The sequence below is a fragment of the Erpetoichthys calabaricus genome, chromosome 12, assembly GCF_900747795.2.
Source record: "Erpetoichthys calabaricus chromosome 12, fErpCal1.3, whole genome shotgun sequence".
Classification (NCBI taxonomy): Eukaryota; Metazoa; Chordata; class Cladistia; order Polypteriformes; family Polypteridae; genus Erpetoichthys; species Erpetoichthys calabaricus.
The window spans coordinates 14,936,899-15,008,987 of record NC_041405.2 but is presented as its reverse complement, the minus strand read 5'-3'; the positions used below and the strand labels follow the sequence as shown (position 1 = coordinate 15,008,987).

Here is a 72,089-nt window from a genome sequence, read left to right as displayed (position 1 = left end):
TCTTTAAAAAATCCTGTTTCTCTAATGGTACTTTATGATTCTTTACTGGGTTGTGTGGTTCCTTGTAGCTCCATTGCTTGACCAAGCACCATGTCATTCTCAGAAAAGTTATTTGCAAATCTATCTATCTATTGTGACAAGCGGCTGGGGGGTGGTACCCAGCCGGGACGCCCAGGAGGACCGGAGGAGGGCTCACACTTCCTCCAGACCACAAGGGGGCGACTGTCCCAGTTGCTTTGAGGACCACGGGAACTGAGCTTGGAAGCTCAACCCTATAGGGGCCCGTGGTCACTGCCAGGGGGCACCCTGATACCTGAGGAGCCCTGGCCCTCGGTGCTGGGGGGTAGAAGACCAGGGACACCCGGAGTACTTCCGGGCGCGCAGCCGGTACTTCCGCCACACTGGGGAGTGCCGGCAGAAGCTAATCGGAAGGCACCTGGAACACATCCGAGTGGGGATAAAAGGGGCCACCACCCTCCGTTCGATGGCTGGAATCGGGTGGAAGAGGACGGAAGTCGGAGGAGAGGAGTGGAGGCAGTCAGAAGAGGAAAGGCATTTTGAAAAGAGGCCTGGATGTTGGGGTGTTTGGTGCTGCAGCACTGCGTTTGTGCATTGTCTATATTTGTAAATAAACGTGTGTGGTGACCTTTAAACATGTCCACCTGTCTGTGTACAGGCTGTTCCCCACATAATCTATCTATCTATCTATCTATCTATCTATCTATCTATCTATCTATCTATCTATCTATCTATCTATCTATCTATCTATCTATCTATCTATCTATCTATCTATCTATCTATCTATCTATCTATCTATCTATCTATCTATCTATTGAGAGACTAAGAGGTTTATGCCAAGTTGACTGTTTTCTTACCAGTTCCTTTTTTTATCTTGTTTCTGATATTCAGGGGGAATAATAGAAATAAAACAAATTACCTGAATTGTCTTTCTTCAATGCATTTGCATTTGCAGCAGACGTTTCCCATCTTAACCTGATGAAGAAAGGACTAAAATTAACAAAAGAAGACAGGGTATCTTAGCACCTAGGAAAATGGAACTTAAAGGAAACATTTGGTGTTTTTTTAGTTGAAGTCATGTTTTCAAACTGATATTTATATAATAGTGTGCCACATAAAATTACATACAAAAGTGAAGTCAGCCAGTCATTTTCTTAACCCACTTAGTCTTGAATTGGGTCACACGGGTCTGCTCGGGCCTCTCCCAGCTAGCACAAGGCAAGAATGAACCCTTGATGGGGCGCCAATGCATAGCAGGCAGGGACGTGTGGTCAGGGGAGGCAGAGACTCACCTGTCATCATGAAAGTTAAAAAACTAATAATGATAACATAAAATAAATTTGTCCACTGGTCTGTGCCATAATTTTATTTTCTGTGCGATTCCAATCATTTTGATCATTTTTATAGTCAAAATCGCTGAATCTTCGACATTTCCTGTTCAAATACAGGGGAGAAACGCGAGGTGCGGCAGCAAGGAGCCTCACCTCACCTCAGACTGTGCTCTCCCTCACACACGGGGTTGTTGCATGCAATTGGTGCGTGCCTGTTACCGTCTCTCAGTATGTCGCCAATATAATGTTTGCACACACGTTTCTTATACACCATGACTTTCCACAGTCTGGTTAATATCTTTAATGAATGTATGTGACATATTCAGTTTTGCTGATCAGACATAAAACCACAGTGAAAAGGCACAAGGTGAGGCAGACAGTACTGTGCTGCCCTGAAGGGGGTGCACGTGAGGCCAACAGGTGTTCGTTGCTGCTGTTCTTCTATGCAGAGGCACCAATAAGTTAGCGATATCAGGAAATCAAGGGCACTGCAACGGTCCATTTATTTTTATGTTTTGTTCCGACTGACTGCCAAAATGGAAGATTAAACATCTAAGCTTAACAATTTCTCAATGGACTATCAGACAAAACAGGAAGTGATAAATAATGGAAGACCAATGCTAAATCTAAAAGGTTTGTTTAAAACTAAGGGACAACCAAATTTTGATCTTGAATAAAGTAAACTTTTGTTTTTCTTTTAATCATTTTGTTTACCAGTCTGTATTAAAGTTGATTAAAGCATCGGAATTTAAGCTTTTTAAAACAACTAAATATTTCAATTAAGGTCAAAACTGAAATCCATTTTTTTTATACACCACTCTATACTTTCATTTGTATTGAATGAGTATGAATTGTGGAATTTCAACGGCAAATTGAGAACACATGGAGGGTGAGGAGCAAATGTGCTCTCTCCGCTCTCTCTCACCAATATAAATATAACGTTATTTCACAGCTAAATATGTACCTTACCTATGTGTGTGTGCAAAGAATGCTGATGAGATATGAAACATAACCAGTAGTCAATGTGCATGCTGACTGCCAACTGAATAGTGAATAAGCTACTCTTTTGGGTTCATATACAGTCATATGAAATAATTTGGGACCCCCTCTCAGCCTGCATAATAATTGACTCTCCTTTCAACAAAAAAGATAACAGTGCTATGTCTTTCATTTCCTAGGAACATCTGAGTACTGCAGTGTTTTCTGAATAAAGATTTTTAGTGACGCATTATTTAGTTGTATGAAATTAAATCAAATGTGAAAAACTGGCTGTGCAAAAATCTGGGTCCCCTTGTCATTTTGCTGATTTGAATGCCTGTCACTGCTCAATGCTGATTACTTGGTTGGATGAGCTCGTTAAGCCTTGAACTTCATAGACAGGTGTGTCCAATCATGAGATATAAAGTTATTTAAGGTGGTCAATCGCAAGTTGTACTTCCCTTTGACTCTCCTCTGAAGAGCGACAGCATGGGATCCTCAAAGCAACTCTCCAAAGATCTGAAAACAAAGATTGTTGAGTCTCATGGTTTAGGGGAAGGCTACAAAAAGCCATCTCAGAGGTTTAAACTGTCAGTTTCAACTGTAAGGAATGGAATCAGGAAATGGAAGGCCACAGGCACAGTTGCTGTTAAAATCAGTAGGTCAGGCAGGCCAAGAAAAATACAGGAGCGGCATATGAGCAGGATTGTGAGAATGGTTACAGACAACCCACAGATCACCTCCAAAGACCTGCAAGAACATCTTGCTGCAGATGGTGTATCTGTACATCGTTCTACAATTCATCGCAATTTGCACAAAGAACATCTGTATGGCAGGGTGATGAGAAAGAAGCCCTTTCTGCACTCACACCACAAACAGAGTCTCTTGTTATATGCAGATGCTCATCTAAACAAACCAGATTCATTTTGGAACAACGTGCTTTGGACTGATGAGACAAAAATTGAGTTATTTGGTCATAACAAAAAGCGCTTTGCATGGTGGAAGAAGAACACCGCATTCTAAGAAAAACACCTGCTACCTACTGTCAAATTTGGTGGAGGTTCCATCATGCTGTGGGGCTGTATGGCTAGTTCAGGGACTGGGGCCCTTGTTAAAGTCGAGGGTCGGGTGAATTCAACCCAAAATCAACAAATTCTTCAGGATAATGTTCAAGCATCAGTCACAAAGTTGAAGTTACACAGGGGTTGGATATTCCAACAAAACAATGACCCAAAACACAGTTGGAAATCTGCAAAGGCATTCATGCAGAGGGAGAAGTACAATGTCCTGGAATGGCCAGAACAATAAAAGTAAAGATAGAAATGTAGAAGAAATCTGAAGGAAAGTAAATTTCTGAAATACTTCAGGATTTTGGGATGGTGTTTTGGTAACTCTCCAAAAAATTTATGTGAAGAAGCATGAGGGACGAAAAAACAAGAATTGCTGGTAGTTTTGATTGATGACTTTACAGTAGACTATGTGAATAGTCAGATCTTTATCTTCATTTAAGTGAAAGCCACTCACACTGAAGTGTTTGCCTTGTACCAAATGCTACCAGGAGTGGTCCCAGCCCATCAGTAGGTTCAGAAAACAAATTTGCTGTGACCCTTTGCTGTGGTACTCCAAGTTGTGCTCAGGTGTGCCCTGTTTGCTTTAAATCTCCTTGATAGGTGTCTAGAACTTGATTGGAGTCCACCTTTGGAAAACTGAATTGAATGGACATCATTTAGAGCAGTGGTCTCAAACTCCGGTCCTGGACGGCTGCCTTGGTTGCAGGTTTTCATTCTAACCCTTTCTTAATTGGTGACCAGTTTTTGCTGCTAATTAACTCCTATTCCTTTCATTTTAATAGACTTGTTATTTAAGATTTGTTCCTCTGAATTTCTTCATGTCTTTCCTTAAATAGTAACCAAACAGAAATGAAATGTGAAGTCAGAGAGCCAACAGAAGTAAGTGCCTCAGACTCCAACCAAATTCACTCCAACCAGTTGCTTCATTAGGGGCCAATTCTTGTTGTTAAATAAACCCGTTCTTTAATTTCATGGCTTTTTGCTGCTCTCATTGTGCAATAACCGACATTTTTGAAATTGTTGATTTTTTCTTTTCTAAGAACACTGGGGACCTGAGCAGATCAACATTCCTGAGACCTTCATCTTTCTTTATTTTCAGATATTGTAAGAAGGACACAGTTTGCTGGTCCTGTTTTGGTTCATTTTATATCTCATTATTGCCTGGCTGCTAATTAAGGAAAAAAAAAACAATTAAGGGGTCGGAGTCTTCAAGAACAAGTCAATTAAAATTAATTTAAACGAAGTTAAATACCAGCAGGGCGGCACGGTGGCGCAGTGGGTAGCGCTGCTGCCTTGCAGTTGGGAGATCTGGGGACCTGGGTTCGCTTCCCGGGTCCTCCCTGCGTGGAGTTTGCATGTTCTCCCCGTGTCTGTGTGGGTTTCCTCTGGGCGCTCCGGTTTCCTCCCACAGTCCAAAGACATGCAGGTTAGGTGGATTGGCGATTCTAAATTGGCCCTAGTGTGTGCTTGGTGTGTGGGTGTGTTTGTGTGTGTCCTGCGGTGGGTTGGCACCCTGCCCAGGATTGGTTCCCTGCCTTGTGCCCTGTGTTGGCTGGGATTGGCTCCAGCAGACCCCCGTGACCCTGTGTTCGGATTCAGCGGGTTGGAAACTGGATGGATGGATAATTACCAGCAAAAATAGGCCACTAATTATGAAAATGGTTAGAATGAAAACCTGCAGCCACTGCGGCCCTCCAGGACGGGAGTTTGAGACCACTGATTCAGAACATCACACACCTGTGAATATAAGGTCCACGATTCACATTTCATGTCAGGGCAAATACCAAAGTGTGAAGTCCAAGGAACTCTCTATAGACCTCCACAATCAAATTGTGACCAGGGTATAAAAACATTTCTATAGCTCTGAATGTCCCCAGGAGAACAGTGGACTCAATAATTGTGAAATGGAAGAAGTTTAGAACTCTTCCTGAAGTTGGATGCCCATCCAAACTGAACAACATGGCAAGAAGGGCCTTCGCTGGGGGAGATGAATGAAAACAAAATGGTCATTGAAACAGAAATTCAGAAGATGTCTGCTGTTATAGTAGGACCCGTCAGAAGGACAATCATCTCTACAGCACTTCGCCACCCAGGTGTTCTGGTAATTTGGCTCTATGGAAGCAACTCTTGCCAAGTAGAGTTTGAATAAATGAAGTGAATAAATACTTGTGAATGACGGTGCTTATCTTTCATCAGTAAATTCTTTCCATTGGTATCACTTTACAGCCATTGGGTTTATTACACAATCATTGACATTTTTGTAAAGATTCGTTTTGGTTTCACATTCAACATGAAACGGTTATTTAAATCCTCCTAAGTTTCAAAATGACATTTTGGTGATACAAAAGAATTCCTAAAACCTCAACATAGGTTTACAAAAATATCTGACGCCATAACAATTTGTTTTTCAAGTTATCTGCGCTTCAAGACAATTTAATTATAAGGTGCCTTGTTTTTGTCTTAAAGAAACAAACCTGATCAGTGCCTGAAGTGGAAACAAACAAGTGCTGGTACTCCCTGTTTTTTGTTTGCTTCTTTGTCGTCCTCCCAATGTGGTGCAAGTTGTATACGATTTCTTGTTTGAGCGAGACATTGGAACATTATGATGTATGTACACAATAAGGGTGGTGTTGTGTGTGACCCCCTTGGCATTTCAATGACATGTGTTGTATCGAAGGGAACGATGGAATCCTTGTAGGTTAGAGTGGGAGATGTGGGTAGGCAACCATTTACTGGCTGTACACCATACAGACTTGCTGTATGTACATTTACAAAGTGGTAAAAATTAGGTAAAAACTCTTATTACACAGGCAACCATTTTCAGGTGCATTTGCATACAATGGGTTAAGCACCTGTTGTGATGTCCATGTCTGTCTGTCTATCTATCTGCCTGATACAACTTGGCTCCCAATGGGTCAATTTTGTTGAACTTTGGTGCACTTATTCTTTAAAGATATTTGTCTGGTAGGTTCAATTGTTGTTGAAATCTCTTGAAAATTGTGTAGTATAATTTTTTGAAATTTCTAAAGATAAAAAAATCTTCCCTTGAAATACATTGTTTACTTTAAAGCCTGTTTGAAAACACAGAAACATTCAATTATGGACTAGTTTACTGATTCAATTTTACATTTAGAGGGGTCACTTCATTTGGTTTATTTGGTGATTTTCATCTTTTATTCAAGGATGTTAAAGATGGAGCTGCCAGGCAAGAGGAAAAGAGGAAGGCCTAAGAGAAGGTTTATGGATGTGGTGAGAGAGGCCATGCAGGTGATTGGTGTGACAGAACAAGATGAAGAGGACAGGAAGATATGGAAGAAGATGATCCACTGTGGCGACCCCTAACGGGAGCAGCCGAAAGAAGAAGGCAAATTCATCTGGCAACTGCTGCTGATAACAAAGTGGATCCCCAATGGATCCAGGAGAGACCTGTGCACTAGCCACTTGTACTTCACCTCACTTCTCTGGCTGAAAAAGGTAAATTAAATATTAAAAAAAAAAAAAATCACTTAACTATAAATTTAGTTAAAAGGGTAAGAGGACAGGAGTTATTAATGCCTCACTCTGAAAGCATAGAGTGAACAAATATATCCTCAACATTTATGTTACATTAAAAACAGCGAGATGTTTCCAGCTACAATCAGGACAGTTTTAGACCTCCGACAGATCTGAGCACTTCAAACACTGTGAGGCCCGGAACCTCTTTGTATACATTTGAGAAACACAATGATGTTTATTTTTACCTGTTGTATAATTGTACATTTAAATAATTTACTGACTGGATACAGTAGCGTAAGTACATTATCACGCTCCAAAATCCAGGCCCTGCTCAAATAAGAAATTTGAGCAATGTGTTGCTTTACCCAGAAAATTGATTCATTTTATTTTTCACACATAAAATGTTACATTGACTTCTGAAATATATATATATATAGAATGCAGAACTGACAGTCCTTGATAGTTTAGAAGTTTAATGAATGCTGAATACACAGGCCTCAAAACTAGTCCACAGGTTTGAGAGCAGGAACTAAAAGGAATTAAAACTGATATGATGGGCATGTAATGTAGATATCAGTACACCGGTCAAACAGGGAAGTGGCCCCTGGACGGAGATCAAAGAGATGCTGCTGACAGGGTTGTCAACTTATGGGCTTCGGAATGTCTGAAATTGCTAAATCGGTCCAAGGCTTCAGGCTGAACTCTATTGAAAACAACCTCACAGCTGTGTTTTCTGCACAAAATAATGTTTCAGTATTTCTTTGACACTTCAATGTATCCGGAAAGTTCCAGATCTGCTCACCATAATGGTCTGAAGGAACCAGCAATGTTACCTTGAGACATCAATAGAGATTTTAAATCTCCATCAGGACAGTTTTTTCAATAATGTTATGATTTGACAAATTGAACTACAGTTGATCACAGACCCTCCACAACCAATAACTAACAACCAGACATTGATCACTCAGAGGAAAACTTGACTGCTCAGAGGTTGAACTTTGATGGCTCATGAGACTTAAAGGCGATTCTCATTTATACTTCATTTAAGAATGGACTTTGACACAAATGTTTCTCCTGAAATTCATTAGGAGAAATAGCCTTAGACACAAAGGAGACATGAAATACAACTGAGGTAAAAAGAAGTCAAAATTGGGAATTTGTTTTCAAAAGCATGTCATCTTTTATGAAGTCTCTTTGAAGATTTCATTATTATTGGTCTGATGCATTTATCCAAGGTGACATATGAAGTCAAGTTAAGTCAAGTCAAGTCAAGTTGGGGAGCATGCACTGCTACAGCATGTTGCCGCACCCAATACAAGACGAAACAGCTCAGGATCCCAGTTGGCAACCCTCCAGGCAGACACACAGTCTAGTCCCACCCTCCAGAAATGACTCTCTGCCAGGTGTTATGTGTGTGACCCCTTGGCCTGATCCAGGCACTCAGGTACCCAACAATGATGATCCTGTGAGCCAGATCACCCTCGGGGAAATGCGTCACATGGCCGTAGTGCCGTAACTGACACTCCCTCACAATGCAGGTAATGTGCCTCATTCGGGATTCCATGAGCAACACAAAGTCAAACCAGCGGTACCCAAGGATTTTCCGGAGAGACACAGTATCAAAGGAGTCCAGTCTTCGTCTCAGGTCACTGGATAGCATCTATGTCTCGCAACCATATGAGACACAATTGATTCCATTTCTTTTTCCAGTTGGAGTTCAGGCAGAATTAAGTGACATTCTTGTGGTCACAATGGTGTCAGGAGTGGGATTTTAACTCACAATCGTAGGGTTTGAAGCCCAAAGTCTTAACCATTATGATATACAGCCTTTCTTTTCTTTTAGAATGAACGTGATCTAATCAAAGCACAGCAATATAAATGAGAGCAGCTAATAGCATTATTCAGAAGGAAGGACAACAGTTGTATAAACAGAGTAAAGAGTTTTATTACCACAAACAACTGTCCATACATTTCACCAGATATTAATGAGCACACAATGCAAGAAAAGAAAATGTTAAGACACTACTTGGAAAATCTGAACCTAATGTGTGAATCTGCTAAAACTCAAGAGTAGACCCTTGTGAGATCACTGGGAGATTTTGTCACAGGAGGAAAATATAAGAAGCATGAGACAAAAGAACGTGTCTGCATTTTATTTCTCTCTGATCTCATTGTTATCTGGGGGAAACCAAAAAGATATTCAGGAGATCTCTTTTTTTTTTTTTTTAATTTTCATTCTTATGGGCAGCAATTGAACTGGAATCTGCTGTCTATCAGCTCACATCTCCTGCTGTATAAGGTGAGTTAAATGTTAACATTAAAAAATAAAGTAACTTATCTGTATACATTTATTTAAAGGGGTATCACATCACATCACTTGAATGGGAATCTGCTGTCTACGGAAGCTATTGAGTCAACTTGCTTTTAACTACCTGATATTGTGAAGTGCTGTTAATACGCATGAATTTAATGTACACTACAATCATGTGTTATTTATATATATGAATCACTGTTATAGAAGTATTTAATCCAAAAAAAGTCATATCTGACCCCTTGATGAATTAGCTAAAATAAGTTAATATGCTCCAACTTTCACATCAGTGGACTAAGTCTAAATAAGTGGGTTTGAAAATGACTGAGTGATAAATTTGTATTTTAACATATGCAGTACATTTATTGACAGGCCACAATTTAAAGGAAATAGTGTGAAAAAATTGCATTAAGTTATTTCTTATATGAACACATTTTCACATTATTTTAATACCAGAATTTAATATGATTACTGTTTTTGATATTTTATTAAAATAAACCAGGCAATCCCATTTTAAAATACTGAACTGCATTTTAAAATTAATTTTAAAATTAAGTTGCAGAAGCTTTTTAAATGCTTATAATAATAATTGATATTTTATTAATATCAAGAATTATTTAATATTTTTGAGAAGTTGCATGCATATCCTAATATTAAAATTAAAAGGAAAGTTAAGCAGGACTCACCTGAGATTGGTAGGTGATAATGGCGCATGAAGTGTGCCCGTGTCCTGTACTTACATGGCAATTTACTGGGCAGTATACACCTTCAGGTGCCACCTCATCCCTCCCTCTTTCTTGCACACCAGTCACACAGGTTCTCGTTTGTTAATCCCTCTTGAATTTCTCCATTTGCCAATATTTTGTGTTGAGCATTTGTCTTTTAGGAATTTCAATTTGATGCTAAATTCAGCTCATCCCTGCTATAATGGACAGCCATCAGGCAGACATAGAGAGCTTGGACTGTGCTGAGATTCAAGTTCCAGTTTGGGTGCAGGCACTGAAGGTTTATGTGACAGAGTTGTTCATGAGCGTGTTACACAAAAATAATTAAATGTCAAACAAGTGGAATTTGGCTGGCTGCTTACCAGCTGTTCTAATTTATCTTGGCCCTGATAACCAGTTTCAGTCTCATGAAGTAGATTTTGAATGCTGTATGGAATTGTGCGTCATTGTTGCAGGTTCATGTGAAGAATGTTAAGAGCAGATGGACTCTAAAAAACACTGGCCCTTTAATAGCATTTTATGGTACATTGGTTACCTGTGTCATTTAGAATTGACTTTAAAATACTGCTAGTAGTATAAAGCGTCACCATTATACATCACACAATTTTGACAGTTGTATGTCCCGCCCCGCTGGCATTTCCAGTACCCACCGTATGCCACCTGGTTAATGGGGCATTTCCCCCGCGCTCTAGTCTCTGCCCGTTGTCGGGATATATTTGAACGGCATTGGACCTTTTGTCTGTTGTTCGAAAAGGAAAATGTTCGGCCGATCTTAGCCTTGGTCCTAAAAAAAAAATGGGGGAGGGGATCATCTTTGTAATCTGAGATGGACCTTCAGGGGGTATGTAAGGTGTCAAAAGGTAAGTCGCCAATGGGGGCGGAGCAGGCATCCTGCTCCTATCTGCATACAGTGCCGGTGTGTGTACAGAGAGTACAGAGAGCGTGAGTGACAGACCCAGCAAGAGGATGTACAAGTAGACCTTAGAGAGAATGTATTACACACAAAAGGAGCCTGGCAGTACAGCCCAAACACACCATGGGCATCCCATTACCTCAACCACCTTCCAAACCATACCCTTTATAAAGCAAGTCATAAAGTAGAAGACACCAAGGTCTATGTCTATATGCAATAATTGGTTTAGTGAACCAAATATTACAAAATGTGTCCATCTGGTATGTATTTTTTTCTCTTGACATTCAGTACATTTTTCCCCTAAATGTTCAACAGAGCTAAACACATAAGCCCAGACGACTGAGCGACCAATTATTGTCATAATGAATCTTTTTTTATTAGATATAATATATGGAGAAATCCTACTATAGGTTGTATTACGTGTCACATTGGGCAGGGACCTGGCTTTCCTTGTTCTAGCTGCTGAGTCTTGGTTCCTCTGACAACAGGAACAAAACAAAATACAATAATTAGTCAACAGAAAATAAAACACAAACAGGTCCTGTTTAGAATGGGAAATGCGTCTTGTTTAAGTTTCTGTAAATCGATGTTGGTTTTAAAAAATAATGGTAATGGTGATTAGCAGGGGCGGTCCTAGCCTGTTTGGTGCCCTGTGCGAACACCCCCTCTGGCGCCCCCAGCCACAGACACATAAAACATATTAAGGATTGTACATTAACATATTTTATTGTAAAAACTGTTGTCGGAACCATACTGAATTTAAGCAGATAAACATATATATATATATATATATATATATATATATATATATATATATATATATACTGTATATAAACAAACATAATAACTTACATATAAATTGGAAGAAATACAACTTTAAATATAAAACAAGCACACACAGAAGTCAAAATAAGACATCCACATGACAATTATTATATTAAATAAGTATTTAAGGCATTCCTGAATTGCACAATTAACATGATTGCACTTTGCACAACACACACTGATATGAAATAATTGTCATCTAAATCAGGACCTTTCTTGCCTTCCTTGATGCAAAGTCATCAATAATGTCATCATATGAAATCTGGTCAGCAATTGCATGATTGATGCTGATGATGGCAAGGCCAGTGAGGCGTTCCTGAGACATAATGGACCCCAGATATGTCTTCACAAGTTTCAGCTTTGAAAAGTTCCTCTCTGCTGAAGCCGCAGTTACAGGTAGAGTAACTGCAATTCTCAGAGCAGTCCACAAATTTGGGTATATTTCTGAGAGTTCACTGTCATGCACAAAGTTCAGCAGCTCAAGAGAGGTCATAGATTTTGATGGTAAGTCAGGCAAATTCTTAATCTCCTGTGCAAGCTCTCTGGCATCCAAGTCTGATTGGTCCTGAAAAAGCAAAGTAGCACTGAGGGCCTTACACTGTTCAGTGAGGTCATCATTTGAGAGATTTGGAAAATGTGTCAGTACTCCAAATTTCTCTCCCACATTTTCCAATGTGGTGAATCTCTCTTGGATGGAAGACACTGCAGCATCAAAAACAACATTAAAAAAGGTCAACTCCAGCTTCTTTAGGGCATCACTCAATGGCTCATCAAATGATTCGTAAAAGAAGTGCCGCTTTGTAGATCTCAGTCTTTTCTGTTGCAGAACAGTCTCTACATTCATATCCTCGTACATATTCTTGGCTGACATTTGTGCAGATGCTAAGCCTGTTGCTCTGTAGTTGTGGAGACCTCTCTCTGTCTTTTTGAGGAGATTGACCGCTACATCTACATGCATGTTGGGAGACTGAATGAGCTTGCTCACATGGTGGGTTTGGTTCAGGATGTCATACCACACCATCACAGACAAAGACTGGGCACCTGATGTACCAAGCATCTGCAGTGAGGGATGCTTTGATTGAAATGAGAGACCACACCAACGTCTCAGTCACAAAGATTGAGGATTGATTCAGGAATGCTATATTGTAATTCTATCTGCCTTTTATACTTATTTAATATAATAATTGTTGTATGTATGTCTTATTTTGACTTCTGTGTGTGCTTGTTTTATATTTAAAGTTCTATTTCTTCCAATTTATATGTAAGTTATTATGTTTGTTTATATACAGTATACTGTATATATATATATATACAGTATATATATATATATATATATATATATATATATATATATATATATATATATATGTATAAATATATATATATATATGTTTATCTGGTTAAATTCAGTATGGTTCCGACAACAGTTTTTACAATAAAATATGTTAATGTACAATCCTTAATATGTTTTATGTGTCTGTGGCTGGGGGCGCCAGAGGGGTATTCGCCCAGGGCACCAAACAGGCTAGGACCGCCCCTGCTAATCACCATTACCATTATTTTTTAAAACCAACATCGATTTACAGAAACATAAACAAGACGCATTTCCCATTCTAAACAGGACCTGTTTTGTTTTATTTTCTGTTGACTAATTATTGTATTTTGTTTTGTTCCTTTTGTCAGAGGAACCAAGACTCAGCAGCTAGAACAAGGAAAGCCAGGTCCCTGCCCAATGTGACACGTAATACAACCTATAGTAGGATTTCTCCATATATTATATCTAATAAAAAAAGATTCATTATGACAATAATTGGTCGCTCAGTCGTCTGGGCTTATGTGTTTAGCTCTGTTGAACATTTAGGGGAAAAATGTACTGAATGTCAAGAGAAAAAAATACATACCAGATGGACACATTTTGTAATATTTGGTTCACTAAACCAATTATTGCATATAGACATAGCATCAATAAAGTTATTGTTTTTAAGACACCTTGGTGTCTTCTACTTTATGATTTGCTTTATAAAGGGTATGGTTTGGAAGGTGGTTGAGGTAATGGCATGCCCATGGTGTGTTTGGGCTGTACTGCCAAGCTCCTTGGGTGTGTAATACATTCTCTCTAAGGCCTACTTGTACATCCTCTTGCTGGGTCTGTCACTCACGCTCTCTGTACTCTCTGTACACACACCGGCACTGTATGCAGATAGGAGCAGGATGCCTGCTCCGCCCCCATTGGCGACTTACCTTTTGACACCTTACATACCCCCTGAAGGTCCATCTCAGATTACAAAGATGATCCCCTCCCCCATTTTTTTTTAGGACCAAGGCTAAGATCGGCCGACCATTTTCCTTTTTGAACGACAGACAAAAGGTCCAATGCCATTCAAATATATCCCGACAATGGGCAGAGACTAGAGCGCGGGGGAAACACCCCATTAACCAGGTGGCATATGGTGGGTACCAGAAATGCCAGGGGGGGCGGGACGTACACCTGTCAAAATTGTGTGATGTATAATGGTGACGCTTTATACTACTACTGCTTATGGTTTACAAAGCCTTAAATAATCTCACTCCATCTATTATTTCAGAATGCCTCTCACCTTACACTCCAAATTGTTACCTTAGATCTTCAAATGAGGGTCTACTTAGAATTCCAAGAGCTAAACTTAAAAGAGGTGGTTAGGCGGCCTTCTGCTGTTATGCACCTAAAATCTGGAATAGCTGACCGATAGAAATTCACCAGACTAATATGGTGGAGCACTTTAAAAAAACTTCTCACAACCCATTATTTAAACATAGCTTTCTCATAGCTACATCTTAGTTTAATCCTAATGCTCTGTATATTCAATTAATTATCATTATTATTCATTGTGACTCCAAAATCCATACTAACCCTTACTATGTCTGTTGTTCTTTTACCGGTTTTCTGTGGTGGCGATCTACATCACCACCACCTATTTAAAGCACCGCGATGTCCCAGCATTGATGGATTAAAAACCAGAAGTCCACATGACCGTCATCATCAAGTTCTTCCATGTGAACCCTGAATACCATGAGAACTGATTGTGAGGTTATTTATGTTAGGTAGATTGCATAGAGGGGACTGGGTGGTCTCGTGGCCTGGAACCCCTGCAGATTTTTATGTCCTCCCTGGCCATCTGACCTTGCTTTTATTCTATGTTAATTAGTGTTCCCTAATTTTAATTCTTATTTATTTTGTCTTTTTTTCTCTTTCTTCATCATGTAAAGCACTTTGAGCTACATTATTTGTATGAAAATGTGCTCTAGAAATAAATGCTGTTGTTGTTGTTGTTCCTTACTAAATTCTTCAGTTCCTTGATGAACCTTTGCTTGACAAAGTAACATTTCATTCTGTGAAAGGTTCTTTACATATGAATTTGGTTCTTTGTGTTTTGAAAAGTTTCCTCTTATGTAGAAAAAAACTCCTCAGACTTTAAATATAACACCAGGTGGTGTCACTTGAAGACACTCTCAGATTAATCTACACTTATGGGTTGTGTTGATAAAGGGGATGTGACAGGGTAGAGAACTTTGTGAACTGACTGCACCTTAACATCAGCAAAAACAAGGAACTGGTTATTGACTTTCGCTGCACTAAAGAGCCTCAATGTCTGGTCACTCGGTCATGATTCAAGGAGTGGATGTTGAGGTGGTGTACTGCTACAAGTACTTGAGGGTCCACATCAATGACAACTTGGACTGGTCTTTTAAAGTAGAAGAAAGATAAATTATCTATCTATCTATCTATCTATCTATCTATCTATCTATCTATCTATCTATCTATCTATCTATCTATCTATCTATCTATCTATCTATCTATCTATCTATCTATCTATCTATCTATCTATCTAAATCTGACGCCATCTATTCATGGTTATTGGCTGTATGGAACCTGTCGTAGATCATAATTGAATTGCTGATCATTCCGCCACTTTGGGGCCCTGCAGCTATAAGCTTGACCTCCCACTGTTGTTTTATTAATCCTTGAAATCTTAAATAGGTTGGCATCTTAAAATCTCAATGTGCATTCTGGTTTGTAAGCAGTGATAAACTCATATACAGTAAGTAAGCAGAAACTGGCTGTTGACTGTGTTTCCCTTTAACAACAGGCAGCTTGAAGGCCATCTAAGAAACCTGGCAAATTAAAGTCTATGGTTCCTTGCCCAAACAAGCACCCATAGACTACACCCCTACACACCAATCCTGAATGGAAAAAAAGCCTGTGGGGTCACTTAATGGCCAGGAATATTTACTGTGCAACTTGAAATTGAATTGTGAGAAATTCTTTAGTGGTGGGATACACATAAGCCAGCACTAGAAAAAGAGAAGGAGAGAAAATAGAGATGGAAGTTGGAAGATGACACAGTTGGGGAACTCCTAAGGTCAAAGAGTGGATGAGCCAGTTAGCCAAGAAAATAAGGATCTAACAATTATGTAGGTGGACACAAAGAGGTTATATGTATGTTTCTGTTCTGTTCAGTTGCTAATTTGAATTCCCTTTATTCCCCCATTGCTCATGTATTTCAATTATGTAATAAACACACCCAATTTATAATCATAATCTACTTGGTATTACCACATGCAAACATGCCCAGAAGATGATACCATCCAAATTAATGATAAGGACCTAATAAAGACCAACACTTTTTCATACAGTATATAGTTATCTCCTCTGCAAAGTGATGGCAGTAACAGCAATGGAGTGCGAGCAAACGTAAATGCAGCCTGGTTGCAATGGAGTGAGGTTAGCGTTCTGGAATATTCTGTGACAGACACATTCCAGCTTTCTACAAATTTACAACATATAGACCAGTAATACACCCAGATGCATTATACTGAACAGAATGCTGGCTAATCACTACAAGAGCTCAGCGTTAGATGTGTAGATGTGTAGGATGTTTAGATGAAGATGTGCATTGAAAAAAGTATAACCTCCATTCAACTTAAAATAATTAAGATAATGATTCACACTTAATATTTCAATCTGAACCAGTATAATTCTTTTTATCTTATTGAACCCACAATTTTTAAGTTGAGGCAAATCATTTAGAGCGATTGGGTGTAATTCACTTGTTTTATACTGAAGTAAATCTATTTTTTTAGTTGTTACAATTTAAAATGGTTTATTGGTTGTAACCTGTTTTTATGCTATTAGAAATATTATGAACATAACACATTCCAATGCTGTACTTTTTACATTTATTTAAAAATCTAGTGCAAATACACAAGCATTTTGAAGTGTAGATCTTAAATGTACAACAAAAAAATTATTAAACGTTTCTACAGCTTTCTTGAAAGTTTTATTATGATTCCTTATACTTAAAATTAACAGTTGGGAAACAGGGTTACTTACCAGAAATCCTCTGTTACAAAAGTCTGCTGCACTCGGGAAAGTGTTCTTCTTTTTTGGCAGTTGGAAAGCCAGCACGCTGGAAATTTCGACTGGAAGAATATACAAACGGCCCCTCGTATACAGCACATGAACACCCTAAAATATTAGGTTAACTGAAATGGGATTTTTATGTTTATTCCCTCCACCATAACTTACTTTGGTACAAACAATTTTTTAAATTTTGATTGAGATCTGAAACCAAATATTTCAAGCTACAACACTAAATGACTAATCTTAAGTTGCTTGAAAGAGAAAATTTACGTTGAATGAACAACATCAATGTTATACTTTTTTCAGTGTGTAGGAATATCCTGTCTCGACCAAACTTCAAATGACACAGTTAGACAACTAATGGGGGCTGCACCAAAATGACTGTTGCCAACATTGCTTACAACTTTGAATATGATGACCTTGTGGAAGAAGAAAACAACAATGGAAAAGCACAATAAATAGAAATGTGAAAATTGTTAATCTAAGCCCAGGTGAAGCATTCAGTTGTTCAAAATGGTGTTCTCAAATCTGAAAAGTGAACTCTGTCTACACTAGCAGGAAAATGCTAAACTATTGACGATAAAGATGAATCTCCTTGATTTTTCCACGACAAGAATGCTCCTGCACTTAAAGGTTATTCTCTAGAGAAAAATTAATTTATATCCATGTAATAATTTGAGTTTTAATTAGTTTTTTATTAATTAATTTTAATGTTTTTCAAGCATGGCAGACAAGGGAGAAAGAAATACTGTACATCCCGGGAGGGTTTCTTGAGATTTGTAAAGTATGATTTATTTATTTATTGGGCTATTTTGCACTCCTGAGGACATGGATTTTATGGATAAGGTTTTAAGACTTATTTATTGATAGATTTAATTAATTAATATTTGCACTGTGGCACTTTAGTTCTTTTCTCTCAATAACCTTCTGAATGTACTTATGAACTGAAAGTCTTGTCTGTCTCTCTGTCACTCTGGTCCATCTCAGTCATAACTATGAGATGTCATGAGAAGAGTTGGTGCCCGTGGCCGCCAGCGTCATGGCATCACAATTCAGTGTTAACCAGAAACAATCTTTAAGGATGAGGTGTAAACGCTGCAATTTTAAATACTGTACTAAAATTACTAGCATTAGATCATTATTTCTGAACTATTAACCAGACTTTCTTGCATTTCACAAAAATGAACATGTAAGGCTAAACTGTTGAATTTCCACACCACTCCTCCCACACCACTATACACTGAGTGAGTGCACTTGCTGTGACCTAATGGGAATTCTGGAGTAGTTCCTAATAATAGTGTATCAAAATAGGAGGTGAGGAACTTAGCGTTATGTTCAGTAATGAGACTGACATCTCATAGTGGAATAGCAGAATCTTATGACAAAGGGAAGGACATTTACAAAGGAAGGAAGTTTTCATACTAATTAAAGTTGTTCATCAAACAACGGCTGTGTAGGTGACAGTCATCACCTTGTCACTTTAATGATAACCAAGGAGTTCCTCGCCAATTAGATCACCTGAGAAAATGTTTTCGCTGGTGAACACTGAAGAACCGGGATCCATTGTAGTCAACATAGTCTTCTTAAAAAAGGCCTTTTATGTGCCACTGTAGCCTTAAACATTTGTGTGAAAAGAAACAGAATAATCATATTGGTGCATTTAAACCACAAAATTCCCAAATCTGAAGACCAGTAAAAAAGGCAAAAAGACTTTGTACATTAGTGATAATTCTCAGTTAAAGCGCTTCAGAAACTGGAAGCAGACATACTGTACAGAATGGGAAGAAGGTGTGCATTTATTTATATTGGCTCTTTCTCTTTGTACAACATGATGTGCATAACTTAAAAAGTCTTCTTACTGCCAATCATGTGACTATTCTAGAAACAGGCTGGCATAGTTTACATGGGCTGGTCAACAGAATAAAGGGAAGAAGAATGTGTTAACGTCATAATCTCCTACAGAAATGCTGTCACCTTTGAAAAACATAACTGATCTCTAAACTGGTAACAAGGTACTGTTATGGAGGGCTTCTCCTCTTCGAAGACAGAGATAAAAGTACGGTTAAAGGTCTGAGCTTCTAAACAGTCTACACAACTACAGCAACTCTTCCCAGATCACTTTGAGCTCGTTTTAACACGGACTACCATTTTTCCCAGATGCCTGTCCACCCATTTCAGATGCACAAAGGAAGTTTACATAGCTTCAAACAGACATAAAGAGTGTCAAGCAAAAGTATTTACCCCTTTCCTGATTTCCTGTATTTTTGCTTTTCTTGTAACATTTAACTGTTTCAGATCTCCAAACAAATTTGGAACAATACAGAGTGTGGTTGCAGATGTTGCTGCTAAAAGTGGAATAACCAAATATTACGTTTAGGGGGCAATTACTTTTTCACACAGCTGATATAGATGTTGGTGACCTTTTTGTCCTCCAACAAATCAAATGAACACTAAAAAAACTATGTTCATATTTATTCAGGTTGTCTTTTGTGTTATGTTAAATTTCTTAGGCGATTAGAAACAAGTGTTACGAATTAGAAATCAGGAGATCAGGAAAGGGCAGATACTTTTTACAGCACTGTACATTACAAGGGTCATGAACACCTTCACTACAGAATTTTAACCATCTCCAGAACATGTTGTCCTGGTTTTATATTACCATCTACAGCAATAGGTTTAGTACAACAACTGCAACAACAACAGCAGTTTATTTCTTGTATATCCCAAAATCACACAAGGAGTACCTCAATAGGCTTTAACAGGCCTTGCTTTTTTGATAGCTCCTCAGCCTCGACTCCCTAAGAAGACAAGAAAAACCTTGTATGGAAAAAAGTGTGGGAAATGAATTTCTGAGATACAGACGCCCTTTTCAGGTAGGTTGGGTGTGCAATGGTGATCAAAAATGGAGTAAATACAACACACAAAACAGAACACAAGTAATCCTCTTCACAGAGCTAGATGACCAACCTATCATGGCCACCCCAGAAGTACAAACTACGTTGTTCGATATTTTTTCAATACAGCAAAAACAAAATAGAAATTAATTAACATAAATGAAAGACAACAATATCTGTCCATCAGTAGAAATGTGCTGCTCAATCTGGCTCATCGCCCTTCTTGTCTCATCTGATTGTGCAGTGTAAGGTTGCCCTTGGTCATCATGAAGACAGTTCATCCTCCCTTGGGGTATTTGTAAGCCTCTGAGAGTAGTGGTTTTCATTAATTTGTCAAGTGCAGCTCCTAAGGATCTTCTACTCATTAGTCGTTGCTATTCCTCTTGTTACTGTGAGGTGCGTTCTAAATGGTCCTGATTCCATCGCATCTCTTGGAGGACTGTAGGGCTGTCCTTTTCTTCTTTTGTTCCTAGTTAACTCTTTGAGGGCTGAATATTTTTTCCAAAGAACTCAGTTTTCTGAAAAGCACTCAATCCACTAGTTTCATACATAAATCAACATAAAATGTCTGTTGCTACATGCTGTGGCTGCTGTTGGTGCCTGTCCGGCATCTCTGGCAGCAGTGGCTGCACAGGGGCGGATTGATGTCCAGCAGGAATGCACTTCAGGCCGGCTACCTCTCTGTCTTCGCACAGCAGGTGGGTGACAGTCGCAATGTGACACAATATGGTTCGTACCTCTTGTCATAAGTGGTGGTCCTCTTAGGCGTGCGCTGCTGTAGGCATATCCGCTACATGAACGTGTTAGATAGATAGATAGATAGATAGATAGATAGATAGATAGATAGATAGATAGATAGATAGATAGATAGATAGATAGATAGATAGATAGATAGATAGATAGATAGATAGATAGATAGATAGATAGATAGATAGATAGATAGATAGATAGATAGATACTTTATTAATCCCAATGGGAAATTCACATTCTCCAGCAGCAGCATACTGATACAATAAATAATATTAAATTAAAGAATGATAATAATGCAGGTGAAAAAACAGACAATAACTTTGTATAATGTTAAATGTTAACGTTTACACCCCCGGGTGGAATTGAAGAGTCGCATAGTTTGGGGGAGGAACGATCTCCTCAATCTGTCAGTGGAGCAGGACAGTGACAGCAGTCTGTCACTGAAGCTGCTCTTCTGTCTGGAGATGATACTATTTAGTGGATGCAGTGGATTCTCCATAATTGATAGGAGCCTGCTCAGTGCCCGTCGCTCTGCCACAGATGTTAAACTGTCCAGCTCCATGCCTACAATAGAGCCTGCCTTCCTCACCAGTTTGTCCAGGCGTGAGGCGTCTTTCCTCTTAATGCTGCCTCCCCAGCACACCACCGCATAGAAGAGGGCGCTTGCCACAACTGTCTGATAGAACATCTGCAGCATCTTATTGCATATGTTGAAGGACGCCAGCCTTCTGAGGAAGTATAGTCGGCTCTGTCCTTTCTTACACAGAGCATCAGTATTGGCAGTCCAGTCTAATTTATCATCCAGCTGCACTCCCAGGTATTTATAGGTCTGCACCATCTGCACACAGTCACCTTTGATGATCACGGGGTCTATGAGGGGTCTGGGCCTCCTAAATCCACCACCAACTCCTTGGTTTTGCTGGTGTTCAGTTGTAGGTGGTTTGAGTCGCACCATTTAACAAAGTCATTGATTAGGTCCCTATAATCCTCCTCCTGCCCACTCCTGATGCAGCCCATGATAGCAGTGTCATCAGCGAACTTTTGCATGTGGCAGGACTCCGAGTTGTGCTGGAAATCCGATGTATATAGGCTGAACAGGACCGGAGAAAGTACAGTCCCTTGTGGCGCTCCTGTGTTGCTGACCACAATGTCAGACGTGCAGTTCCCAAGACGCACATACTGAGGTCTGTCTTTAAGATAGTCCACGATCCATGCCACTAGGTATGAATCTACTCCCATCTCTGTCAGCTTGTCCCTAAGGAGCAGAGGTTGGATTGTGTTGAAGGCGCTAGAAAAGTCTAGAAACATAATTCTTACAGCACCACTGCCTCTGTCCAAGTGAGAGAGGGATCGGTGTAGCATATAGATGATGGCATCCTCCGCTCCAACCTTCTCCTGATATGCAAACTGCAGAGAGTCAAGGGCATGTTGAACCTGTGGCCTAAGGTGGTGAAGCAGCAGCCTCTCCATGGTCTTCATCACATGTGATGTCAGAGCAACAGGCCGAAAGTCATTCAGCTCACTAGGACGTGATACCTTTGGGACTGGGGTGATACAAGATGTTTTCCAAAGCCTCGGGACTCTCCCCTGTTCCAGGCTCAGGTTGAAGATGCGCTGTAGAGGACCCCCCAGCTTCGATGCACAAACCTTCAGCAGTCGTGGCGATATAGTCAGAGTCTGATTCAGCAATAGTACGTAAAACATCCATGGAGTATTTTGCTTTGCACATTTGCTTTAGTCTCGCCAGATGTCGCTGCCATTTAAGAGGCTGTTTTGCTCTTCACTACTCATGCATACGCAGGGAATCGAGGTCAAATCAACAAAGCTACGTAACTTTCCTTCAAGGAAAGAAGAGTCGAACTAAAACATAAGGGTGAGTTTTGTCGCAGTTTATAGCTGATTACCATCCTCTACCCCTGAATTTCGACAAAAATCAACATCAGCCTTGAAAGAGTTAATTTGAGTTGGGCCTTGCTGAGGTCTCTGGAGAGGGTAACTAGACCACCCCTTCCTAACTGTCTTCCAGTCTTCTCTGGGCTCCAGTTTCTCTCAGTATTCACTGGTTGCTCCAAAATGATAGCTTTCAAAGAGGAAGATGTTGTAATCTGCAAGTCATTACTGTCTGTTGTACCTCCGCCTGGTGCCAAGAGTCATCAGCTGTGAGTTAAAATAATCAAATTATATGGGAAACCTAAACACACCATTATTACAATTTCCAAATATTTCCAAATATTCATATATATGTGTGTATATACATTATATATATGTGATTTGTTTGATTACAAATTTAATCCTGTAGAGCAGAGGGACAAATAAAGGAAAAATGTGTTGTTGTCCCAAAATCCATTCCAAAAAATGGCACATCACAAAAGGTAACTCTGAAAAGAGTGTAACTGTAGTACACAAACTTTGCCCCCTGCTCGCTTTGCTCACCAACCAATCAACCCATAGCCCCCCCCCCCTCTAAGGCCAGCGCTATGCGCCAGCTTGTGTATGTGGATTTCACTTTCACCAAATAACACATTTTTTAATTCTCGCTGATACGCCTCTTCATTGGGAAGAAACACTTCTTTTCCCTGATGGCAACACAAATTAGATGATCTAGAAGTTTCTGACTTAAAGTTTAAATCCGAACAATATATTCGATCTCTTTTCGCTGTTTTGTTATTTCATCGAGTAATAATTTCTGCTTGTTTGCGCTAATGTGATCTTTACTATCATTTTTTTGAGACTTTCGAATTTTAGTACTTTCGTTATCTCATGTGTAGTGCACCAACGTTTTTGAATTCTTTACGATGTTCTACTTTGTCATCTACTCTTTGTCTTTTATTTCCAGCCCCGGCCGTAGTTAAATCTCTTGGCACAAAGTCTCATCTCACAGGACGTGAAAGTATCTCTCTGAAAAAGTCACGTCTCATCCCAGGCTAAAAAGTCATGTCTCATCCCAGGATTTTTTATTATAATAGAGAGATATACATGATAAAGACTGTTTAAAAAATTGTTTCTCAGACTTTGTAATATTGCAATGCACTGAGGGGTCGCGCTTAATGGATCAAAGATGATCATCACAGCTGAAAGCGGAAGTATATTGTGCGGCAATTGCTCAGACAACCCACCACAATATACTGTGACTCCCTTTGCAAGCCACCTCTAAATACTAACACGATATTAAATAGGAACTGTAATAAATGGCTCACATGGACTGGCATCTTGACCAGGCTTGAACAAGAATCCTTACCTGGCCAGTACAATGGAAGAACTTGGGGATACACTATACAATACACTAGGTGGCAGCCTCCTTGGGTTAAGATCCCCACATGGATGTCCGCAGGGCATGCTAGAACGTGTAATCCTGTAAGGCAGCCCTATTGGGTGTCCTGGGGTCCACCAGGGGGAGCTGATGGGATTTATAATCCCTATGTTTTGGTACTTTTGATTGAATAGAAAGTAATTCCCCGAAGGGCAGCACAGTGGTGCAGCGGTAGCACTGCTGCCTCGCAGTTAGGAGACCCGGGTTCGCTTCCTGGGTACTCCCTGCGTGGAGTTTGCATGTTCTCCCCGTGTCTGCATGGGTTTCCTCCTGGTGCTCCAGTTTCCTCCCACAGTCCAAAGACATGCAGGTTAGGTGCATTGGCAATCCTAAATTGCCCCTAGTGTGTATGTGTGTGCCCTGTGGATGGCTGGTACCCTGCGCCCTGTGTTGGCTGGGATTGGCTCCAATAGACCCCCATGACCCTGTGTTAGGATATAGCGGTTTGGAAAATGACTGACTGACTAATTCCCTGAAGTAACACTCCCTCATCCAAGATAAAAGAGGCCACTCAACCTCATCCAGGAAAGTTGGAGAACAAAGTAAGTAAGTAAGGAAAAGATGAAAAAAATAACACAAATAATTTTAAACGTTTTCACAATAAGGAATTACAGTGGACCCTTGACTTACGAACTCAATTCATTCGCGTGGGCTGGTTGTAACTCAAGTTGGTTGTAAGTCAAGACTATTTTTCCCATAAGAAATAATGGAAATACCCATAATGCATTCTGAACCTCCCACTGCAACACTTAATTAGCCTTTTCATAATAAAAAAAGGGGTGTATAATGTGCATAATTTACCAAAACACCAATCATTTTTCTAATGTACTAACCAAAAAGTTATAAAAAGTGCCGAGCCTACCAGAAACAACAATTTTGTACTGTACTCACCATTTAATTTGACATCTTTGGGCTGCAGGAAGGGAGGAGGAGGAGAATGAAACGGAAGGTGGTTATTGTTTTGAAGGAACCTCCTTATACAAATCTTTTCTTTGTAAAATTGTTGAGATGCTGGATTTCGACATGCTGTACATATTAGCGAGATCGGTCACACGAACTCCACTCTCATATTTCCGCACAATTTCCTTCTTCGTTTCGATTGTGATCGCTTTCTTTACCTTTGTTACCTTCTCTTCCTTCCTTAGCAATTATGCGTCTTGCTTGCCATGGTCTTAGTGAATTATATATATATATATAGATAAATCACTGCACTGACCGAAATTACGTCCACAAACACATGTATCTGGGCTCCGACTGACGCTTACGAACGCTCTCGGCTGTTTGTTTACAATTGGACAATCGGATACACGTGACCGCATTCGGGTCGTAACGCAAGATGTTAGTCGTAAATCAAAACAAAAATTTTGGTCGTAAATCAAGTTGTTCGCATGTCAGGCCAGTCGTATATCAAGGGTTAATAACTACCCACAGTACCAGTAATAAAATAATTAAAAGTATTTGCTCCTTTTCTCGGTATGAACATCTCTTAACCGGCACTCTTGACCACGTTTCCATAAAGCATCCTTCTCAGACTGTGTCGTTATTTTTGAGGCACCTTTCTCACCTCTTGTCTGGTTTTATATTTGTCATCATTGAAGGCAACTGTCTCCGAGTGCCTAATATGCCTTCTCACACTCGCACTTCCTCTTTAGTCGCATCGCTGAAGCCAAACTGACCAATCAGATTGCTCAGATGGATTGGACACACAGACCTTAGTGCTATTATGTAGTAGATAGAAGCTTCACTGTAACAGAAACAAGAGCAATGTGAAAACACGTGAGAGACAATGTTTATTGTTTATTGTGCAGCATTTCATTTCAGCTGGGACTCGACTTTTTCTTTTGCTAATTAGAGGGCAGAATCCAAGGTCTGTGATGTGACTTTTGTCGAAGGCAATGGTGGCCTCTCAGGTGCATGCTGGGTACTCTCAGACTCCTTTACCTGCTGGACTAAGTTGTCACGAAGATCCTTATAAGAATCGAGCTCAACCCTCAGCTCTTTCACTTTATCTCGGACATTCTGCACAATGTCGGTTTTATCGTTGGTGTACATGGAGCACATCCCAGACACAGTTCTGACAACTTTGTCTGACACGTTTGTGCCCGTTTTGTTTTTCTTTCCCTTCTCTTTAGTGAGTTTAAAATCCCCTTTAATGCACTTTTTGGCAGTTTTCACAAGAGTCGGACTTCTCAGAGCCTTAATGGCGTAGTGCTTGGCTATTTGCTTGTGCTTCTCGGTGTCGACTACTGCTGTTAGGTCTGACTGGATGTGTTCTTTCTCTTCAGACGTTTCCATGAGTTGTGTATTCTTCATTTTTTCGAAAGCTGCTCGAATCCCACTAATCTCTTGCTCATATTTCAATAATATTTCTTTCACTTTCTTCTCTCCCAAAGCCTGAAAGGTGGTCTCTGAGACAGGGCCACTAAGTTTAACAGCGATGTCCATCACCGTCCCAGTTTTGCAGAGTACTGAACAGGCACCGCCTGTGGCAGCAGCCATGGCTGACCCACCCATTGTAAGAACTCGTTTTAAGCAAGTGCTAGATTTTTCAGCAACTCTAACAATTGTGCTGCTTTTGTCATCAAGCAGCATATCATCTGCTATCTTTTCTAAGTCTCGGAGGTAGGAGCGCAGTTTTCTCTCTTGAGCACGGAATAACTTGATAAAGATGTCAGCAGCCTCTTGGGACTCCAGAGTATTGTGACCATCATGTTGGCTGTGAAGAGAAAGGAGAAAATAATTTAAAAACAATGGCTCATCCAATCAAAGTATATGATACAATAATAGGTGACACAGTCAGAATCTTTATATATATATATATATGTAACTTTCTTAAATAAAGACAATCTGGAGAGCACACAAAGTATTGGGGAATAGCCCCGTATAATGTCCATTGGACGTTTGAAATAAACAGAAAAAATTTGATAAAATTCAGAAACATTTCACAATTTATAACTAATAAAGTCGGGTTTATATAGACAAGCTGGAGAGATGGACTGACATGGCGAAAAATGACAGTGCAGAGGGAGTGGAAGCAATATCATTGAGGGGTGGAGAATGAAGATGGGTTCTGGGAGATGATAGTGATGTCATCAAGGGAACCTGGAAATGACGATGTTGAAGGAATTCTGGGATGCCTGGTGGCCATTTTGGAAGACCGGAAGAAGAGAGAGGAGTTAGTGCTCATTATCAACCCCTTGTCTCGAGGAGTTCCACTCACCTTAGGTCTTGTTGGCTCTCTCCTAAGTGCGCATGTGTGACAGAATATATTGTGGGATATGGCCGGCCGTTCATCCCAGCCAATACCCCCACGCCTCCATATGGAGCCCTCCCGGCAACATGGAGGTGCCCTGAATTCCAGCAGGGCATCCTTTTCCTTCACAGCCCTGCTGGATACCATGGAGGCTGCCAGAGGATGCTGCAGGGAAGCATAGGGATTTTTATTTGCACTACAACCCGGAAGTACGTCATTTCTTCTGTCCCTGTGACTAGGACATACTAGAAAGGAGTTTTCACCTGACCCGGAAGTGTTAAGAATCACATGGACTGAGGGATCAGAAACACTTCCGGGTCAAGCACTTTAAAAGGACTATGGGAAAACCCAGCAGATCGAGCTGAGTTGGGAGGAAGGGTGACTGAGCTGCTGGGATGTGTGGAGGATTATTGAATTGTGATTGATTATTGATTTATTATTGAGTATTGTGGAGTGGGGGTACTTTGTGCACATTTATTAGTAAAATAAATTGATATTGGACTTTTATCTGGTGTCTGACGTATATTTCAGGGTTAGAGAGAGCGATAGCGCCCCCTGTCTGTCACAATTTGTATATACTAAAGGGCTTTTCCCCTGTTCACTTCGCTCGCCCACCCTCTCTCCCTCTCTCACACCCCCGGGCTACTTTGCGTCTCTTCCTCTCGCGTTGTGAAGTGGGGGCTGAACGCACGCTAAGGAGATGTGGACGGATCAGCTGCTACCTTGCTCCTCTGAGTTGCAAGAAGTATATATATATATGAGGTGTGACAATTTAATTCCCGGAATGCACCTTTAAAAAATATACATGTGGAACTGTACACTAGTGGCTACTGTCGCCTTCAAAGAGTAATCTCCTTGTGCTTCTATACACTGACTTAAACGGTGTTCCCATTTCTGGAAGCAGGCCTGGAGTTCATTTTCCGGAACATTATTGAGCAGCTGTCTGACTTTCTGTTGGGTATCATTTATATTAGAAAATCTTTGTCCTTTCAGCACAGCTTTTAATTTTGGAAATAGCCAGTGAGGTGAATAGGCAGGATGATCTAATTGGGTAATCGATTTTTTGGCCAGAAAGTCTCTCAAAGTTAACGCAGTGAGAGTTGGCGCATTGTCATGATGAATGATCCACTTGTCAGGCCACAATTCGGGTCTTTTTCTTCGAACAGAATCTCGTAATCTCATCAGTACCTCTAAATAGCATTGTTGGTTGATTGTTTGTCCCTTTTCAATAAATTCTTGGTGGACTATTCCCTTGTGATAGAAGAAACACACCAGCATGGTCTTAAACTTTCAGCGTGACATGCGTGCTTTTTTAGGGCGCGGTGAACCCGGAGATTTCCATTGCATGCTCCGTCACATCTTCACGCTCATCTTTGAACTTCTTATGCCACTCAGACACACTCGAGTTTTTCATAGCATCTTCACCATATGCCACTTGCAACAGTTGTAACGTTTTAGTAGCGCATTTGCCTATTTTCACAAAAAATGTAATATTAATGCATTGCTCTAAATTTCGATCACCCATTTTTACGCCAAAATGTACATGCAGATATCTATTACCTTCCCAATAGCTACAGTAACTGACAACTGGCTCTATCAGCTTGCAATTTACTCACATGTTAGTTCAAACACGAATACGATACAATTATGTCATGGGTGACACTACGCCGCCATTCCGGGAATTAAATTGTCACACCTTGTATATCTCTATATATATAAAATCCAAAGTCTGTGTGTCTGTGTGTCTGTCTGCTTTTCATGAGAGAACTACTTAATGGATTTAGATCGGGTTTTTTTTTATAATTTGCTTGAACATTCCGGTTGATTTTTCAACCTCTCTCATCACACTAAGTGTCGTAGTTCGCTTGCGGTACCGATTTATTTGCGTAAATCCGTGAAACACGCAGCGGGCCGAGGGGAGAGGGGTGGGGCCCTCCTCACTCATGCGCCAGCCTCGGGGCGTTCCTTACCTCCGTTTAGCTAGCAAATGAGAGAACTACTTAACGGAATTAGTTAGGATTTTTTTTTTCTATACTTTGCTTGAACATTCCAGTTGATTTTGCACTAAGAATCATAGTTCGTTTGCAGGAGTGATATACTTGTGCGAATCCGAGACATGGGCTGTGAGTCAAGGGAAGGGGGAAGCGTGATGTCAGGAGTAGGGACCCGGGCAAGGCCCTCCTCACTGTCTTACCACTACACAGGCAGAGCCGAGGGGGATGGCTAATATACAGTACATATATATATATATATATATATATATATATATATATATATATATATATATATATTCATTGCATTTGTAGTCTGAGTCCCGACTTGATTGTATGGGTGGCTACCTATCAGGTAACGCATGTGGTTGGTCTGTATATTGGTACAAGAAATATGTCATAATGGGCACTTCTACCTCAATCTTGGGCCCTGGGTTCAGAACTCACAACTCATAACTCTTGGCGTGAAGTTTACATATTCTCCCAGTCTACAATTTTCTTCCAAAACTACTCCAGTTTTCTACCACATCCCAAAGTTCTGATATTTTTGACTTTAACTGATATTTTGAACTGATTTGCTCATTTTTAACAATTGAATTTAAACTGGGAAAAAGGGAGACATGGGATCAATCAAAGAAACTTTATTTTATATAATACATTGCATCATCACAAAAAGAACTTGGAGGCTAAGAGTCTTTTTGAGGGTTATTGAGGGTTTTGATAATTTGAAGTCAATGCCCATGTCTGTGTTTTGTAATACACGCCATTGGCCACTAGAGGGCCACCTTGTATGCTGAGATGTCGAACTGGAGGCCTTGCCTGTTGAAAGTATTTCTGTTTTAACTGTTTAGTATGTTCCCAGTCAAAGATAGCATAGATAAGAATCGTTTAAATTGTGTGAGACAGCTTTGAAATGCAGCCAGTGCTGATGAGTCTGAGATGTGAATAATAGGAGCTCTAATTTTAGACATAAGGTATAAAAAAAGTACGTATGAGAGGTTAGAGAAACTAGGCAACAATAGGAATACAACAGCACGACACCTTTGATTTTTTATGCACACTTTGTGATTTATTCCATTAACAATATGTTTTGCATATATCAAATAAAATTTACTTCAAAATAAAATTTCAAATTAGTTATGATGTAGAGATACAGGCAAAATGGCATAGTCATTCACCTTCAAAAGATCTAAGCTTAGAAGTCATTGTGCAATGGTTGCCATTTTATACGGTGTTGTTTGAAAACATGTAATAAAAGAACTAGTATCTGCTAATCTGTGTCTCCTGCCACTTTGCAGAGATCTGTTTTCACTTTGAAATTAAAGAGTCCCTTTCTATTGATCCAAAGCCCCAACTAAATCCCACAATCTCCTGGATCATGGACTAGCTGACCAACAGACAGCAGATTGTGAGGCTGAGGGACTGTTTGTCAGAAATGGTGATATGTCACAGTGGAACACCTCAGGGAACTGTCCTGTCTCCTTTCCTGTTCACCTTCTACACAACAGACTTCCAGCACAATACCAGTGCTTGCCATCTACAGAAACTTTCAGATGACTTTCCCATCATAGGCTACATTAATAATGGAGGCGAGTTGGAGTACAGCAAGGTTGTGTAGGAATTTGTCTTGTGGTGCAGGGACAACAACCTGCAATTCAACATCAGCAAGAGAAAGGAGCTGGTGGTGGATTTCTGGTGTGACAAGAAGCCTCTGAAATCAGTCACCATTCATGGGGAGGACGTGGAAGTGGTGCAGAGCTACAAGTACCTGGGGGTCCACATAAACAACAAACTGGACTGGTCTGACAATACAGAAGGGTCGGAGCAGAATGTGCTTCCTAAGGAGACTTGTGATGTGTGCAGCAAGCTGCGGGAAATTTTCTACCAGGCCATAGCAGCCACTATGGTGTTCTATGCTGCCGTCTCCTGGGGAGGCAACCTGAGCTCAAAAGAAATGCAATGCCTGAACAAACTTCTCAGGGAAGTCTGCTAACCCTGGACCCACCGGAAGGTGTTGTGGATGGTGGCAGAATTGGATGCCATCATTAGAAATCCCATTACATGGCTGTGCTCGGGTCTGAATTTGGGATCCTGAGGTGGTTGGTCATGTGATGGGTGTGGCAACGTGCTGTATCAGTGCATGCACCCAATCTCCTCCTCAATTATCCATCCATTGCAGAAATGCAATGCCTGAACAAACTTCTCAGGGAAGTCTGCTAACCCTGGACCCACTGGAAGGTGTTGTGGATGGTGGCAGAATTGGATGCCATCATTAGAAATCCCATTACATGGCTGTGCTCGGGTCTGAATTTGGGATCCTGAGGTGGTTGGTCATGTGATGGGTGTGGCAACGTGCTGTATCAGTGCATGCACCCAATCTCCTCCTCAATTATCCATCCAGGAGATGTTCTCTTGGAACAATTTCAGCCACAAGCTCATTCCACTACGGTGGGCTAAGAATCGCCTCATGGGTTCTTTTCTGCCCACTGCTCTCAGGCAATTCAGTGCTTCCACCTGATGTACTTGTTAACTTTACTTTTATTTATTTAATTATTTATTTTCAATTGATTTATTGGCTGTATTATCTCTCCTGTGAGTCTATATCCTTGTTTTTTATGTTTCATTTTTTATTAGACCCCTTATAACTTTGCAAGATGCTGAAAAATTAGTTCACACTTTTGTTTTTAGTCGATCAGATTACTGTAATGCACTCCTCTCAGGACTACCCAAAAAAGACATCAATCAGCTGCAACGAGTGCAGAATGCAGCTGCCAGAATCTTAGCTAGGAAAAGAAAATCCAAGCGCAGCACACTAGTCTTAGCGTCATTACACTGGTTATCCGTACCATTTAGAACTGACTTTAAAACACTGCTTATGATTTACAAAGCCTTAAATAATCTGCTCCATCATTTATCTCTGAATGCCTCTCACCTTACACTCCAAATAGTAACCTTAGATCTTCAAATGAGGGTCTGCTTAGAATTCCAAGAGCTAAACTTAAAAGAAGTGGTGAGGCGGCCTTCTGCTGTTATGCACCTAAAATCTGAAATAGCTGACCGATAGAAATTTGCCAGGCTAATATGGTGGAGCACTTTAAAAAGCTGCTAAAAACTCCATTATTTTAATCTGGCTTTCTCATAGCTACATTTTAGTGTAACCCTGATATTCTGTACATACATTGAATTATCATTTTTTATCATGGTCCCACAGTCTGTACTAACCCCTACTTTCTCTGGTGTTGTTTGTCTGGTGATCTGCACCACCACCACCTGATCAAAGCACCGTGCAGCCTACATTGACGGATTGAAGGCCAGAGGTCCACATGACCATCATCATCATCTAATTCTTCCATGTGAGGCCTGAAAACCATGAGGACTGATTGAGATAATTGATGGTAGGTAGAATGTCTAGTGGGGCCTCAGAACCCCTGCAGATTTTGTTTTTTTCTCCAGCCTTCTGGAGTTTTTTGTTGTTTTTTCTGTCCTCCTGGCCATCAGACCTTACTTTATTCTTTGTTAATTAGTATTGTCTAATTTTTATATTTTTTCATTTTTCTTTCTTCATCTTGTATGCACTTTGAGCTATATCATTTGTATGAAAACTTGCTATATAAATAAATGGTGTTATTGTTTCTGCTGATGTATGATTAATTTTACTTTTATTTATTTAATTATTTATGTATTGATTTATTGGTTGTATTGTCTGTCCTGTGAGTCTATGTCCTTGTTTTTTTAGGTTTCTGCTGATGTATGATTAACTTTACTTTTATTTATTTCATTATTTATGTATTGATTTACTGGTTGTATTGTCTGTCCTGTGAGTCTATGTCCTTGTTTTTTTAGGTTTCTGCTGATGTATGATTAACTTTGTAGCGGTCAGGGGCCGCTAAGATTCACACCGTCAAAGATGACAGTGATTTATTTATTTTAATAGAAGAGATCCCAGGAATGTCCCCAGCCTTGGATCGACCCACACACACTCACAACAGAGACAATAAAGCACACTGGGAAAGGCAAACAATTACAAATATAATGACCCAAAATAATTAATGAAAACCGTAATACCACCCCGACCCCTTCGGCGATATTACATTTAACATATAAACACAAACACCACACAGATAAGTCCATATAAACCAAACCGGATGAAGATGAAAAGTGACCAAGTTAAGTCCAGCGATCTGTATGTTGAAAGGGAGAAGGAAAAATACAGTCCTACCGGTAGTTACTGATGATGAGGATGAAATCAGATGGTTGATTCAGGAGCGCTCCACTCTTCCAAAGAATCCAACACAGTTCTCAGTGCACAGGTAGACAGACGATCCAGACCCCAACATACGAATACAGTCCAGGACACAAAGATTAGAGTTCCAATAACAACAGGCAGAAACGACAGATAACCGCAACACACACCGCACCAAACAAAACAAACTTTTTTCTCCTTTTGCCCTCTGCCCTCCTTTTAACTACCTGTGGCCACCTTTGACCCCAGCAGCCCCAGCAAGGACTGCTGGGAGATGCAGTTCTTATAAAGTAGCACTGCTACAACTTTACTTTTATTTATTTCATTATTTATGTATTGATTTATTGGTTGTATTGTCTGTCCTGTGAGTCTATGTCCTTGTTTTTTTAGATTTCTGCTGATGTATGCATCTGAATTTCTGCACTGGATTAATAAAGTTTATCTAATCTAATCTAATCGAACCTAATCATAATCCACCATTACTCCTTGTTGTATAACAATAAAATGTGAAAACCTCCAAGATGGCTGACTACTTTTTATTAGCACTGCAAAACAGAAGGCTTCATATGACCTCTACATCCTTTATTTTTGGCCTAGCTATGCAATATGGGTGGCATCTTGGCAGGCAACTAAGTGCCCACTTTCATTTCTGATTCTATTTGATCTGCCCGCCCCACCTCTTTTCCTTAAATGACCTCTCCATTTCGTTTAGTGTCTCCAGGCTCTTCTGCACTCTTTAGCCAGGGCCTGGTACAAATGGAGCACACAGATGACAGTTCCTGTTTGTTTCCAACAAATCCCCTATGACTTTTCAAATTATCTCATGCCACATTTATTCAGGGGAACCAGTTTTAAATTAATGGGATTCTACTGCTTGATAGCAATTGTCCCTTTTATGCTATCTCTGCAACAAACTAAAAAAAAATCATCATTAAACAGATGGAAAGTCCACCACGTTCACCGCTACTTTAAATGTTCTTTCTTCACAATCACGGCACATCATTCTGATGGTTTGTTTACATTGTTTACCCTGGCTGAACTCAGACACCTCCTAAAATTTATTTTCCACCAAGCTGGGAACAAAACAAAAACTTCCGTTTGCTTTGGAGGGCAGGAAGTGTATGGAGTTAACCTCCTGAAGAGACGCTCTTTACTCAAGTGTCATCATGCATCCAAAGGACCACAGGGTACAATCAGAATGTGTTTATCTGAACTCTGTGTCCTTGTAAAGGTAACTGAGTGTGATGTTCTTTTTTTTTTTGTGTGGGACTCAAAGTAGTTTTTACGTGAATGCTTTGACGATGCCGTCAGTAGCTGGCAAAAAAATAATGCAAAACAATAAGACATGGACTTACCCTCTCTGCCCTCACTTTGCCAGTACCAAGTTATCCCTGATGTACCCCACAAATATAACCGTGGGGTGTGTTTCTCGGCGAGGAAACACTCAGAGCATCACTCCTTTTCACATCACGTCCTCTGTAGGAGAGGCTGACTGTCAATTCCAGATGCTGGGGGAAGAATGCATCGGGTTACCTGTAGACCTATCATAGAACTCCAGTTTGGGGAAACTGAGAAAGTGGGATTCTGACTTCTAATTATTTTCAGCCTCATTCTGGTTTTCCATACCATGAATAAAACCAATAGAAGAGCACATAGCATGAGTACAGCATCTCATTGGCTACTGGGAGGAATGGCAGGTGTCTTTATCCACCTGGGATGCCTCCCTAAAGGAAGGACAGGGGGAAATGGCTTTTGAAGGGTGCTGTCTCCCCCAAAAACTGCTACTTGCAATGCCCCCTTGGTTGCAACGGTGCCTCGGATTCCCACAGGGCTGTAAGGGAATTATTATCTGCCGGCACGGCACTGTTGGGTTCCGTTGATACCACCAGGGGGAGTTGTGGGAGCTCCATACCTGGGAGTAATTGCAGACCTCCCTAATGAGTCACCTGGAATGCTCCCGGGTGTGCTCAGGGACAAGCCAGAGTCGGGAGGATTAGGGATGAAGCTTGCCTGTGGAGAAGTTGAGGCGAAGGAAAGAAAGAGAGAGTAGAAGAAGAAGAAGAAGTGCTGTGTACTGGATTCTTGGGCTGTACTGTAATTGATACTAGTGGGAAATGGGTAGAAAAAGTTTCCCACAGAATAAAAGCCTTTAATTTTATGGTATTTGTGTCTGTGTCTGTCGTGCCAGGAGGTTAGGTGACTGGTACGCCCCCTGGTGGTTCACACTATATTTACATATTTAACTTTTTGTAAGGTGACCCCAAAGTTGTTATGTTATTTCTATTATTTTGGTTTATTACTTGTTAATGACTCATTGTCCACTTAAATGTGCAACCATTCCATGCACTTTGTGAGTGAGGTGATGTCACTGCTGCTGGGTCCTTCTTCTAGTTTTATAAATACAGTGATCCCTCGCTATATCGCGCTTCACCTTTCGCGGCTTCACTCCATCGCGGATTTTATATGTAAGCATATTTAAATATATATCACGGATTTTTTGCTGGTTTGTGGATTTCTGCGGACAATGGGTCTTTTAATTTCTGGTACATGCTTCCTCAGTTGGTTTGCCCAGTTGATTTCATACAAGGGACACTATTGGCAGATGGCTGAGAAGCTACCCAACTTACCATTCTCTGTCTCTCTTGCGCTGACTTTCTCTGATCCTGACGTAGGGGGATTGAGCAGGGGGGCTGTTCGCACACCTAGACGATACGGACGCTCGTCTAAAAATGCTGAAAGATTATCTTCATGTTGCTATCTTTTGTGCAGCTGCTTCCTGAAACGACATGCTGCACAGTGCTTCGCATACTTAAAAGCTCGAAGGGCACGTATTGATTTTTGACTGAAAAACAAACTCTGTCTCTCTCTCTCTATCTCTCTCTCTCACTCTCTCACTCTCTCTCTCTCACTCTCTCTCTCTCTCCCTGCTCCTGACGGAGGGGGTGTGAGCTGCCGCCTTCAACAGCTTTGTGCCGCGGTGCTTCGCATACTTAAAAGCCAAACAGCCCTATTGATTAGTTTGCTAGAGATTGTTTTCTCTATCTATGTGACATTCTGTGCTCCTGACACGCACTCCTTTGAAGAGGAAGATATGTTTGCATTCTTTTAATTGTGAGATGGAACTGTCATCTCTGTCTTGTCATGGAGCACAGTTTAAACTTTTGAAAAAGAGACAAATGTTTGTTTGCAGTGTTTGAATAACGTTCCTGTCTCTCTACAACCTCCTGTGTTTCTGTGCAAATCTGTGACCCAAGCATGACAATATAAAAATAACCATATAAACATATGGTTTCTACTTCGCGGATTTTCTAATTTCGTGGGTGGCTCTGGAACGCAACCCCCGCAATGGAGGAGGGATTACTGTACCCCAAAAGAAAGAATTCAGCAGTGGTTCATTGGGTTTGTATTGGGGTTGAAGTGAGTATTGTTATTTTTTTGATTTATTACTGCTTTCCGGATCTGCGGTGGGCTGGCGTCCTGCCCGACGATTTGTTCCTGCCTTGCACCCTGAGCTGGATGGGATTGGCTCCAGCAGACCCCCATGACCCTGTGCTAGGATATAGCGGGTTGGACAATGATGGACTGACTGACTGACTGCTTTCTGATTGTTTTGTGTATTTTTTGGATTTGCCTTTGTGTGTATTTGGATTTGTTTCTCATCAAATTCCCTTGTAGGAAAATACTTTTGAGCTCTTTTGAGCATTTCTGTTATTTTTTTTACCACATTTTGATAATAAATCTTAATTTATATCTGGATTCTGAGACATTTTGAAAATTACTAACAAGTTGTTTACTGCCTCTACTATTGAGCTGCATATCATCATAGAGGTTTTCAGAATTTGATGAAATTGTTTGTTTTCCAGTTCAAAAATAATAAGAATCACACAACTTCATTTTAATTATCACATTAGCACAACTCTTGATGACTTTGTACCTCCATGTGGATATTGGAGTTTTCATTTCTTTTCATATTTTAGCGTGTATGTTCGTATGGATTAAAAGTAACATCCAGCTTTTTTTTCTGCATCACATTAATTAACTGCTCTCAGTTCACTACCACCATCCTCCTCTGTTGTATTTTTCTACTAAATGTAACAATTACACAGGGCCAAGAGCTATACAAACATTTCCTCTCACTGACTGTGCAAGGAAATGTCTGCACTTACATAACAGAGATTGCACAAACGAGCAGGGGGTCCGGCCATAGTCTAGCTTCCCATTAGGAGAAAACTAAGCTAGTGGTAGGACGCACTGGATGAAGCTCACAGAGGTGTAATAAGGAGTGGGTGACACATTCATACAAGCGGAGGGTGGACAGAAGACAGTGGGAGGTGGTGCTTACAAAGAGATGGGCTATCTGATGAGTGAGCACAAAAGGTCTGGCAGAATATGAAGGCAGACAAGCAGAAGGAGAGAAGGAAGTCTGCTCAGGTATGTGCACTTTCTGTAAATTATTTTCAGAACATTATCATGTATGAATGTTAGAGATGATAAATTAAGGATAGGAATAGGCTAACAGAGTATGCACTACAAAGATAGTTATATATGGAAGGTACTGTATAACACATAGAATAACTGATACATAATACATTGGAGTATTTATATGGATAGACAAATTGACACATAGATACATAGATAGATTTTACTCATTTTAAAGAAACCTTTAATTAAAGCTAAATAACTGTAAAGCTGTATTTTCAAACAGCAATGACAAATTTTGCTGAAGCGGGTTAAATTATGTAATACAAATGTTTATCTTCAATAAAACTTAAAGCACCATTATTTCCCCTTGTTTCAGATCAGTAGACATTTAGGTGTAGTTGACAGGATTACATAGATAGATAGATAGATAGATAGATAGATAGATAGATAGATAGATAGATAGATAGATAGATAGATAGATAGATAGATAGATAGATAGATAGATAGATAGATAGATAGATAGATAGATAGATAGATAGATGTTATTTATTTTAAAGAAACATTCATTTACGGCTTAATAACAGAAAGATGTATTTCATTGAAGCAGTTAGATCTTTTTCAGAAAGGGTTTAAATTTTGTAATAAAAATGTTTAAGCATAAACTATTATTATTTCCACTTGCTTCAGATTGATAGAAATTTTAGAGTAGTTGGCAGGATCAGATAGATAGATAGATAGATAGATAGATAGATAGATAGATAGATAGATAGATAGATAGATAGATAGATAGATAGATAGATAGATAGATAGATAGATAGATAGATAGATATCGTTCATTTTTTTAAGAAAGGATGGTATAAGAGATGGAGTTGCCAGGAGACGAATTAGATAAAAATCAGATGGAAATATATTACGGTAAAGGATATGCAGGAATTTGGGTGTAATCACGAGATGGACAGAAATAAAATGAGTTGGAAGAATGTACTGTGATGACCCCAGATGAGATAAAAGCCAGAAGGAAAGTAGAAAGAAATCTGTAAAAATAACATTAAATACATTTGTGATTTTATATTTCTTGAATGGGGGTAGTGTCCTTCTCTGCTAGTAAGCATCACACATTCACATTCTGTAGATCTCCTCCCTCATAATTTCTGCTCAAGATATATTCAATATTTTCTTGCATGAGAATGAACACTGTTTCTGGGAAAACCCAGCAGTTAAATATAATGTCCTGCTTGTGATAGTTGAGATAACATTAACATTTACATCTCCATTCTCTATAGCTCTTTGCTGAGTGATGCTGATCACATTTGGAATTTACAGACTATTGATAAGTGGAACAATCTGCAGTTATTTTTGTCTTTCCACTTGTATATCCAGCTTAACCATATTTTTTAAAAAAGAATGGCTGTTTAGATAGATAGATAGATAGATAGATAGATAGATAGATAGATAGATAGATAGATAGATAGATAGATAGATAGATAGATAGATAGATAGATAGATAGATAGATAGATAGATAGATAGATAGATCTTCTATTTTAAGAGACCAGTCTTTGATGTGGACCCCCAAGTCCTCGTAGCAGTACACCACCTCAACATCCACTCCTTGAATTGTGACCGAGTGACCAGATATTGAGGCTCTTTGGTGTTGTGAAAGTTGATAATCAGTTCCTGGTGTTTGGTGATGTTAAGTTGCAGTCAATTCTCAAACATCTCCACCTTACTCCTCTGCCCTGTCTCGTTCCCCTTATCAACACACCCCATAAGTGCAGAATAATCTGAGAGTGTCTTCAAGTTACAATATCTGGTGTTATATTTATACTCTGAAGAGTACAGAGCGAAGTGTAAATGAGACAGGACTGTTCCTTGTGGTTCTCCAAGTCTCCCACACAGTGACCTTGAGTGTCATGAACTACAATCTGCTTAACAGAAAGTCCATCATTCAGGACACCATAGGGTCATCCATCAGCATATCATAGCAGAGATGGCTGGATGGTATTGAAGGCTCTAAATAAATCAAAGAAATGTAATCTTTGCAGTGCTGCCAGTTTTGTCCAGGTGTGTGGTTCCTTGAAGAACCATTTGTTGATAAAGAACCTTTTAATTCTGGCAAGGGTACCATAGATATGAAATTGGTTCTTTGGGATTTGAAAAGGTTTATAATATGTGGACAAAACAGTCATCTGTAATGTAACACATCACGGAAACCTGACCATAGCCTTAGTTATTTTATGCTCTCAGAGTCCTTTGAAAATCAGGACCCAGGGGTATTTCACATATCTGTAATCTTCTATTCATGGTTATTTACGGAAACTGTTGTGGATGTAAATAAATAAAAGTTCATTATGGTATTCCTTTTTGGAATTGCTCCGAAAAGCCACTTTGGCAACTTAATTTTAAGAGTGAAGAGAAATGTGTTTGCTTTGCAGTAAAACAAATACAAATACTGAAGCCTATGCTACAGTGTTAACACGATAATGCATGCCACTATTAGCCATAGGGCAGCACGGTGGCGCAGTGGTAGCGCTGCTGCCTCGCAGTTAGGAGACCCGGGTTCGCTTCCTGTGTCTTCCTTGCATGGAGTTTGCATGTTCTCCCCGTGTCTGCATGGGATTCCTCCTACAGTCCCAAGACAGGCAGGTTGGGTGCATTGGTGATTCTAAATTGTCCCTAGTGTGTGTGTGTCCTGCCTGTGACCCTGTGCTAGGATACAGCAGGCTGGAAAATTACCTGACCTGACTATTAGCCCACGGCCACCTATAGCAGTGATGTCTCCATTTTTGCTTTACCTAAACATCTGCTTTCCAGGATGACAAGCTGAGGATGTCTCATTGCCCAGTCCGATCTCGGTAGCCTTCTCTAATTTTGCTCTTTCGTGTAACATGCACTTTCTAGGTTTCTCCCAGTCTGCAGTGAGGTGGATGGATGGATGTCGTCCAATGATCTCAACTTTTGAAGTACACGTATATGACAACTTCGGCATTTTCTATACTCATCTTGTACATGGGCTTCAGCTCCATTTGTCAGCAGGAACTGACATTCTGCAGGTAAGATGGAGGCTAAATTTGCTCTGCTTTAGAGAGTGTCTTGCTTTGCATGACTTACGCCCAACTCAAGAAATAAGGAGACTGTGGAAGATTGTGGGTTCGGTTCCTCCCTGTGTGGATAGCGCTTTGAGTACTGAGAAAAGCGCTATATAAATGTAATAATTATTAATAATTAATAGGAAGCACAACTTAAGTATCTGGGAGATTTCAATAGACATAGTTGAATTTTAAGAAAGAACTACTAATCCACCAGACCTCCACCCTTAGTGTACCAGCATTTATACCAATTCCCCCCCGTTCTCTGATTTGTTTCGTATGCTTGTGCCCTCCAGCACCAAGTAAATTGTTCATCTACTAGCAGTCACTCAAGTGAAACTGGCCGTATTTTTACTATAAGTGTCACACACGCACATGCAGTCACTTTTGTGCACCCACCCTGACCCCCCACCAGCATGTTATACAATAAACACACCTAACACAATGTCCGTTAATACAATGTTGAATTCCCGGTGATATTCAAGGTGAGAACTTTGAAGATCTCGTCCCGCTGAGAGCTGGCCAGTAATACATTTGTTTGTATAAGACGATGCAGGGCGGGTGCTGCCTAAGGAAATGGCTGATGTATCCTTCCACTTATTTCCACACATTCTGTGAGACACATTTGTGCAAACTTCATCGTGTTCCTTTTTTCTCCAAGGAGAATACAAAAACAGAGATTCCCGTTGCTGCAGGCAAAGACGCATAGGGAGGTAAAGTTAACCCAGTAATGCCCGGAAAACAAGCAGGCAAAAAAAAAAAACAGTTAGTTGACAGGTTCTGGCGCTGCCTGCTGGGTTCACAGTAAAAAGTCAGTCAGTCAGTCATTTTCCAACCCGCTATATCCTAACACAGGGTCATGGGGGTCTGCTGGAGCCAATCCCAGGGTGCAATGCAGGAACAAACCCCAGGCAGGGCACCAACCCACCGCAGGGAACACACACTAGGGACAGTTTAGAATCACCAGTGCACCTAACCTGCATGTCATTGGACTGTGGGAGGAAACCCACGCAGACAACACGCAAACTATAAATACCTGGGAGTGCAGCTGGATGATAAATTGGACTGGACTGCCAATACTGATTCTCTGTGCAAGGATAGAGCCGACTATACTTCCTTAGAAGACTGGCGTCTTTCAACATCTGCAATAAGATGCTGCAGATGTTCTATTAGACGGTTGTGGCGAGTGCCCTCTTCTACGCGGTGGTGTGGTGGGGAGGCAGCATAAAGAAGAGGGACGCCTCACGCCTGGACAAACTGGTGAGGACGGCAGGCTCTATTGTAGGCATGGACCTGGACAGTTTAACATCTGTGGCAGAGCGACGGGCGCTGAGCAGGCTTCTGTCAATCATGGAGAATCCACTGCATCCACTAAACAGTATCATCTCCAGACAGAGGAGCAGCTTCAGCGACAGACTGCTGTCACCGTCCTGCTCCACTGACAGACTGAGGAGATCGTCCCACACTATGCGACTCTTTAATTCCACCCGGGTTGGGGAAACGTTAACATTATTCAAAGTTATTGTCTGTTTTTACCTACATTTTTATTATATTGGGATTAATAAAGTATCTATCTATCTATCTATCTATCTATCTATCTATCTATCTATCTATCTATCTATCTATCTATCTATCTATCTATCTAACTCCATGCAGAGAGGACCCGGGAAGGAAACCCAGGTCTCCTTACTGCGAGGCAGTAGCGCTAACACTGCGCCACCATGCCGCCCACAGTAAAAATTACTCTGAGAAATATAAATGAAGACCCGAGAGACACAAACAAACTGTGTAGAACCTCTTAAAGAATGTGAGGTGAGAGCTCAGCAGCCATAATTCAGCTTATCACCCCAAACCGAGAGAGCACGCCCTCATTAGCAGACCACCTCTCACTCTATTGAACTTTTATTCGCCACGTCTTTTGAAAAGATCACATTGCTTTTTTTTACTCCAACTTCTGCCTGGTAGCCAAAACTTTTTGGAAAACTAAAGCACAGTTTAGGATTGTTCATTTTTTCAAGGAAAATTCAGGATTCACAGGTCATGGGTCAGCAACCTATACTGGAAAACAATGAAGGCTTTAATGGTTCAGCGCTGTCTCTTGTGGATTGTAACCATTATGAGTTCTGTCAAAGGGTGCTTTCCCACCACAGGAATTGTTTTTCAGGATCCAGGGACTTTTTAAAAACTCAGAAATATTTGTAGCACTCCCACCATAGAAACTAGAGCCATTTGTAGTTCTTGGTACTCTTTTTAGCTCCTACTCCAACTTTTCGTTCAACCAGGAATTATCATAGTTGGGGTGATGAATTTTGCTATTTGGTTGACCACAAGCACTGGCGCCATCTTACAAATCTTTTAGTAGTGTGGACTTACTATAATTCTCGGTGAAGATGGAGAGCCACATTTCACACCGCATCAACTCTATATAGCTGCCTCCCTGGTGTACCGCTCAATACACCGCATGGAAGCAATCATCTCCATTGCAAACTGCAGGGCGTCAAAGCAATAACGTGCGGGGGGTCCCCTGTAAACTCTCGATCACACCACACTTCACACCACATCACACTTCATAGATGCCTCCATGGTGTGCTGCACAATCCAATGCATTGAAGCAACAATCTCTAACATGAAGTCCAGAGCACCTCAAAGCAATAAGATGTGGAGGGGTCCACCGTGAACGCCCAAACGCATCTTACTTCACACTGCATCATTCTTATTTGCACATCGCATATTCACATAAAGTTCACAATTCCTGTTGTGCGGTGGAAACAAAAAACCTGACATGCTAAGGACTACGAGTGGCCCAGGGCCTACATCATGGAGAAACTCTTTGGGTCCTGAAGACAAAGTTCCTGTGGTGGAAAATGCCTAAAGACTACCAAGGCAAACGCTGAGCTCCAGTAATGAAACAGCCAAGAATGAAATCCAATTATTATATAAATGTAATGAATTATTATTAGTAATTATTCTACAGTATATTATTTAATTAATTCAGATTAACATAATGAAGCCACAACTTGGATCTCATAATCTTGGCTATATGAGTGGGTCCGGTTGTGAACTGGCACCCCACTCAGCATGTCACTCATGTTTTCTTTTGTTTTTTCTGTCCTCTCCGGCCTTCAGATCTTACTTTAATTCTATTTTAATTAGTATTGCCTAATTTTATTTTTATATTTTGTCTTTTTTCTCTTTCTTCAACCTGTAAAGCACTATAGAAATTAATGTTGTTTTTGTTGTTGTGACCCCTCTCATTGTAGCTCAAGTTTAATAAGCCTTGAACATATTTTGTTAGGTAATTCATTTAAGTATTTGGTTTTCCACAATATATTTATAAGCTCTTAGCACTTGGAATATGTTAATATCTACAAAGCCACTGACTGCTTTCATATGTGCAATTTTCTTAAATTCTCTCTTATTTCTTAATAGACAACTTATTACACATTGTTTTTTTTTTTGTTTTTTTTTTGTTCTTTATTTCGTCTTATACAATTTCTCGTATTAGAAATTTGTTAGTTTTTCGCATACCCCTTGGGGTTAGAGCACAGGGTCAGCCATTGTACAGCGCCCCTGGAGCAATTACAGGTTAAGGGTCTTGCTCAAGGGCCCAGCAGAGTAGGATCTCTTTTGGCAGTGACGGGGATTCGAACCGGCAACCTTCTGGATACCAGCGCAGATCCTTAGCCTCAGAGCCACCACTCCGCCCCACCTAACCTTAAGCTAATGTGTTACTTTTTCAACATTTTGTTTGCTTCTGAAGGGCTGGCCTCCGTTTGTTGGCATGTTGTTGTTTTCCACCGACTGAAGCTTGATTGTTTACCCGCTTTGCTATCTTTCTGAACAGGATGGATAGATTCTTAAACACTGATGCTTATATAGGGAATTTTTTTTTCCCCCAACAATCAGTTAGTATAACATGGAGCATTCCTCATTTAGACTTCTTACGCCAATTGCTCTGCCTCACCTAATGGAGTCTGGCTCCTCTAATTGCTCCAGTTTACCCGAGTGTTAACTTTCCCAGCCTCAAACCTCCAGCTTTGTAAATGCTTCTCACGGGACTTGCCTGTTCTTAGGCTGTGCTGCTTGACTGACCAGGAAATGACTGGGCAGCTTCTCAGTGAACAGTGAAACGCTCTTCCTGTTTCTGACAAAGGCAGATTGCAAGGAGCTGCTGAAGACCTGGAGGTTCAATCAAGAGAAGAGCTTAAGGTTTCCCAGCTGCTGTATCTCCTTCAGATCTGCTTGTAAAGGTTCCAGGTTAAGTTAATGTCTCCTAAAAACTAAATCTGTGCTGAAATATATAAATACCAGTAACGATAACGTGCACTGAATATACTTGACTTATAGTTTGCTTCCTCTTTCTCTGTACGTTTATCACTCGTTTGCTCAGAGGTTGATGTGCTTGATGTTTCCTGAGCAGCTCTTCTTCTCTCCACCCTAGTGGCACGCTTCTTCTCTTCTTTTGTTGGCATCTTTTCATGTTAAAACTGATTAAGGCAGTTTTTGTGTTGCAATTACTTAGTACTTTTTCTTTAATTTTTCACTTAAGTCTTCAATCTGCCTGAAGAATGATTAAAGGTATGAAGAGGTAGGGGAAGTTACCACGAAGGTGGTTGGGAATGAGAACGATGCACGTACGCATGCTGCCTGCTGCCGAGAGTTGATCCTACAATAAAATAAAATTAAAATAAAAAGAGTAATAAAAATCATCACCCCGAAAGCGGACAGTAGACGTCACATAGTATATGTGTAAAAAATTTCAGGTCAATAGGTCAAACGGTTTGCCAGCAACAGGTGATTTAAAATCCTGGACAGACAAACAGACAGCCACGGTAGCGTATTATATAAGAAGATATACATATATATATATATATATATATATATATATATATATATATATATATATATATACTAGAACGAGGGAGTAAGCTGGTCATGGAGGAATTAGTATTTTCCGAGTTTCCCCCTTTAATGTTTATACAGTCCTTAACCAAAACAGGCAGTCAGTGGTTCGTTGAATAAACCAAATGAAAAGCAGGTTACCTAAAAATTAAACAATAGGCTTCTTCAATCCTTTCTCTCTAGTACTTCAGTTTCAGGTAGTGAGCTCCAATCATCAGTCTGCTCTCTCCTGAGTGAGACGTGCCAAACCGGGGGCATCTTGCTTTTACAGCAGATGGACTAAAGGGGGCAAAGTCAGTGTACCTCTGCGGGTAGTTTCTCAGGGTTGTGGGAGAAAAGGGAGATGCTACCATCAGCGACCAGGCCCCCTTGTCTCCCAGAATGGTAATGCTTACCTCAAATGAACCTAGAAGGCAAACCTCAGATGTGTGATATGTGTGATACTATCTATATTATCACACATGCAAATCTGAGGATCACACTCCAAGTTCTTACCAGGTTTGTGATACTACCCTGGGCCAAGAGGGCGGAGCGGCCACTGCACTGTCTTGTCTTTTATTTCCTTCAGAGTACTAAGAAACTGCCCAGTGATGGCAAGTGACTCCATCCCTTCCAGTCCCTGGGCTATAAAAATGTGACCATGAATTTCCCAAGACAGACCAGAAAGCCTGATTAACTGTAGCCACTGTACTTGCATGGTGATTTCTTTGTTTCCGTTTCATGCCATCATGCATTTGTTTTGGGGATGGGATGGCTGGGTTGGCACTGCAATAATCCAATAAATCTCTTTGCGAACCTAATATTCCTGCTGATATATATACTGTATAAAGGTCTACACATGAAAGCGCTCACCAGCGCTTGATCTTTCTGCGGAGGCTAAAGAGGGCCCATCTCAGTAAGTCAGTCCTCACCACTTTTTACAGAGGGACCATAGAGAGCGTGCTAACCAGCAGCAGCTCTCTGTGGCAGGAGAGCTGCAGCGCTTCGGACTGGAAAGCACTGAGGAAAGTGGTGAGGGCTGCGGAGAGGATCATTAGAGCCCCGTTGCTTAATGTACAAGGCTTGGTAAAACAACTCTGTCTGGCCAGAGCTGTGCGGATTTCTAGAGACCCTACTTATCCTGCCTCTGAACTTTTTTCCCTCATGCCCTCAAGCAGAAGGTACCGCAGCCTGAAATGTAGAACTACCAGGTTTAAAAACAGTTTTTTTCCTACTGCCGTTCGTCTTTTAAATGAAGCATTTTAGTATTTTATTGTAGGCATTTTTAATTCAGAATTTTATGTATTTTCAATTTAGACTTTTATGCACTTTTAATTAGAAATTTTTATACACCTCTAATCAGAATTTTTGTGCATCTTTAATCAGAATCTTTCTGCACTTTTAATTGAATGTAATTAATTTTAACTACTGCGGTGGGTTGTGTAGATGAAAAAGGCACACTGAAAAGCAGGCAGATAATATTTCTCAATTCTCGTTTTTATTCATTCGGAGTCACTGTAAGTAGAGATTCAAAAGAGCATAACTTATTGCCGCAAAGCTCAATTGAACCCTGATCAAAAGCCAGGAGGGGTTTTTTATACTTCAGTATCTCATGATTAATAAGACAGAAAGAACATCCTTATCAAACCAGTAAAGTTAAACAATATGTCTGTTGAGCTAAGCATTATCTGTGTTCTCAAAGCTGAGCACAGGAGAGATGCCTTTGCATAAACTACATGTACGTTCTGCAGCCTTGTGACCTTGTCCCTGAAACAGTCACTCTGAGAGAGAAAAAAAACAAGAAACAGCTTAGATTTTATTCATGTGGACACTATTTCTCCTGAACCCTGGAATAACATATTTTTGTTAGTTCATAAGCCAAAGCGTCTCTCACTGGCAAGTTAGAAAAATAGTTATTATAAAAATACTAATTTACTAAACACAAAAAATACATGGTGCTGAGGAGAACATTCTTCTTCTACAGTTGGCACCCTGCCCAGGATTGGTTCCTTGCCTTGTGCCCTGTGTTGGCTGGGAATGGCTCCAGCAGACCCCCGTGACCCTGTGTTCGGAATCAGCGGGTTGGTTAATGGATGGATGGATGAATGATTTTAACTATGTGTTTTTATTAATGTCTTGTGCATCGTATTTTTGTTCTGCAGCACATCTTGGATGTTCTGCTGAATGACAAATAAAATTGAATTGAATTGAGAAACTCACTTAGCCACTGATAAACAAGGGGGGACGAGCACATCCACGAAATGAAACCGCTGACTCTGCATTTCATTCTTTTTTCTGATGATTTCAATAGTTTCTAGGAGCCTGGGCTTTTCACAGCACAGGCTTACACAGCGAGTATATGTATATATATCTACTCTATATATATATATATAAAATCCTATGCCTAAAAGTGCAACGGTGACATTTTTAATGTCACATTTTTTGTCATAATTTAAATTTTTTTCCCTGAGAGCTACTTTTACAAAATCAAAATGGCCGAGAGCTACTCATGTTTCCATCCTTCCATTATCCATTATTATCCCGCTATATCTTAACTACAGGGTCACGGGGGTCTGCTGGAGCCAGGAAACAAACCCCGGGCAGGGCGCCAGCCCACCGCAGGGCTCGCGCACACACACACACACACACAATTTAGAATCGCCAATGCACTTAACCTGCATGTCTTTGGACTGTGGGAGGAAACCGGAGTACCGGGAGAAAACCCATGCAGAGACGGGGAGAACATGCAAACTTCACACAGGGAGGACCCGGGAAGCAAACCCAGGTCTCCTAACTGCGAGTCAGCAGCGCTACCTACTCATGTTTTCTAACATTTATTTTCATAGCTTATTGAAACCCAAACAAACTGAATAAGCTTGTTTTGCCTGAACACTTACAAAATGTTGGTGTCCATAACTCACATTTTGTATTAAAACATCACAAAAAAATATTTAGTTCACCTGCAAGTGCATTTTGTATGTCTGTATGCATTTTCTAGTGTATCTCACACTATTGAATTAAAACATGCTGTCAAAACAATGCAATTCCAAATCCACAGATCTGACTGATTCATTTGTCATTTTGTCACATGTCACTGTGTCACTTTAGTCACAGGTCCAGTTGCATGTGTGATGTGTTTTTTAGTTAGTCAGATGACTGGCACTGCATGGAGTCAACAAGAGAGGCAGGTGTGTGGTGGAGTGTAGCCCCTTAGGTTCACTCTTCCGGAGTCATTTAAACGTTCGTCTGTCAGTGTTGTTCCGAACTTTGATTTCATGACATTCATGTTAGACTCACAAAGGTATGGAGACCCAAACAAAGCAGACATTTGCAGAGCTGCTTGGTGAAGATTCTTATAGTTATCTGGCTTTACTAAGCTCCAGAAATGCTGAGAATGCTGTTGAGACTTTAACTGCACATTATTTTGAAGGTTTACTAATATCCATCCATCCATCCATTTTCCAACCCGCTGAATCCAAACACAGGGTCACGGGGGTCTGCTAGAGCTAATCCCAGCCAACACAGGGCACAAGGCAGGAACCAATCCTGGGCAGGGTGCCAACCCACCGCAGGACACACACAAACACACCCACACACCAAGCACACACTAGGGCCAATTTAGAATCGCCAATCCACCTAACCTGCATGTCTTTGGACTGTGGGAGGAAACCGGAGCGCCCGGAGGAAACCCACGCAGACACGGGGAGAACATGCAAACTCCACGCAGGGAGGACCCGGGAAGCGAACCCAGGTCCCCAGATCTCCCAACTGCGAGGCAGCAGCGCTACCCACTGCGCCATCGTGCCGCCCGTTTACTAATATATAAAATATAAAATCCAATGTCTGTCTGTCTGTATGTCTGTCTGTCCGCTTTCACGAGAGAACTACTTCACGGATTTAAATCGGATTTTTTTCTATAATTTGCTTGAACATTCCAGTTTATTGTGCGACTCCTCTAATTTCGCTATGAATCACAGTTCACTTGCGGTACCGATTTATTTGTGCAATTCCTCACTCACTCGCCAGCTTCGGGGGGTGTTTCTTAACTCCACTTAGCTAGCGAATGAGAGAACAATTGAATTCAACTTTGTTTGATATTTAAAAGTTTTCCTTAGGTCTTGATGAGTTTGAGTCCGGATACTCTCTTAAGTGTATGCCACATTGAAAAGATAGATTGCAATTCAGATTGTGGATCGTGATATGATTTTTTAAAAAGATCGCCCACCCCTAATTTGACTAATCAAGTTTTCAAATTTATGTAGGATTCATTAACCCTACTTGGAAAGGGCTCGCTCACAAGCGATGTGTTGGAGACCCCTGCTTTAAAACCTACATATACAAGATTGATATCATTCTATTCAGAATTTATGGAACTTTAATTTGATGTTGTTAGATTTTCAGATTCTTATTCCGTTTTTAAATTTTAAACTAAAAAAATATCAGAAACTCACGTCTCGTTCGACGGGACTTTGTGCCAAAAAGTTTAACCGGGGCCGGGGCCGGAAATAAAAGACAAAGAGTAGATGACAAAGACAGCTGCTGTACAGGCTTTAAACGTTCGAAGCGCAGTGCAAAACCAGCAAACCAGCAGCTGACTGAGCAAAGAGGAGGTAAAAAAAAAAACTGTTTCCCACTATATCACCGTTTAAGAGGGGGTTTCAGAGGAGCGACTGCATGTCCTTGGGGTGCGTTCAGTGAGCGATCAGGGAGGAACTCCCTAGTATATACATATATATTGGGTGGTCCAGATCTAATTATGCAACTTTTAATGCAATGCAGGAAAACAATACAAGACAAAAGAATTATTCGAAATATCTTGTAATAAACGAAAATTAACTTACATTGAATTAATTCACTGATTTTCCATGTAATGTCTCACTTGTCCTCCATTCAGTTGGATACAGGCTCGGAGTAATAAACTAAATAAGTTATAGCGTAATGAAAATTGCACAATTAGATCTGGACCACCCTGTATGTATCTTCTTTAATAAAATCCCTTTGTGCGTCCAGGTGTCCGTGCGTGTGTCTTCTGGTGAAGTGCGCATGTGCGGGGCACGGTGCGATGCACGATATTACTGTCAGAGAAAGTTAGAGGCGTTTTACGGAAATACAAACCAGTATTACTGCAAGAGGAAATTAAAGGTACACAATACAGTGACGCATATTACAGCCACATACAAGCCAGTATTACTGTCAGAGGAGATTAAAGGCATATTACCGACGCGCACGCCTGTATTACCACCAGAGAAAATTAAAGGTATATTACGGACGTACAAGCCAGCGGACGTACAAGACAGTATTACTGTCACAGAAAATTAAAGACACACAATACACAGCGGCAGCCCATGAAGAACGGTCAGCTCAGCAAGTAAACACCAACAAAAGAAAGGCTGAAAGAAAGAAAAATACGACCAACAAAAAGAATGAAGTCAAAGTCCCTTGCCATTTAATATAGACTGTTCCTACTAATGTTTATGCACTACTGTTCTAGCACCCGTTATTGTAACGGGCTTAATGACTAGTGTATTTATATACTGTATATGTATATATATATTAGGGGGGTTTTCCCCTTGCTCACTTCGCTCGCCCATCCCCCAATCCCTCTCTCCGGTGGGGGCGCTTCATGCTTGCCACTTCGCGTCTCTGCCACTCGTGTTGTGAAGGGGGGCTGAACGCACACTAAGAAGATGCGGACGAATCAGCTGCTGGCTTGCAGCTGCTGCTACCGCGCTGCGTGTTCTGCGTGTCGTGCTGCACGACGATCATTTCAAAGCCTGTACAGCAGCTGTCCTTATGTCTCACTGCCTTGTCTCGCGGGACTTCAAAGTGTCTCTGAGAAATTGTTTGTAAGTAGGGCGTGACAGCAAGTAGTCTCGCGGGACTTCAAAGTGTCTCCCCGAGATGATCACGTCTCGACCCAAAATTTTTTAAAATAATAGATAGATATATCGCTTTGCTTGCCCACCCCTCAACCCCTCTTTCCAGGGGCGCGCTTCACGCTTGCCACTTTGCATCTCTGTCGCTCGCGTTGAGAAGGGGGGCTGAACACATGCTAAGGAGATGCGGATGAATCAGCTGCTGACTTGCAGCTGCTGCTACCGCGCTGCGTGTTCTGCGTGTCGTGCTGCATGACGATCATTTCAAAGCCTGTACAGCAGCTGTCCTTATGTCTCACTGCCTTGTCTCGCGTGACGTTAAAGTGTCTCAGAGAAATTGTTTGTAAGTAGGGCATGAAAGCAAGTAGTCTCGCGGGACTTCAAATTGTCTCCCCAAGATGATCACGTCTTGACCGAAAATTTTTTTTATATAATAGATATATATATATATATATATATATATATATATATATATATATATATATTGTGATAGATTGTGGTCTCCGTGACCCCTTGAACCCTCAGACTAGACGTCAGACACCAGATAAAAGTCCAAATATGAATATTTTATTATAATAATAAAGTGCACAAATCACCCTCCTCTCCACAATACTCAATAATAAACACAATAATCAATACTCCACACTCCCAGACGCTTTGCCACCCTTCCACCCAGCTCAGCTCGACGTCTGGGATTTCCCATAGTCCTTTTATATTCCCTGACCCGGAAGTGTTTCCCATCCTACAGTCCATGTGATTTCTTATCGCTTCCCGGTCAGATAAAAAGTCCTTTTCTTCAACCCGGAACTTGCCTACGACAAACTTCCGGGTTATAGGGCACAAACAACTCTCTGGGCCTCCCTGCAGCGTCATCTGTTGGCCCCTGTGATATCCAGCAGGGCTGTAAAGGAAAACTCCATCGTCCATGATTCCCTGCTGGTATTCGGGGCACATCCATGCAGCAGGGACAGCTCCATCTGGCGGCCTGGGGGTGTTGGCCAGGGTGACAGGCCGGCCATATCCCACAATATATATATATATATATATATATATACATTCATACATACATATACCGAGTGCAGCCATGCAATGGGTGACACCTCAGCACCACATGAGTTCAGATGGAGTGGACCAGTGCGAGGTTTTTTTACATTGGCTGGAATGCCAATCCTGCCACCAACCTCCAAGTTTTCCCTGTAAGTTGGAGGACCTGCTTGGGGGGCTGGATGCAGTTTAATGTCATACCAAGTATGAAGCAATTGCAAGTGATGAAGTTGTGTCAGGTAGCCAGCAGACGAAATAAGGAGAAAGCCTGAGACTGAGATGCTGGAGTGTGTAGTATGTGGACACTAAGACTAAAAATGTCAGAGTTTTCTTGGATTCAGGACACAGTATTGAGAGTAAAACGAGAAATATTTATAGTCATATGGGGCACTTGTCCAGGTCAGTGATCCCTTCCTGCTTTAATCATGGAGTGCCAGTAATTGGACAACAGTGATATCCAATCACGAATCTGCATTGGCCAAACAGGTGATGCTAGAACTTTTGTCTGGTGCCATTCTAATGAAGTATGGAAGGAAAAATAGCTGAAGGAGACAAGTAAACACCCCCACTTATTTATGATATGGAGTTTTATGTCAGGTGAAGGACCAGGGAGATGACAATAATTACCTCAACAGTCAATGTATGGGTATATTCATTGAAATTCTGGAGACTTTTCTCATTCCATATTTAAAAAATAGGTTTGATTACTTTGTGAATGAAAGTCTGTTTTGTGTCTCACAATGGCTACTCTGTGAGGCGGTGTGGGTATTGATTACTAGAATATCTGACATTGCCATGCTTCTGTTTCAGCTCTGACCTATGAAGAGGAGTTTCTCAGGTGATAGGACTCCCCCCTTTTTGCCACCATGTGGAGATGCCTCAAAGATCAGTCATTGCCTAATGCCTCCTGCCCTTGGACACCTGCCCTGGAGATCACCTCTAAAGTTTATATGTTTTTCTTCATCCCTTTAAGCTTGACTTTTAATATCTTAGTGTTTGGAGTTAACCTTTTCCATAGGTCTTCAATAAGAATGACAGATATCTACTTTACTAACATCGCCCTGGCAGGAATGACACTGAATTTGGTGGCCAGTGGCCGTCTACTAGGTGCTGAGTGGATGCTGGGCTCTGCACCTTGCTTAGCGCTCTTTGCCTTGTTCAATGTGTCATCATTGGCCTTTATCTACTCAGCCACCCTCCTGGGCCTCGACTATTTCATTGAGCTGACGCTGCCCCAAACTTACCTGTCTGGACAATACAGAACTCATCATGTCTGTGAGTTCATCTGGGGAGGTGCCACACTGTCTAGTTTGTCTTCCCTCCTGTCATATGCCTGTTCCATGATGGCTGAGGACATCCAGGAGTGTGGTCGGCTGCACACTCAAGAAGTAGGAGTGGCCATTCTTCTCTTTGTGGGCTTTCTTGTTCCTGCTGTCACCATCCTCTACTCAGTGGGTTTGGTTTACCGCGTAGGTAAAGAGGCAGATTTACTCTCAACACCCCAGCCCTCTCTACGACCCCTGCTTCTTGTTGCTGGCCCTCTCACTTTCTGCCTGTGGCTTCCTCATCATGGCTCACTCCTTTTGGACTTGCTGAACTCAACCGGATTTCTAAAGCTGGCCGCCAAAACGTGTCTGCTGCTGCAAGTCAAGAGAGGCTCTGAACTCCTGGCCTACAGCAGCGGCTGGGCCATCACCCTTCTCTACCTCGCCCTCCGACGAGAGTTCTGGAAGCGCTTCAGGGACGTTGTGGCAGGCAGCAGATGTCATTTGTGCTCCTCTCAGACGACAGCGGAGGCGGACATTTAGATTTGCCAGTGCTGACAGTGAACAGTGGATTGGGCTGCAACCCCCTTAGACAGGTCGCCCCACCTAAAACTCAGCATTTCAGCTTATGGTGTCCTATTTAACTGTTACTGTCCCTCATCTTGTAAAAAAGAGAATTTGTAATGTGGACAAGAGAGAAAGACAATCAGCAAACCAGGAATCTGAAATAGGACAGCTTATCAAAACAAAATAGCTTGACGTAATTTGAAAGCCACGTTCATTTAATGCTTCTTGTCATCTTTTTTATCTTTTACTGTAATTTTTCCACAATTATTGATGTATAAGAAAAGTAAACATTTTCTTAACATGTTAAAAGTAGGTTGTTTAATACAAAATATTTTAAATAGATAGATAGATAGATAGATAGATAGATAGATAGATAGATAGATAGATAGATAGATCAATCGATCTTTACTTGTACAGTATGCTCAGGTTTCAAAATAAAAAGACATCCATTATTATTATTATTATTATAATTATTATTATTATTATTATTATTATTATTGCTGGATCATTTTTCATCTGCCCAGGGAAACATTTATAATCACCATATTACAGCGTTTCTCAACCTTTAAGTATTTGCGACCCGAGTTTTCATAACAGTTTTAATCGCGCCAAAACGTTTTTTTTTAAAGGAGCCCACTAATACCAATTTGTTCTTTTTTAATTAATGATATATCATAGATGTATATTTTATTATACCTACTTAACTTTTATCGACATTTATCTAACTCTATATTTATTTTTCTAGTATCAGAATGCAGTTTAAGTTAATTTGTTTTGGTTTCAATAGATGTCTTTTTCATATTTTTGATTCTTTTCTTTTTTTCACATTTTCACGCCCCCCTTTTTGTTACTTCGTGCCCCCCCTAGGGGGGTCCGCCCCACAGATTGAGAACCATTGCCATATTAGAAGATGAAAATGCTGAATTCATGGAAGTGAAATCCAAACCTATCGGAAAAACTTGGTTTAGTAGGCAAGTTAGAATTAATGTTTGATTTTTTTTGCCCATCCATATGTTAATCCATCACTTCATGTATGTATTGAGCCTTTTCCTAAATTCACTTTCTGTCTGACAGAACTGGCTTAGAAAAATGTTTTTATTGTGTATTGAAAGATTAATGCTTATATATACAATGGATTCAGAAAGCATTCAGACCCCTTCACTTTTTCACTTTTATTATGTTTCAGCCTTGTGCTGAAGTCATTTATTTAATTTTTTCCCTTATCAAACAGCACATAATACTCCAGAGTGACAAATTAAAAAATTTTAAAAAATAATTAATATGACATTGACTTGAGTATTGAGACCCTTTAATCAGCAATTAGTTGAACCCCCTTTGGCAGCAATTCCTACATGGAGTGTTTTTAGGTCTGATGCAACATGCTTTGCATACCTGGATTTGGGGGTCTTTCTATCTTTCTTCTCTGCAGATCCACTCAAGTATAGACAGTTTGGGTGGAAATTGTTGGTGGACAGCTATTTCCAGGAGATGTTCAATTGGGTTCAAATCCAGGACACTCCCATAGTTGTCCCTGTGCCATTCCTGTGTTGTCTTTGCTCGTAACGTTTAGGGTTATTGACCTGTTAGAAGGTAAGCCTTTGTCCCAGATCACTCTTTTCATTAAGGGTATCTCTGTACTTTGCTTTGTTCAGCTTTCCGTCAACCCTATCTGGTCTCCTAGTCCCAGTCTCTGCCACCATTTTGCTTCACAGCTGAAATGATATTGCGCAGGTGATAATTGGTGACTGATTTCCTCCAGATATGATGCTAAGCTTGGTTTTATCAGATCAGAGAGTCTTGTTTCTCACAGTCTGAAAGTCCTTTAGGTGCCTGTTTGCAAACTATAAGTGGGCTTCCATATGTCTTTTACTGTCTGGATCGATGGAGTGGTGCAGTGATGGTTCTCCCTTTGGACATTTCTTCCATTTCCACGCTGCTTTTCTGGAGCTAAGCCAGAGTGACCATCAGGTTCCTGGTCATCTTTCTCACCTTCTTCCATGGTTGCTCACTTTGACTGCACGGCCAGTTCTAGGAATAGTTATTATTGCTTGAAACTTATTCCATTTAAGAAATATGGAGGCCACTGTGCTCTTTTGAGCCTTCAATGCTGCAGGAATTTCTTTTTTGTAGTCTTCATCAGATCTGTTCCTCTACACAATCCTGCCTGCGAGCTATGCAGGGAATTCCTTTAATAATAATAATAATAATAATAATAATAATAATAATGACTCTTTAAATTTATAAAAATAATAATTCTTTACATTTATACAGTGCTTTTCTCACTACTCAAAGCACTCTCCATGCAGGGATGCAAAGCCATGATCTCCTTACTGCAAAGCAGCAACACCACCACTGCACCACCTTTAACCTCATGTCTTGGGTTTGGCCAAACTATAAGTCCTTCCACAGGTAACTGTGTGTCTTTCCTAATCAGTCCAATCAATTGAATTGACCACAGATGGACTCTTAAAAGAGGTGTAGAAACATCTCAATAATGACCAAGCAGAATGGGATGCACTTGAGCCAGATCTCAAGTGTCACAGCAAAGGGTCTGAATACTCATGTCAGTGTGATATTTCAGCTTTTAATTTTTTTCAGATATTCTAAAAAATTCTTCTTATTTTGTCATTCGGAGGAACTGAGGGAAAATATAAATTAAAAATGATTTGAGTACAAGGCTGTAACATAAAATAATGTGAAAAAACTGAAGGGCTCTCAGTATCTGATCTTTATTTTGGGACCAGTCCCTACTGTTTGTGGGCACGGTGAAGAACACCAAATGAGTGAAACTACTATAGATGCAGGGTTCCTATAAAACGTAATGCACATTTTACTTTTAGAATTCGATACAGATATGAACAGGACATTTCAGTAATTAAATGTGTTCTTCTTTGTTTACTCCACCAGAAAATTTCCTTCCTGAATGATTTTTGACTCCATTGCAGATGTTTGTTAGTCCCTTCTGCAAGAACATCCAACAGCAATGTACTGCTTCTCTGACCAACAAGAAGGTCTGTGTTACTGGTGAATTTATTTACGGTAATTTCTTTTCCAGGATGACAGAAACAGAAACACTTTAAATTACAATCATAACATAGGTAAGGGTCAGCAGAAATGCACATTCTTTCATTGGATGAAACCAGGAAGTGTGGTGAAGGAAGTGAAGATTTAATAGAAAAAGCCCAAACAGAGATAATCCACTTGTATTCATTCAGATTATGATTAGGTGTTTCCTTATTTTTTTTTTACATTAAGTACAGACAGACAGTTTCTACAAAACTTTTGTCATTGATAAAATCTGATACATCATCAATCACACTGAAATTAAAAAGCATTCAGTGGAAGCCAAAAAACATAACAATAACGTGACATCACGAGCAGCAACATAAGGCGCAAAATCAATTAATAAAACTAATTTTCAAAGAAGAGACAGTTACAAAAAGGAACAAAAAGAGAAAGTCAAGTCAAGTTAAGTTGGGGAGCATGCACTGGTACAGTGCGTTGCCATACCCACTACACGACGAAACAACTCGAGAACCCAGTTGACAACCCCCGAGGCAGTCCAGTCCCTCCCTCCGGAAATGACCCTCTATCTGCCACAGCCAGGTGTTACGTGGGCGACCCCTTGACCTGGTCCCCAACAATGAGGATCTTACGAGCCGGATCACCCTCTGGGAAACGCTCCACATGGCCGTAGTGCCGTAAGTGACGCTCCCTCACAATGCAGGTCATGTGCCTCATTCAGGACCATGTGAGCAACACAAAGTTAAACCAACAGTACCCAAGGACTCTCTGAAGAGACATAGTATCAAAGGAGTCCAGTCTTCATCTCAGGTCACTGGTTAGCATCCATGTCTCGCAACCATATAGCAAGACAGGAAGCACCAGGACTCTAAAGACTTGGACCTTCGTCCTTTTGCATAGATATAAGGAGCGCCACACACCCCTTTCCAGTGACCTTATGACCCCCCCATGCTCTCCCAATCCATCTAGTGACTTCAATGGAGACATGAATGTCACTGCCGAGGTAAGTAAGCCTCTCAACAAGGTCAACAGTCTCTCCGCAAACAGACACACTGCTGATGATCATGCCCAAGAGGTCATTAAAGGCCTGGATCTTTGGTTTTTAATGAGGACACTCGCAAGCCCAGACACTCAGACTCCTCTCTCAGTCTCTCAAGTGCCCTGATGAGAGCCTCCATTAACTCCGCGAAGATCACAGCATCGTCAGCAAAGTCAAGATCAGTGAATCTTTCTTCACCAACAGATGCCCCACAGCCACTGGACCCCACAACCCTGCCCAACACCCAGTCCATACAAGAATTGAACATAGTAGGAGCAGAACACACCCCTGACAAACCCCAGAATCAACTCGGAAAAACACGAAGGTTCTGCCTCCACTCTGCGCAGCACTCACAGTACCATTGTACAGGCCGGCCATGATATCCAGCAACCTCTTAGGGATCCCGTGAACCCTCAGGATGTCTCACAGGGCAGCTCGATCAACTGAGTCGAACGCTTTACAAAAACCGACAAAGGCTGCAAAGAAACTCTACCGATATTCGTGTTTGCGCTCCATGAGAACCCTCAGTGCCAGGATGCGGTCGATGGTAGACATCTTAGGCGTAAAACCAGACTGTTCCGGTTGCTGGTACGTGAGCAAGTGATCACAGATCCTATTAAGGATGACACTAGCAAGGACCTTACCTGGCACCAAGAGAAGTGTTATCCCCCTGTAGTTGCTGCAATCCAGTTGATCACCCTTCCCTTGCCAGATAGGGACAACAAGTCCCACTTTCCAGTCAGTCTGGATGATGCCAGTCTGAAAAATGGAAGCAAAAACTGCTTGCAATGCCAGGAGGATAGCCTGACCACCAGCCTGGAGAAGTTCACCCCGGATACCACAGGTCCTTGCAGCCTTTCCCCCCCTCAGCTGGTTCACCACCTGTGCAATCTCAATGAGACTGGGTGGTTCACAGCTAATTGGAGGAAAAAAAGTTAAATTTACAGGTGATTATTTTGGGGCTTACCAACAATGTCCGTGGTAATATCTTTAAATTGCTTTAACCAGGGATCGCCATTTGCATATTCAAGCCAGTCATGAGGATTTCTTCTTGTACAAGAATCCGCAACTTGCTAAATGTGCAACAACTATGGGACATGCTGGAAGCAACACGTACCAGAATTCTGTAGTGCTTCAGCTTTACCACCTTTCCCCGGCTTTGCCCTCCTGAATTCAGGTAACTGCAGCTCACTTTGGGTGAACGTGCTTAATAAGAAAGGCAGCTAGATTATGACAAGTATGTTCGGACATTTTTTTTCGGATTAATTGGTTATGAGGTAAGGAAGTTGTAGCACTGCTACATATAAAATATGATATTTTCTGAATGTCTGTCTGGTCTACTTGTTGTGCATCCATAAACGCTGTTTGGGACAGACGAGTGATTGAGAGTGGCATAAGAGCGCAAAAGACGTTTTCCAAAAGGAGGAGGAAGAACGACTGACAAACAAGCTAAACAGATCAAGAACTGCAATGGCCATGTAAAAGAAACTACAGCTAAGAAGATTTGTCTAGGAATGTCAGCGTTCATCTCCAGAGATGGTAATCCCATGAATCCTTCATTGCACTTACCCGGGTGAGCTCGTTGAATTTTTTTAAATGGTGGAGTACTGACCGTGAAAGCACATTTAAAAACCTTCGCTGGCCAGCTTTTACAATTCAACCACCCAGTATATTAAGACACCTCGAACTCTGGACAATTGTGCAGACTTCAGAAGGGGGCTGTGGTGTTTATTTCACTGTATATGTTTTGATTCATACTTACTTGGGTAATTGCGTGTTGGGGAGGGTCATTGCAGTTTTCATCTTTGTGTTTTTTTTAAACGTTTATATTTTTCTGACTTTGCTAAAATTGCCTTATAATATGTTGAACATTGATTTTATCGAAAGGGGGATGTAAGGCAGGGCATTTGCAGGGTGCTTGGGTGGATTGAACTTTCCTTATTTTAGCCAGTGTAAGAGATGGCTGGCAGCTTATCCCGGTCAATACATCCAGGCCGCTAGATGGATTCCTCACTGCAACATGGAGGTGCCCTGGATTCCCGAAGGGCATCATGGAAAATGGAGTTCGGCTTCACAGCCCTGTTGGATACCGTGGGCACTGCCAGGGGACGCTACAGGGAGACACAGGGATTTCTATTTTCCCTATAGCCCAGAAGTACTCCCAAGTCATGGGGACGGAAGAACTGAAGTACTTCTGGGCTGAAAAAGAATAAGAGTTTTCATCTGACCCGGAAGTGCTATGGAATCACATGGACAGAAGCACTTCCGGGTCGAGGACTATTTAAAGGACTATGGGAAACCCAGGAAGCTGAGCCAGAGTTGGGAGGAAGTGTGACAGAGCTGCTGGGTGGAGAGGAGGATTTATTGTGCTATTATTGTTTATTATTATTATTATTGATTGTGTATTGTGGAGGTGGAGGTGCTTTGTGCACATTATAAAAGAGACTTTTACTGGTGTCTGGACGTGTTGTCTGTGGGTTTGGAGGAGCGGCAGCACCCCCTAGTGTCACACCACCTTGCAGTTTTCGGAAGGCGATCGGCCCGCTTTTAACACATCGGATCGGATTTGTTACAAATTATTTAAAGCAAAGAAAAACAGAAGTTTCAAAGTAAAGAAGTTTTGCTCGGTATTCGTTTCTGCAGAATGTGGAGACGTGTTGAATGTTCATTAACACATGCAAGTAAGAATTTCACTGTACTCTGTACAATTGACACATTATATAAACCATTTAAATAGCCGTACCGTGTATATTCACAATGTGCCAGTTATCAAGTGTATGAAGTATGTTAATCAAACTTCTGCTACATAATAAGTATGTTTAAAGAAAGACATAAATGTAATTTTTAAAAATCATCTAAATGATACTTTCAAACAACATAACAGTTCAGTAGCTAGTACTGTTCACGCATAACACACAGCTAATTGTCAATGGAAAATTAAAAAGTATCATTTTTTTTATATGGGAACCATATTTTTGTATTTACTCTTTCAATTGAACACTTGGATTAGAAGGAACGTTTCGGAGGTGTTTCCAATTTGCTCTTGGTCTTCTGTGAGTCCCAGTCTTATAATATCAGGAGACTCTGAAGATGCTCAGTGTACATGCAAGAAAAAATATCATGTCCTGCAATGATCACGGTTGGTTCTTGCGCTGTGCCCAGTGCTGCCAGGACAGCCTCCCTACTTCCAGTGCCCTGATTTACATTAAAGGGATTAGAAAATGGGTTGATGAAGAATAAGGAATAACACACTTCAGTTTTTAAAATGTAATAAAATCTGTTTTTTTATATGTCAAATTGTATCTTTAACTAGCCGTTCCCCGCGGCTCCACCAATGTACAGGGTGAGGCAGAAAGGACGGACAATTTTTACAAAATCACAAAATTGTTCATTTTTTCTTACAAAGAAATTTATTGAAAGATTTGAGTTCATATTGAAATAGCATTTGACAAAATCAAGTGTGGAAAACAACATAGATAGATAGATAGATAGATAGATAGATAGATAGATAGATAGATAGATAGATAGATAGATAGATAGATAGATAGATAGATAGATAGATAGATAGATAGATAGATAGATAGATAGATAGATAGATAGATAGATAGATAGATAGATAGATACTTTATTAAACCCAAGGGGAAATTCACATACTCCAGCCAACATCTCCCATGTGTTATCCGTTATCACTGATGCATTTCTGAAGGCGTTCATGGAAGTTTGCCTCCACTCTTTTCAACATCACTCTGTCGATTTGGGCGACTTCCATGCGAATGGCTTCCTTCAGTTCCTCCAATGTACGGGGCTTATGCTCGTATACATGTGCCTTGAGGTGACCCCAGAAGAAATAATCACACATGGATAAGTCAGGGGACCAAGGAGGCCAATGAATGTCACGAAACCTGGAAATGAGGTGACCAGGGAAGAGAGGGCGAGAATAACATCCATTGATGCTCTAGTTGTGTGGGCTGTCGCCCCATCCTGTTGAAACCACACACGCCAGATGGGAATACGTTTTCGTCGTAATTCAGGTAAAAAGAAGTTGTTTATCATCTCGATATAGCACTCCGAGTTCACGGTAACAGCATTCCCATTATTGTCTTTGAAAAAGTAAGGACCAACGACACAAGTTTTGTCCATAGCATGCCAAACTGTCACTTTCGGGCTGTGTAGCGGTCTTTCGTGTAATTTTTTCGGATTTTCAGAAGCCCAATAATGGCAATTCTGTTGATTTACCAAGCCATTGAGATGAAAATGAGCTTCATCACCCATGAACAAAATGAGGTTGTCATTTTGCTCAAAAATTGCTTTCATTTCATGTGCTAAGTTCAGTCGCTGTGCGTAATCCCTGGCCTTCAACTGTTGCACCACGTCCAATTTGTAGGGATGGAAATGCAGGTCTAAATGCAAAATATGCCTTACCGAACGATTACTGAGACCAAGTTCAGAAGAATGCTTCCGAGCAGATTGACTTGGACTGCGCAGCAGGGCTAGTCATACGCTTTCCACATTTTCAGGGGTACGTGCCATTCGTGTAACCCCTGACGGTCTTTTGTTCATTACTGTACCTCGTGTACGAAGTGCTTTAACCCAATGTAGGATAGTGTTACGAGCAGGAACAGCTTTATTTCAGAGGATATTGAAATGGCAATGAAACTCACGCTGAACTGCGGTAATAGATTGGTTGTTCTTGACAAAACAGTCGTATGCAAAAACAAGGTGTTCTATCATCCACGGCTCCATGACTTCAACTAAAAAGTAAATAAAAAAATGCTAAGACTTCGCGAACCTAACGCCACCTACCGCACATCTGTCACTCCATCTAGTGGTGAGTTCAAGCCATTTCAAAGACGTCCGTCCTTTCTGCCTCACCCTGTAGTAGTGAAACAGGACAAACTTTAAAAATCAATAAACAAAAAAGTATCGCTAGCTAAATGGAGGCAAAGTACACTCCAAAATGCAGAGGCAGACAGACTCTCTACTCCTGATATCACGCTTCCCACTCCCCTCGGTCCAGCCTCTGTCTCGGATTAGCGCAAATATATCACTCCTGCAAGCAAACTATGATTCTTAGCCCGATGAGAGAAGTCGCAAAATCATCCAGAACGTTCAAGCAAATTCTACAAAAAAACGATATCTAAATCCGTTAAGTAGTTCTCTCGTTCATTGGGTAAGTGGATGGAAGATATCCCCCGAGGCTGGCTCGTGAGTGAGGAGGGCCCTGTCCCCTTTCCTTGGCCCGCTGTGTCTCTCTCTTGGATTCGCGCAAATAAATTTGTACCACAAGCGAACTATGATACTTAGCGCGATGAGAGAGGTCGCAAAATCAACTGGAATGTTCAAGGAAATTCTAGAAAAAAACCCCGATCTAAATCCGTTAAGTAGTTCTCTCGTTTGCTAGCTAAGCGATGTAAGATACGCCCTGAGGCTGGCTCATGAGTGACGAGGTCCCGCTCTTTCCTCCCCTCGGCCCGCTGCCTGTGTCTTAGATTCGCACAAATAAATTGGTACTGCAAGTGAACCATACTACTTAGTCGCAAAATCAACCGGAATGTTCAAGCAACTTCTAGAAAAAATCCAAATGTAAGTTAAGTAGTTCTATCGCGAAAAGTGGGCACACATACAGACAGGCAGACAGACAGATGTTGGATTTTATGTATATATATATATATTGGTGTTTTCTAATATAAAAATAAAACTAGAACAAGGGAAAAATAAGGAAACTACTAGAGTAATAATAAGGAACTTGCACAATTTCTAGCTGGTGGCTCATATAAACATTCTTGTGCTTAACCTTAAAAGAACCTGATCAGTTTCGTTAAGATGGCAGTCTGTCAGATATATAGGACAATGTAGGACTGGAGTGTAATACATCTGCACAGTATATTGAGGAGTTGACAGACGTCCGTCTTCAATGGCCATAGAGAAGTGGTGACGGCATTCTGTCAGATCCACTGGCTCAGGATGATGCAGTGTTGGGACACACGTACGGTACTCATATATTGAATTTGACTGGGATGTCTGAATTAATTCTTTAACTTACTTTAACTTAATTTCTTTAACATACTTTTTATAGGATTTTCTGGGAATAACTTGAAGGAGTACTCCACCTAAAATTAGATTAAGTCAGATTAGATTAGATTAGATCTTCTCCTTCTTTCGGCTGCTCCCGTTAGGGGTTGCCACAGCAGATCATCTTCTTCTATATCTTTCTGTCCTCTGCATCTTGTTCTGTTACACCTATCACCTGCATGTCTCTTCTTCGTCTTCTTCGGCCAACAGTAGCCCAATTTCCGCCAGCACCCTGTTGGCTAACAATACTGGTGGCGGTCATTGTTAACCCGGGGCTCGACCGATCTGGTATGGAAATTTGCATTGTTGTCCGCATATTGATTTGATTTCACACCAGATGCCCTTCCTGATGTAACCCTCCCCATTTACCTGGGCTTGGGACCGACATGAAGAAACACACTGGTTTGTGCATCCCCTTGTGGCTGGGTTATTAGATTAGATTAGATAAACTTTCTTAATCCCAGGAGGAACTCTAGATGCATACAGCATCAGAAACACTAAAAAACAAACATACAGACTCACTGGATAAATAATTCAATCAATCGATATAATGTGTATTGTACAGAAATTGCAAAATTAACTTAAAGAGTAAATTTAGTTTGAGATGTTAGGAGGGAACATTAAATTTCCTGATAGCAGCAGTCACAAAAGAGTCCAAGAAGTGCGCCTAAGACCACCATGGAGGAATAAGCCCGTGGCTAAGAGCGCCTCCTGGAGGGGATTTTTTTCATGATGGCATCCAATTCTGCCACCATCCTCTTTTTTTTTTTTTACAGGTTCCAACATATTCAGAGTTCACCCTGTGATAGAGCAGGCTTTCCTGATAAGTTAGTTCAGGCATTGTGTATCTTTAGAACTCATGTTGCTTCCCCAGGACACCACAACCTAGAACACCACACTGGCTAACTAAGGACCGATAAAACATTTCTAGCAGATTGCTCTTGTCATGTATGCACTAGGAGACGAACATTTCTGATTTTTAGAAGGTAAGTAGTACCACTTTGGCACATGAGGGGAAGCTGATCCTAACCACTTCTCCTCTCTCCACTGCAGTTCTGATTAGGTATTCGAGGACAGTGCATGGCTAACCCCTCCCACAGGGTCTCGGAGAAGGCTCCGCCCCTTCACCCGGGATGACGTAAAGTCCGGCGTTCTCCACAAAGAGGCATTCAGTTTGGACCATGGCCTCAGTGGAGAAAGAGATCCAACAGAAGTATAGGCTAAGAAAGCCTCTCAAATTCAATTCCAAGAGTGCACTTCTCTCTCTCTCTGTCTCACTTTTCACATTAAACGGGGTTGCCCAGTTGGCACTCCCACCTTTCTCATGGTATCCTTGGTTTGTTTACTCAGTCATAACATGAGTCCAGCACCTGCTCAATGAACGCTTAATTTCGCTATACGCAAAATACGTAAACTGTTTGGCAGAATAACATGTTTTGTTATAAACGAATACAAATAGTAAAACGTATTAGAAAGGTAAAGGTTTAAAGTGTCCTCGTCACCACTTGGTGAGGACGTTAATTTAAAATCAAATATGTATTTATATAAAAATAGACATTTAAATTGTAAGGCTACATTTTAAATAGTAGATTAAGCATTCCATCCATCAATTTTATAGACGTTTAAACATGTTTTTAGGCACGTAACCTGAAAAGAGTCATAGCCCAGCAGAGGGCTCCACCCACACATAAACACACACGCGCGCACACGCACACACCCCATGCACACGCACACGCACACGCACGGAGCACAGACACCACAAACTTTTAGAGGGAGGCTGATTACTTAATACTCTGTTCACTGATCTGTTGCATTTTAATTAACATCACACATCCTTTTCTATACCCAGCTATTATACTGACGTTATTATTAGTTTTCTAATTACTAACCTGTGCTGCAGCGTCTGAGCACCAGGAGAAGTGGAAAGAGGAGGAGAAGGAGGACATTTCTCTTCGTTCATCTGCTCCACACTCACCTCGTCCCCTCCGCTCATATCACACATACTGATGGCAATCTCGGTCCCGCCGTCCACAACTTGATCAGATCTGGGATGCTCTGTGCTTGACATGTTCTAAAAAAGAAAAAGTGTCGCAGGATCTCCACTGCGGCATTACTATGAAATTACCGTCATCGCCACCGGGGGGCAGTAAAGGCGAGCTGCTGAAAGCTTTTGAGAACTGGACCTCGTCGCCAAACAAGATCTTCGTCTAATATGCGGCTATCCTGGACATCCTGAACAGTTAGCGCTTCTGGAAAATGGCACAGAACCCACACGTACGTTCAGGGACACTTTCTATCTTCAGGTCTTACGATTACTAATCAGCCACCTACACTCTTAAAAGAACTGGTTCTTAAATGGCACTGGGTTGTCTGGTTCTTCAATTGCTGGACAAAGCACCATTTCATTGTGGGAGGGTTCTCTGTATACGAAGCTGGTAGGCTACCCAGTAGGACACTAATATATAAAAAAGGACTGTGGTAGGCCTATTGCATGCAGCAAAATACCTTTTAAAATCATGAACCTTTGGTGTTTCATAAATCTGTTACTATCTCTTCGTCGTTATTCATCGTATGAAGCCTGTTACGGATGTAAATAAACCAGAAGTTCTTTCTGGAACCTTCATGTGGATAGTTCTTTTGGGAATGGTTCCCCTATAAGGCAACACTCTGAAGAACCACCCTGGAACCTTTATTTTTGAGAGAGTATAATAACAAAAAAAAAAATCTTCGACGTAAGGTTACTGAACAGCTGGTCATGTTCAAACTATTTCACATTTTGATCGCGTTACCCCCCCCCCCCCCCCAAAAAAAAAAAAGACTTAAAGCTATTATTGCTGCAGAAGATGTCTTTACAAAATATTAAAGAGTAGGCATTAAAAACATATGGAAACTGACTATTTGTTTTCTTAAGATTTGTTTCCTAACATGAAACAATTATATTTTATGTATTGTACATTTAAATAAAATATATTTAAGAGAAATAAAAAAAATCCAATGTGGGTACCCAAAAAAAATCCGTAATTGCTGGGAAAAAAGAAAAACACTTTGTTAAAAAATCTTGTAGCAATTCCCTTACCTTAGATCAGCGTTTCTCAACCTTTAAGTATTTGCGACCCGAGTTTTCATAACAGTTTTAATCGCGCCCCTCCTAACGTTTTTTTGAAAGGAGCCCACTAATACCAATTTGTTCTTTTTTAATTAATGATATATCATAGATGCATATTTTTATTAAACCTACTTAACTTTTATCGACATTTATCTAACTCTATATTTATTTTTCTAGTATCAGAATGTAGTTTAAGTTAACCTGTTTTGGTTTCAATAGATGTATTTTTCATATTTTTGACTCTTGTTTTCTTTTTTTCACATCTTCGCGCCCCCCTTTTTGTTACTTAGCGCCCCCCTAGGTGGGCCCGCCTCACAGTTTGAGAACCACTGCCTTACAGACAGCGCACAGCTGGGAGCATGCGCAGATAGCAGGTTGTCGCACCCACCACATGCCGAATCACCTGGCTTAGGACCCGCGTGCAGCGACAGACTCCTCAGCACCGCACTGGAAAACTGTGAGGTTTTATTATGGTGGCTGGAATGCCAGTCGGGCCACCAACCCCCAAGTTTTTCCTGTAAATTGGAGGACCTGCTTGCAGGGCTGGATGCAGATTAACGTCATACCCAGCAATTATTAAGATGACTGACTGTCTTTATCTTCTTGTCTGTAACTGTTAATACAATCGTTTCCATTCCAAACTTTTTTTTTATTATTATAAAGCACATCTATGTTCTTTGACATAATGGCATCGGTATTTGGGTGTAGATGGTTTTGTCATAGAATACTGATGGCAATTCTGGGTTATCTTGAAACTATAGATGGTACTCACATTCTTAAGATGAATGGTTCTTTAATAGTACTTTACTGGATTGTGTGGTTTCTCATAGAACCTTAGCTTGAAATAAATAAATAAATAAATAAATAAATAAATAAATAAATAAATAAATGTTCTGGGAAGGGTTCTTTGCATGTGAAATTGGTAGTTTGGGATTTGAAGAGGTTCCTAATTTGAAGAACAAACAGAAATCTTAATGTGCACCTAGCAGGATTCTTATAAAATCCAGAAAATCTGAAGTTATGTGTTAGTGTGTGCTGCGAGGGTCCTTTTAATATCAGGAGCCCACAAATCCATTATCGTCTCTTCATAGGTATGTATGGAATTGTCAGTCAGTCAGTCAGTCATTTTCCAACCCACTATATCCTAACATAGGGTCACGGGGGTCTGCTGGAGCCATTCACAATTAAGGCAGGAATAAACCTCGGGCAGGGTGCCAGCCCACCGCAGGGCACACACACACCAAACACACACTAGGGACAATTTAGGATCACCAATGCACCTAACCTGCATGTCTTTGGACTGTGGGAGGAAATCTATGCAGACACAGGGAGAACATGCAAACTCCACACAGGGAGAACCCGGGAAGTGAACCCAGGCCTCCTAACTGCGAGGCAGCAGCGCTACCCACTGCACCACCCTGGAACTTGTTATGGCTCTTAACAAATAATAGTTCTTTCTGGAACCTTCTTTTTAGAACCAAAAATTGCTCCCTTATGGCAGGGGTTCCCATACTCAGTCTGGCATGTGGACCCTCCTGTGGCTGCAGGTTTTTGTTCTAACCAGATACACAATAAGTGATAATAATTGATAATAACTAATCTCATTTAGTTAGCTGGTCTTTTTATTTATTCTGCATACAGAAACGTATACAGCTGTATGATTTTACACTATAAGACATTTAGAAATATTTCTTTGCTATAGCTTTAAATGCTTTTCGTTGTTTTTCTATTATTTTTCCCTTATTCTGTGTCTGATTGCTTCCTTGTTTCCTAATAGTGACAATTAAAAACAAGCAAAGCAGAGACCCTGGTGACCAACCAGTAAACAATGAAAGGCTGCAACTGCTTCAGTGTCACACCCTCTAAGTAGTCAATAATGGAAAGGCAAAATGGAAATCAGGATGAACATAAATAAAAAAGTTTAAAAAAATGAAAAAATAAAATAATAATAAGCATTCGCCACATATAACTGCTTCATTTTTATTTAAATGTATTAACACACTTACTTCTGTAATTACTTCATTCACCCCAAAACATAGAAACTGGGAAATAACAGCTCACTTAATTAGGCTAGGAGTCCAATTAAAAACAGGAGTTGGTTAGAATAACAATTTCTAGGCCCAGGGGGTCCCCACGACCGAATCTGAGAACCACTGCCCTATGACATCACTCCGAAGAGCCACTTTAGCCCCTTTGTTGAAGTGTAATTGGGGGTACATTGGCCGGTGTCGCTGTAATCACGTGAGGGCGCCCCGTAATGCACTTCCACAGTGTGAGGGGTTTGGCTCCTGCATTGAACCCAAGATTGCTGGTAAAACCTTCAGCTCCAGGGAATCCTCTGCTGATCTTGGGGACCCCCTATGGCTGCAGGTTTTTGTTCCAACTAACTTTCGTTTTTCGTTGGACAATTAGCTTAATTAAGTGAGTCATTTTCTGTGCTTTGGAGTCGATGTAGAAATTACAAACTAAGTTTGGTAGATTTTTATTAAAATGTAATAAGCAGTTATATGGGGAATATTTAGTTTTTTTAAGTCCTTAACAATATTTTCAACCTAATTTTGATTCTGCTTTTCCAGGTGTTCTAGTTATTTAATTGATTATTTGCTAATTAGCGGGTCCGACACTGAAGTCATTGCAGTTTACATCATCCCGGGTGTCTGCTGTGCTGGTTGTTAATTGTCATTAAATGAAGGGAGCAAACTACACAGGAAAAGGGGAAAATAAAAGGAAAAGAACAAAAGAGAGTTTTAAGCGTTTATAGCTTTAGAAAAAAGTAGAAATATTTCTAAATGTCTTCTAAATTTAAAAACTACACTGTTGTGTTTTTCTGAAAGCAGAATAAGAGAAGACCAGTTAATTAAATGAGATCAGTTGTTATCGATTATCATCACCGATTGTGAATCAGGTGGGGACAAAAACCTGCAGCCACAGGGGGTCCCCAGGGCCGAGTTTGGGAACCACTGCTCTACTGGAATGACTGGTTAGGAAAGCAGATGAATGCTAAACAGGCTCCTTCAACAATTTATCCAGTCAAGGTCGTAATCATAATGCATAAAAATCAATCAAAATTTAAAGGGCTTTCGTCTTTCCCTTCCATAGTGAGTTAAGTTTAAAAAGGCAGGTATTGTAAAGTTTCAAGTTAGGACAGGAGATGGCGACATTTCTACCGTTCCATCGTTTATTGTTGTGTTTCCCAAACTCGGTCCTGGGGAACCCCTGTGGCTGCAGGTTTTTTTTTCCAACCGGATTCCTAATCAGTGACAACACCTGATAGCGCGGATCTCATTTAGTTAGCTGTTTTTTTTCTTTTATTCGACATTCAGAAAAGCATAGCAGCATGATTTTTAAATTTATAAGACATTTAGAAATATTTCTGCTTCTGCTATAAATTTAAATGCTAAACTCTCTTTTGTTGGTTTAATTATACTTTGCTCTTCCTCTGTGCAGTTTTCCCCCCTTCGTTGTATCTTAATAATGACAATTTAAAATGAGCAGATCAGACACCCAGGCAAACAACATTAAATAATCAAAGGCTGCAACTGCTTTACAGTCAGGCCCAGTAATTAGTAAATAATGGATTAATTAAACAATTAGAAGACCTAGAAAAGTAGAATGAAAATCAAGTTGAAAATACTGATAAAAAGAAAAAAAAATACATTATTCCTATATAACTGCTTGGTACATTTTAATTTTTTTTTTTTTAGCAAACTTAGTTTTCTAATTTCTATATTGATCCCTAAACACAGAACTTGGGAAATAACAGATCACTTAATTAAACCAGGAGTTCAATTAAAAATAGAAGCTGGTTAGAACAAAAACCTGCAGCCACAGGGGTTCTCCAGGACCGAGTTTGGGAAACACTGGTTTAAAGGCTAAAGTCCTAACTTGGGAAGCACCCAACTGCAGCGGCCATCTTCTAAAACCGCCCATCAGGTGGCAGCAGTGGTTTAAAAATGAAGGCGTCAGGATAAACAATTGACGGGATGCATCTTTGAAAGATGTGCTTTGCAGGTCTGTCATTTATTCGTTTCTATTTGAACACCAATGTCTATGGCAGGTTGTGTGACCTGACGGGAAATTAAACAGATAAGAGAAACAGAGCTGCAGTCGAGAAAAGAAGTCAAGTGTTAATGAAGTCGCACGAGCCCGCTTTACTCGACGGGTCAGATGTGACTTGGACCTGAACGAGTGTGGAATA

General features: G+C 40.7%; 3 protein-coding genes across 3 annotated transcripts in view; 1 reads left to right on the top strand and 2 right to left on the bottom strand.

The window, feature by feature from the left end:
- LOC114662287 (uncharacterized) overlaps nucleotides 1–1,093 on the bottom strand; it is a 4,684-nt gene extending 3,591 nt beyond the window's left edge. Inside the window, exon 1 of the mRNA XM_028815677.2 lies at nucleotides 938–1,093. Coding sequence (XP_028671510.1) covers nucleotides 938–987 — 50 coding nt within the window. The 5' untranslated portion in view covers nucleotides 988–1,093. The remainder of the gene's footprint in view (nucleotides 1–937) is intronic.
- Nucleotides 1,094–24,933: 23,840 nt separating this feature from the next.
- LOC114663242 (uncharacterized) lies at nucleotides 24,934–67,232 on the bottom strand. Its single transcript, XM_051934461.1, has 2 exons — nucleotides 66,675–67,232; nucleotides 24,934–26,737 (listed from the first exon to the last, which is right to left on the bottom strand). The coding sequence occupies exons 1-2, from the start codon at nucleotides 66,851–66,853 to the stop codon at nucleotides 25,870–25,872; spliced, it is 1,047 nt and encodes a 348-aa protein (XP_051790421.1). The 5' UTR covers nucleotides 66,854–67,232; the 3' UTR covers nucleotides 24,934–25,869.
- Nucleotides 37,697–54,945, top strand: LOC114661904 (probable G-protein coupled receptor 146). The gene is made up of 3 exons (XM_028815135.2): nucleotides 37,697–37,939; nucleotides 40,830–40,981; nucleotides 53,629–54,945. Exon 3 carries the CDS (start codon nucleotides 53,685–53,687, stop codon nucleotides 54,624–54,626), a length of 942 nt encoding a protein of 313 aa, XP_028670968.1. The 5' UTR covers nucleotides 37,697–37,939; nucleotides 40,830–40,981; nucleotides 53,629–53,684; the 3' UTR covers nucleotides 54,627–54,945.
- Nucleotides 67,233–72,089: the final 4,857 nt, after the last annotated feature.

Excerpts from the sequence above, each read along its gene's own strand:
- LOC114661904 (XM_028815135.2), top strand. The coding sequence starts at position 53,685 with ATGTGGAGATGCCTCAAAGATCAGTCATTGCCTAATGCCTCCTGCCCT.
- LOC114663242 (XM_051934461.1), bottom strand. The coding sequence starts at position 66,853 with ATGTCAAGCACAGAGCATCCCAGATCTGATCAAGTTGTGGACGGCGGG. Across the intron at positions 26,738-66,674 it reads GCTCAGACGCTGCAGCACAG|CCAACATGATGGTCACAATA; the intron begins GTTAGTAATTAG and ends TTCTCTTCACAG.